At 42.7% G+C, this 61,798-nt stretch overlaps 2 protein-coding genes across 8 annotated transcripts; both read right to left on the bottom strand.

The window, feature by feature from the left end:
• Positions 1-1,126: 1,126 nt before the first annotated feature.
• Znf410 (zinc finger protein 410) lies at positions 1,127-31,013 on the bottom strand. Of its 7 annotated transcripts, XM_037210708.1 has the most exons (13): positions 30,306-31,006; positions 28,641-28,671; positions 24,503-24,685; positions 23,107-23,242; positions 19,263-19,481; positions 17,560-17,751; positions 15,999-16,149; positions 15,219-15,400; positions 14,139-14,228; positions 10,272-10,397; positions 9,042-9,182; positions 7,509-7,636; positions 1,127-1,754 (listed from the first exon to the last, which is right to left on the bottom strand). In XM_037210708.1, exons 3-13 carry the CDS (start codon positions 24,533-24,535, stop codon positions 1,716-1,718), a joined length of 1,437 nt encoding a protein of 478 aa, XP_037066603.1. In that variant the 5' UTR covers positions 24,536-24,685; positions 28,641-28,671; positions 30,306-31,006; the 3' UTR covers positions 1,127-1,715. The 7 variants fall into 7 exon arrangements, 6 of the variants coding, with proteins under 6 accessions (XP_037066603.1, XP_028732704.1, XP_037066605.1 ...); XM_028876871.2 differs by lacking the exon at positions 28,641-28,671 and having other exon boundaries at positions 30,306-31,005; XR_003735331.2 differs by lacking the exons at positions 1,127-1,754; positions 28,641-28,671 and adding an exon at positions 8,568-8,770 and having other exon boundaries at positions 7,551-7,636; positions 30,306-31,012.
• A 2,097-nt stretch (positions 31,014-33,110) lies between these two features.
• On the bottom strand, positions 33,111-60,852 carry Ptgr2 (prostaglandin reductase 2). The gene is given in 10 exon segments (XM_028876898.2): positions 33,111-33,435; positions 36,962-37,001; positions 40,208-40,295; positions 41,597-41,718; positions 43,266-43,414; positions 43,417-43,474; positions 46,457-46,627; positions 49,690-49,881; positions 53,206-53,324; positions 60,710-60,852. Coding segments are annotated over 9 exon segments (981 nt in total). The 5' UTR covers positions 53,290-53,324; positions 60,710-60,852; the 3' UTR covers positions 33,111-33,358.
• Between the last annotated feature and the right edge of the window lie 946 nt (positions 60,853-61,798).

Genomic DNA, 61,798 nt, shown 5'->3' with positions numbered 1-61,798 from the left:
CATTTCAGTTTTACCTATATAGTATCAATCAGTGCCCTATTTTTATGGTAGTAGTGTTTTTCCTTATTTTTAAAACTATGTTGTGTATGTGTGTGTTGTGGTGGGTATGTGCATGAAGCAGGTACCCACGGAAGCCAGCAGAGAGCATCAGATCCCCTGGAGCTGGAGTTAGAGGGTGTTGTGAGCCGTTTGATGTAGGAGCCAGGATCTGAACTGGAGTCTTCTGGAAGAACAGCAAGTGCTCTTAACTGCTAAGGCATCTCTCTAGGCCAAAGAGTATGTTTTTCCTTTTTCTTTTTGGAGACAAAGTTCTTACTTCTGACATGCCTTGGCTATTCTGGAATTCCCTATGTAAATCGGGCTGGGCTCAAACTCAGAGGTCTGTCCTCTGAATGCTGGGGCACCACCACACCTGGCTTATCAGTGTCGTGTCTCACTGTGTAGACTTGGCTTATGTCTCAAACTCCTAAGAGATCTGACTGCCTTAAAGCCATAAGCTCCTATCCCCCTCTCTTCTTTTCAGTGCCCTATCTTGTTTTGTTTTCAGACAGGGTTTCTCTGTGTAGCTTTGCGCCTTTCCTGGAACTCACTCTGTAGTCCAGGCTGGCCTTGAACTCACCGAGATCCTCCTGCCTCTGCCTCCCGAGTGCTGGGATTAAAGGCGTGCACCACCACCGCCGGCCTTCAGTGCCCTATCTTAAAGAGAAAGACTGGATTATTTTCTTGACTTCTTCTCTAAGAACACATCTGTCTAAAACAGCAGTTCTCAACCTGCGGGTCGTGACCCCATCAGATATCCCGCACATTAGATATTTACATTACAATTCATAATGGTAGCAAAATTAAAGTTATGAAGTAGCAACAAAGATAATTTTATGGTTGGGGGTCACCACAACATGAGGATCTGCTTTAAAGAGTTGTAGTATTAGGAAGGTTCAGAACCACTGGTCTAAAACAAGAGCCAAAGAGCCGACTGGGTTGTTTTGTTTATTTAAAAGGAAAACTGAAACTCTAGATCATGTGGTTTTTAACTTAAACAAAACAAAACAAAAAAATAAACAAGCTCCCCTCATAACATGCTATTTTAAGTCCCATGAATGAAACAGAAAATGACCAAGTCGAGGTGTACAGGGTAAGTTGGTACCTCGGCCTGGGCCAAGGGGAGATTCAAGTAATTTATTTTTTTACAGCCCAGTGGCTGAGAGTCTTTTACTCAGGTTGCTAAAGGAAAAATGCCACAACAGAATTGACATCACTTCCTTCTTCAAAGCAACAAGGCATCTTGAAAAGTCAATGTCCTGGTGAAGTTCTGTGGCTGGAGGCAGGAAATCATTGAACCCTATGAAAAGACAGCTGGGTCTAGAATGAAGACTCTTCAAAGGAAAACCTGAACAGTCACAATGAAAATCTTCATCCAACACATCATTAAACTTGCTTTTGAGAGAAGTCCACCCAGAACTTTGCAGTGGGAAGAGAGAGGCAGCTACAGGTATCCAGCCCATCGTCACCAGCCTCCCTCTGTCTGGATCAGATGGAGGTTGAAGCGAGGCCCTCAGACATCCCTCTTCTCTGCCAGGGAAGATGAACAGAGGCAGGGCGAGGCCATGGTCCTTCACAGATTCATTTTAGTTCTGGCAGAATGTGAGCCTTTTGGATCTTGTTCCCATCATGCACTCTGGGGTCAGGTAGAGCTGCCCCTCCAGGAGTCAGCATTCTCATGTCTGTCTTTCAGTTAAATCTCCTTGATTTAGTAACTATAAAATTGAAAACAAATATATAGACTAGGTTATGGATGAATTACAGAAGCAAAAGAACAGCTTAGACTAAACCAAAGGGTGTTGTGTGATATTAGTTTGTGTTCTGACAAATAGAGCTTGCCTGGAGATGAGAGAGCAGAGCTAGCAGCCATAGTTAACACACCTTTAGTTCCAGCGCTAGGGAGGCAGAGAGAGGAAGTGATAAGGCAGGGCAGAGATTGGTCAGAGGATCCAGAAATGTCAGAAGTCACTGGTGGCTGCTCCTCTGCTTCTCTCATCTTTCAGGTTAATACCTCAATATCTGACTCCTGGTTTTTATTGATAAGACTAATTAGGTTCACGCTTTAAAAGGGTTAAGAATGGAGTCTGGGGAATGCACTGATAAATTCAGTAAGGATGATGGACAGAACTAATTTATACTCCAGAGCTCTGCCAGCCTCTGCCTCCCGAGTGCTGTGATTAAAGGCGTGCACCACCATGCCTGGCTGCCACATTAACTACGGCAATAAAATAACCTGAATCTATAGACTCAACAATTGTGTTCATACTCGCCAGTCGGTGGCAGAAGAGTCAACACAGAGGGAAATCGGTAATGGCAGAACCAAACTGTTACAAAGTCAGAGTCAACCCAAAACAGACAAGCAGGAAAGGGAGCTGTTTCTGTTCCAAGTCCTGAAGCAGGAACCTACCCATTAGAGATTCAGGGTTTTACTGGCTTAAAACCTTTTCTGTGGTGAAGGGAGAATGGCCTGAAGGATTCCTACAGGGCTATAGCAAACACTGATATTTCATTCAATACTGTTCAGTTTTTGAATGACTGATGAAACCAGTTTCCACCTGTGTGTGTATGTATTTATGTGCATGAAGGAGGTCCACATGCCATCCACCTTGGGCTTTTTGTTTTGTTTTGTGTTTGAGACAAGGGCTCTTGCTAGCCTGGAACTCATGGATTTTGACAAGGTCAGTTGGCTGATGTGTTCACATATTGCCCATCTCTACCTACCCAGTGCAAGATTACAAAGCACGTGTGCCAAACTTAGAATTTTTTTTAACTCCCCAATGCTAGGACTACAGGCATATGTCACCATGCTTGGCTGTTTTACAAGAGTTCTTGGGAGCCAACTCAGGTTGTTGTGCTTGGATGGCAAGCATTTGACCAAAATGAGCTACCCTCCCCCCAGTCCCACCAGAAAACAGGCAGAGCATGCCAGTAAGCAATATTCCTCCCTGGTCTCGGCTTCAGTGCCTGATTCTAGGTTCTTGCCCCGGCTTTCCTCCATGATGGGGTTGTAATAAACTTTTTCTTCCCCATGTTGCTTCTGGTTCATGGTGTTTAAATCACAGCACAGAAAAACAAAGTAATGTGTTAACCAAATGCAATACATGGATTTTGGTTCAAGTTAAACAACCAAAGACATTTTTGAGGAGATAAAAAAAAAACAGGAACTAAATATTAGAGGACAAAAAATTATCACTAAACTTGTTGGGTATGGAAATACAGTTACTTCCTAAATCCTTACCTTTTAAGAGGTATACTCTTAAAAAAAATTACAGATAGGTCTATAATACTTTAAAATATTCTGGCATAAATAGTAAGAGAAAACAAACATAGTCTAAAATCAAGTACTGAGGGGCTGGAGAGATGGCTCAGCAGTTAAGAGCATTTGCCGCTCTTGCAGAAAATGTGAATTTGGTTCCCAGCACCCACACAGTGGCTCCCAACTACCTGTAACTCCAGTTCAATAGCATCTGATGCCTTCTCTGCCCCACTAGGGAACCAGACATGCATGGGATACACATACATACATGCAGTCAAAACATAAAAATAATTGTTCAAGTTGGGTGAAAGACACATGGGTTTTATACTCACACCTCTCTCTCTCAATAGACCCTCTAAAAGCTACTTCCATGAGATCAATTTCAAGGAAGGGAAATGAAGAGAGGCAAAAACAGAGGGGACAGTTGCAGGAGACAGAGATGACTGGTTCCAAAACAGCAACCCACAAAAAGTAACTTGGAACCAATGAGACTAACAGTAGAATGTTCAATACAAAATAAGTCACAACAGCAAATGTCAAGTCCTGATAGGGTGTGCTGACATGAATGCCCAGAGCCCTGTGATTCTAGACAACCCAAGAGTTAATATATTTAAAGTATTTAATGTAGAACGTCAAGTCATTTGGATACTCTAATGGCTTACCAGAGCATAAAGATTATACTGAAAGGAAAGGGAAAGGAAGCAGTTGTAAAGCCAAACCAAATACTGGAGGGATCTTTGCAGAGAGCTTATCCACATGCAGTGAATCTGTGATAAAGTCATGCTCTCAAGACCAAGGCCTGACTGTTTCTCTTCTGTTTTCTGGGTCGGTCAAGACGATACAGTTGGAAGAGCTCACAATTATCTAAATTTCCTTGACTGGAACGGTAGTTCTCAGCCAACAAGCAACTGAACAAGGTTCTTTAGCTCAGATGGTTTGGCCTGTTAGCTCCCATACTCATGACCACAGCAGAATAAAGGACATCTTTTTTTTTTTTTTTTTTTTTTTTTGAACAGGGAACGTTTCAGATAAAGATTTTGGTCTTTTCTTTTTCCTTAGATGTTTTTGTTGTAGTTGTTTATGGCTGGGTCTTATTATGTAACTTGGCTGGCCTAACATTCATCATATAGACCAGGTTGGCCTCAAACTCATAGAGATCTGCCTGTCTCTGCCTTCAAATACTGGTATTAAAGGTATGTGCTACCACAGCTGGCCCAATTTCGACCCCTTTTTTTTGAGAGAAGGGGTCACTCTGTAGCCCAGGATATCCTGGAACTCACTCGGTAGTCTAAACTGGCTTCCAACACATAATTCTTCTGGTCTCTCAGTGGGAATTATAGGCACATGTCAACACGCTTATAATCCCAGCACTGGGGAGGCAGAGGCAGGTGAATCTCTATGAGCTTGAGTCCAGTCTGATCTACAGAGTGAGTTCCAGAATAGACAGAGCTGTTACACAGAGAACTTGTCCCGAAAAACAAATAAATAAAAGTATTTGCTTGGATCATACCGATTGATCTTGCTTGTTCTATGAAATCCCAACCCCCTCTTCTTTACAAATATATTGTTCCCCCTCTACTTCCGGGGTGTTTGTTTTTATTTCCTTACTTATCTGTGTAATCCAGACTGGCCTTGAACTTATAATCCCTATTTCAACTGGGAACACTGGAACTACAGGCCCAAGCTCAGTCTCCGCATGTTTAGTGTCTTGCCGTCTATCGCATTTGTAAAATGGTGTGTGCATGTCTGCATGTCTGCATGGACAGAGGAGTGTGGGGCCTAAGGCTGATGTCAAATGTCTTCCTTGATCACTCTCCACTGTATTTGGGTCTCAGTGAACCCAGAGCTTGCCAATTCTAGTTAGTCTAGTTAGCGATCTTGCCCCAGTGAATGCTGGGACTGACGAGTACCTAACACAACTACCCAGTATTTCCACCGGTGCTTGGGATCTGAATGACAGCCTTCAGGTTTCGCCTGGCAAGAGCTTGATCCACTGAGCCATCTCTCCATCTCTCTGTAATTTTTTGTTTTCTTGTGTGTAGGTGTGTATAATGTATATGAGTGTGTATTTTGTTATGTCCGTGTGCACATGTGTGGAGACCAGAAGTTAATGTTGGGTGTCTTTTCCTATTAATATTAGGTGTCTTTCTATTGCTTCTCCATAATTTTGTTGTTTTCAGCTTTTTAAAAAACTTTTTATTTATTCTTTGTCTTTCACATCATGCATCTCCATCCCATTCATTTCCCCATCCCTTCATATCTGCCCTCTGTCCTTGCAACCTCCCCCACAAAATAAAATAAGATAAAATTTAAGAGAAAAAAAAAGATAAGAGATAAAAGAAAGGAAAAATCAATCTCATCATGGAAGCTGTAGTGTGACCCAGTGAGTCACGCAGTATAACCCTTTTGTCTATCTATCTTTACTTGCAAGTGTTCACTGCAGAGTCATTGGTCTGGTTGGAGACCTCTGGTTTCTGCTACACTATCCATGCTGGGCCCTCACTGGGACTCCTCTTGGATGTCCTGCTGTTGCCTTGTGTCATGGAGATCCTGCAGCTCTGGCCCCTTCACATGCTCCAGCAGATCACAGAGAGGGTGGATGTTGGGGCGGATCAACACATAACCCTGGTTCTGGGCCTGGGCAGTTGCAGGGTTGGTCAGCCCACCAGCTCACCCTTGTCCTCACCACCAGGGTTCACTCTCCTGCACTGCCCTGGCTAGTTCACCCCTTGCAGCGATGAGCAAGGGGCGGGGCCAGTTCTCCTGCTTTCAGGTCCTCAGGGTCCAATCCCCCCACCTACACCTCCAGGGTCAGCTCTACTGTGTTGCCTGGGTGTGGCACAGGGGCAGCTGGTGAGGAACACGAACAGCTTCCTGAGGGCCAGCTCTGCCACCTGTGTCAGCCACTGATGGGAGGGGTGGTACCACATGACAGATGAGCAAGGGGACAGCTCTCCATGCTCACAGCATCGAGGCTGGCGCACCCACACCTTTGCCACCTGTTTTCAACTTTCTGAAACACCTTTTCTACACTTTCTGTGTGCACGGCCTGTGTGAAACCACAGAGATATGTCATGAAGTCAGCTCTCTCCATTATATGGGCTGTAGGAATCCAATTCACATCATCAAGCTTGGTGGCAAGCACCTTTTCCAGCTCAGTTATCTTGATGACCCTTCTCCACATTTCTTGAGAATAAGGTCTCTCATTGAACCTGGAGCTCAAAAATTAATTTCCTAGACTGGCTAGCCAGTGAGCTCTTGTGATCCACCTGTTTCTACCTCCCTAGCACTAATGTTACAGATCTATACCACCCACATCTAGTTTCAACACTGGTACTAGGGATTTGAACTCAAGTCCTGTGTTTACATCATAGTTCCTTTAACCGAGACATCTCCCTAGACCCTTGTTTTTTGTTTTAATTTAGATTCCATACGTGAAAGAAATGTGGTATTGTTTTTCTGAGAGGTAGTCTCACAATATAGCCTAGATTGCCAGGTTGGCTTTGAACCAGCAATCTAGCGAGGCAGAAACCAGTGGGAATAAACACAACTCATTAAGAAATATGTATGATGGGGCAGAATAGATGGCTCAGTGGTTGAGAGAGCAAATACTATTCTTGAAGAGGACCTGAGTTCAGTTCCACCACCTGTGTTAGGTGGTTCATAACTGCCTGTAACTCCAGCTCCAGGGGATTTGATACCCTTTTTTTTTTTTTTTTTTTTTGTTCAAGGCAGGGTTTCTCTGTGTAATAGCCTGGCTATCTTGGGACATGCTTTGTAGAACAGGTTGGCTCCAACTTACAGAGATCTGCCTGCCTCTGTCTCCAGAGTGCTGGGATTAAAGTTGTGTGCCTCCACGCCGATGATACCCTCTTTATTGACCTCCATGGATACTGCAATCACACACACACACACACACACACACACACACACACACACACACACACACGGTACAAATAATTAAAAACAAAAATATAAACTTTACCAAAGTATGTATAAGAGTGCTCAGACCTCAGAGTGTCAGGTCAATCTCCCAACTCACAAGACGACACTCCGATTGCAGTACCACTGGACTACTGCTTAAGGAGAACAAGCCAGCCAAAGTTCAGAAAGTGGAGGCCGGCACAGTTGTAGATCCACTGAACTAGACTCTAACCCCTGTCCATTTAAGTCAGCACGGAACCAAAGCAGGGCAGGAGGCAGGCAGCTTTACCTCCTGTGGATTGACTGCAGTCAGGACAGAAACTTCATAGGACTGCCTCCCCGACTGCATGGTCACCAAGTGATGTGTCACACCTGTCACTGCAGACAGGGGGCGGGAGGATCCTTCAGTAAGCACCTCTGTGAACCAACAGGAAAATTCATTTTCAGGGAATGGTGAATCCACAAGTACACAGCCACTGCTTCATCAAACCAATCATTAAAATGCTAAAATCTGTTCCCTGAAAAACTCAATCCCAAGTTCTTTTACTTTGTCATTGTTAGTGGATCTAGAAAGTATTACAAAAGGAGGGTGGGAAGTCAGAAAAACCTGGCTGTGAGAACGACAATTTTTCAGTGTAACAATTTAGAGGAATAGTTTTTCGGACTGTTACCTGGATGAAAACTGTATGAACTAGGGCAAACACTGCACAGGCAGGCAGGGCAGAGAACGAGTGAGCGCCAGCCCTTGAGGCCATCAATACTGATGTTCTGAGCAGGATGTCCACGTCGAGAACCTGAGCTAGTCCTGCCTTCAAAATTCATACCGAGTGTCCCCTCCTCCCTTGAACTTGCTTCTTCAAAGCCAGCAAAGCTCTCCATGCAACTTCTGTCTCCTGATGCTCTGCACTAGGACTGCTCGGGAAACGGGTGGACCTGGGTAGCACACTTCAGGCCTTGTAAGCGCCACACAGAAGTTACATGGTCACTTATGCCTCAGACTGTGAAGGAAGGTGTGACTGAAACACAGGACCTTACACTTAGTAGACATTCACTGGGTGGGGGAGGTCACCATGAAAATCTTTTGGAATAGTTTTATAGACAAACCACTTAGCCCTCAAGCAAATTACAAGTCTTCTTTCTGGAGGCTTTGTAGCTTGGTCTGCTCTTCCAGACTGTACTGTATAATGAATGCTTGCTGATGTAATTTCATCTCTTTACTCAATGATGTTCCACACATTTATGCTGTTTCAACCTCTCAACTGGAGCTTATGGTCCCTACCTCCTCCTTTAGTCTTTCCCATGGTGCCAGGCACACAGTAGGCACTGAATAAATGCATGCTGACCTCACCTGGTAAGTTTTTCAGAGAAGAGGGCCTGGCCTGTGTAAGCTGGGTGAAATTTCTATACCAGAGGAGCAACTGTTTCCTAGACAGCCCTTGCTTTTCTCCAGAAGATATGGCTTTTGAAGGTATGGAGAAACTGCTCTGTATCTCCTCTGTAAAACCTGGTTATGCTCTGTTTAAATGTTTTAAAAGTTAAGCTCTTCCATAACTGCAACAGGAAAGACAGACACAGTTGGGCTAGGATGCTAAGGATTACAGATAATTTTATCTTTTAAATGTTTTCTTTATTCTTGTGTTAACATCGTCTTAATCATTTAAAAAAAAAAAAAAGATTCATTTATCCACCCCAGAGAATAAATTCAGATACTGTTCAATCACACCATCATACAAGAGGTACTACTCAGGCCTCCATTTAGGAGCTACTTTACTCATTAGCCCTGACTTACAACTTGTTTCCCCCAATAAAAAACTAGTCTTACCATCGTCAACTCCAAGAATAGAATTGGTATTTGGTAGATTCAAGGACTCTCCACCAAGGCTGGACTGGGAACTCATAGACACCAGGTTTTTACTGGGTACTGAAGCTTCTTCAAGCAAACTACTGCCCATTAGTGGCTCGGCTGCACAGAGAAGAGGGGTGAGACAGACAGACAGACAGACAGCAGTCAGGGCTGTGCCTGGTCCTTAGCCCCTCACAGGGAGCTGGCTACCTCTCAGAACTGTCAGTTTCTGTCTGGGATCCACCTCCTATTTCACTCACTCTCAGATAACAAGAACAAGCCTACGGGGAAGCCAATCCTTAGGGGTAATTATCTGTTCACGTGACCACCATCTGAAGACCAGCGTATAATAGAGAGGAAATGAGGATGAAAGGAATAGCTGGAATTCTTTAAAGACAGACATGGTAAAGAAAAAGGGGTTCTATCAATTTTAAAGTGCCGTAAAAGGCTGCCAAACTATTAAATAAAAAATGTTAAATCTTCAGTTTCTTAGAAATCTTTTATGTCCACGCTCCCTAAAAGCTGAATCGCAGACCACCTAGTTGACCTCAAACTCATTAGGGGAACATTTACTTATTATATTTTGTTTTCTGATACAGGGTCTCAAGTAGCCCAGGCTGGCCGCAAATTTGCTATGTAGTTGAGGTTGGCCTTGAACTGTTGATCTCCCACTTCTACCTCTCATGTACCTGGATTAAAGGCATGTGCTACCACGCCTGGCTCTTTTGTTTGTTTCCTAAGACAGGGATCTCAGCATGTTGCCCAGATTGTCTTCCCACCTCAGCCTTCCTACAGGTGTGAACCATCAGAGAAATCACTATTTATTTACTTGTGTGTGTGTGTGTATACACATGTTCACACACATACACACCTTTTGTGGTGTTTAAACCCAGGGTCTTCCACATGCTAAGCAAGCTTTCTACTCCTGAGCTCAGGCAAAGCCCTTGGTGGAACTTTTCATAGTACATGTTCTGGGATTTACAACTCATCCTTTATCAAGTTCCTTTACTGTGAGGGGATGAACATGAACAACAAGAAAGTACGTTTTGAAAGTCTGCAGATGACTGTACTGTACAGCTGTTCCAAACTATGAGTCCATCAAATGAAACCAAGTCTCTCTGCCCCAAACCTAGCTAGATTTCCAAACAGCCAAGTAGGCCAATGCCATGGCTGTGGAACACAGCTCTCCACCATGACCATTCCCCTCACCAGTTTGTTCCGGGTCTTGACTCCCAGTGGTTCCCAGATGCAAGTGATGCTTTCTCATATGCACATTTCTGCTCCCACTCTGAGAAAAGGTCTTCCCACAGACTTGGCACTGATGAGGTTTCTCTCCTGCAAAAAGAACTATGTTAAGACAGGACAGGCCAAAGGACAGTATACAGTTCTGATGGGAAGCAAGCAGACAGAAGACTTACGGCTGCTCTTTCACAGGAAAGGCAGGAAGGCCACCCCAGGAGGGCTTAGCACACACACTGGGTCCAGCACTACTTTTTTTTTTTTTTTTTTTTTTTTTTTTTTTTGAGACAGGGTTTCTCTGTGTAGTTTTGGTGCCTTTCCTGGAACTCACTCTGTAGCCCAGGTTGGCCTCGAACTCACAGAGATCCACCTGCCTCTGCCTCCCGAGTGCTGGGATTAAAGGTGTGCGTCACCACCGCCCGGCCCAGCACTACTACTTTCTGTACCAAAGTCCCACTGACCTTCTAAAAGAGCCTCCTCAATGTGGTAGCATGGTAGTTGCAGAAAGTGTTTATTTCCTTTCCAACAGTCTTCCATCAACCATCACACCTACCTCAAGGGTCCATTACAACCCTGGGGTCATACTATCCCACATCCTATATCCTATCAAGACTCAAGATCTTCAATATCTGCAAACAATTCTTTTAACAAAAATGATCTGACCTGGTTTCCGTAGTGTAGTGGTTATCACATTCGCCTCACAAAAATGATCTGAACTATCATGTCTGTTTACCAGTCCCCAAAAGTCTTCACTCAGCAGACAACTACACTCAGAACATAGCTCGAAAGCTAATTTCCATGGGCAAGCACTCATGTTCACCGGGGTCAGGCAAGTAGCACAAAGGAGTAAAATGGAGAGTACTTCCCCAGTTCAAGGGCAGCTGCTTGCTATTGTTCTGACCAGTGTAGACGGAAGCCTTGTTCTGCTAGATTTTTTTTTTTTTTTAAAGAAGCTAGAACTGAGGATTTTTAAATAAACTTGCAAATACTGGGAATCAATTTACAACTGGTAAAAGCATTAGGCAGCAATTTCCATTGCTGATGAGAATGCAAAAAACCACAGCATGCATGCTGGGGAACCTGACATCACCTAGAAACCACACAGATGCTTTTGTCCGTCATCTAGGAGTCACAACAGGGAATAACCTAGACACAGCTTATTACTGCAGCACTACTTTAAATGGCTAATGATTTAGAGCAGGCAAGTAAGTGTCTCACAGATTAAAGTCGTGTACCAATATTCCTTAGGAGACTAAAGACAGGAAGGTTAAAAACACGTTGAAGGCCAACCTGGATTACAACAGTGAGCTCTAGACCGCCCTGAACTATCTCCATTTCTATTCTTTTATTTTCTTTTAGGTACTAAATTACAGACATCTCACTCTGTAGGCCCAGCTATCTTGGAACTCACTATATAGCCCAGGCTAGCTTCAAATTCATGGCAATCCTTTTTGTATCAGCCTCTGAGTGCTACACAATATACTACTAGGTAGGCCTTTCCAAAGCCTTACTTTAAAAAAAAACCAAATCGCTGGGTGTGATCGTACACGCCCAGAACTTGAGTGGAAGATTTTAGTGAATTCCAGACCAGCCAGATCTATATAGTGAGATTCTGTCTCAAAAGGAAAACAAAACAAAATAAGAACAAACACAAATTCATTTGTATTTCTTTTTTCAGATTAATTTATATGAGAATATGTGTGCTTCTCTGTGGGCTTATGCATCACTTACATGCAGGTGCCCGCCAAGGCCACAGGGTATGAGGTCTCCTAGAACTGGAGTTACAGGAGCATGCGAGACACCTGATGGGGTGCTGAGAACTGAACCTGGGTCCTCTGGAAGGACAGTAAGTAGTGTTCTCTTAACTACTGGGACATCTCTCCAGTCCTCTGTTCCATGTCTCTATACTAGCTATAAACAGCCCCCAAATAAGAAGAAACCAATTTAATTTGCACTAGAAGTAACCAAAGCACCAGTTCCTTATTTGGAAGATTGAGAGAGGACCTTAAGGACCTGGTTGACACCACCTGAACCCAGTGATAACTCTGTCCACCAAACCTTGTGTGGGTCTGATGTGACACAAATGAAGTACGCAGTACCACATACAACGTATTCTTGCACCAAATTTTGAAGTTTTGAAGCTTTTAGAGCTCAGTTATATTTTAGCAATATATATAACTAGAGCTCAGTTATATTTTAGCAATATATATAAATATATAATAATATATTTTAGCTGGACAACAAAAAAGCAGGTGCTGGGAAACAACTCGGTGGTAGAGTTCCTGCCCAGCATGTGTGAGGCCCCAGGTTCAAGCTCCAGCACTGGGGGAAAGACGTAAAAGGAAGCTGACGAATCCAGAGGATGGTACTGCTATAGGACCCAGATCTCGGTTCTGTAACAAGTCTACCAAACAAACAACAGTATAAAAAGATTTAGGCTCAAAGAAGATTTCATAGCCAAGAGTAAGCAATATCAGACCCCAGGGTATCCTTTTCTTAAAGAACCAACTTCGATGTTGAGGCTGTAGCTCAACAGTTAAATGCTTGCCTATTATGCAAGAGGCTTTGGTTTCAATTTCCAGCAACATAAAATAAAAAATAAAATTAAAAAATAAATGAACTGAAGTCATTTTGGAGACAACTGAATGGAACAGAACATGGACTGAATATAAGATAAAAGCAAGAAGTTATTTCTAAATAGGCACAAGAAACTATCTATTTCTCTATTCTTGTGTGTATCTGACTATACATCTGACATAGTTTTATACAAGTACAACAAAGCACTCTAGACAAAAGGAATACACATGTGAAGTCCACATCTGGCCCACAAGCTACCAGCCTGCCACGTTTACTTGGAACTTGTCATCATATAAAAATCTGCGTAGGAGCCGGAGACAGAGCTCAGTTGGTCAAATACTTGCCTGGCATGTACAAAGCCCACACTTGCAGTCCCAACACCTGGAGGTGGAGGCAAGATGATCAGAGGTTCAAGAGCATCCTGTGCTACCTAAGACCTGTATCAACAAAATGAAGATAAAACGGTTCCAGCACTGAATCTCAACTATGAAATTCCCATCCCTGACTGACTGTCCACCTCCACATCCCTAACTCTCACTGAAGTGCTCTGCTGTCTTCATCCAAATCAACAGTCCTCTAGCCTCCACCCCTCAGTGCCATTTCTGTTTGGGAAGATGGGGAAGAAGAGAGACAAATATCACTTTAGATCTTTCCACTGAGCTTCCAAAGTCTGGCTGCTATAGAATGTTTTCAGAAAGTCTGAAAGTTGTTTATCAGGGGGGATTAAGTCATCTGCATAGAATGAGCAAGCTGACAGAATTGCAGGGAATTTAATAATACAAAGCAAAAAGCAGGTCACTGGGTCTTTTCTTCTACACCACTGGCTACCATGAACTCCTAATGGGCCCAGGTAGTTTCTGTCAGAATGGTGACTGAAGCAGGACCAATGTCTTCTCGGAAGACAGGAATGTTACAGACCTTGCTGCTACTGACAGTCTTCCCACTTTGCTCTGGATTTTGAAATCCTCCCCCAGAGGAATGAAAATGTCAATACAGGATCCATATTAAACATAACATACAAAAAGATCCAGCACCGATCTCAGAGAAAGGTCTACATTAGCAATTCCCTCAGTAACTGAAGAGAACAGTAGATCTAACTGATGAGAAGACCTTTTGAATATAATTATTAAGGGCCTTAATCTCTCAGTCTTGAGCTTTATTACCTTATGATGGAAAGTGTTTCTTAGAATGCTGCACACCACCTTCCCACCCTTGTTTCCTACGAGGTTTGAAGTCTACGAACAGCACAGGTTCTAGTACCTGAGTGAACCACCAGGTGTTTCCGGAGGCTGGAATACTCAGCAAAGGAACGGCCACATCCCTGGGCTTCACAAAGGAAAGGCTTCTCTCCTAGAGACAGAAAGGGAGGCAAAGGCTCAGCCCTCTAAGAACCGACCAGCATGTGTTCTGCTTTCAATGACTCACTCATTCTGTTTCCTGAACTTATGCCATATAATTCCAACAAATTTCCAGCAAATGATGCCTCTCAGTGTTCTGAAATACAGACTGACCACCAGACAGCCTTCCGACTTTTTATTCACGTTTCTTTCTTGGTCTAAGACCATTTGCTATTTCAAGAACGCTGGAAAGAGAACTGTCCATTCCCCAACACAATGAAAGCTCAGGCCAACTGGAAGGAATCATGTCTAGAACAATTGTGGTTTAAGCTTGGCCTTTACTTTCTAAATGCCTTGGAAGCAAACTTCCTGTCATCTGAGCAAGGAGACAGAGCAGCACAAGGCAGGGAGGAGGTTCCCATTCCCACGGTGATCTGAGTTCAGTGACTAAGTTCTACAGAAACACATTTCTGACAATGGCTCCAAAAGCACCTGCAGGATCTCAGACTAAGGAGCAAGGAATCTTCCCGTTCTCCTTCCATTCTGACATTTATTCTACTTCTCATGTCGTGAGCTCTAACAAGAAAGCAAGCCCCTCAAGTTCAGGGGTTGTGTCTTAGCTCGTATCTAATGCTCTGTAACATCTCTATGACTCAACAAATGCAACCGTACAACGTTCAGAGAGACTGGAAAACAGGCTGACTTGTCTATCATCTCCTGGTGTCACTGCTATCTATGACAACCGTACATTTCTTCCTACAAGTTAGGCGTCTGGAGACAGAAATCAATGCTGTCCATTCCTCACACACAGATGAAGTTGAACAAATTTTACTGACTACTGACAATGAAGAGAATACACAAGACACTGAAATGAAGAAAATCTTCCTTCAGCGTCTAGGAACAACACTCTATCTTCACTTCTACTCCCAGACTCCTCTCCTAAGCATAAGCAAGCAGCAAGTAGGAGCAGGGCCAAGAGGGAATGCAGAGCTGTACACCACACCTGTGTGGATGCGACGGTGGTTCTTCAGGTTGCCAGCTGTGGTGAACTGTTTACCACACCCTGACTCATGGCACATAAAGGGTTTCTCCCCGTTGTGTGTCCTCATGTGCACCTTCAGCCTCTGCAGCACGTAAAAGCTTTTCCCACAGCCTTCTGCAGGGCAGATGAAGGGGCGCTCGTTCCTGTGAAGACATCATAAGCAACATGACCTGAAAACACTGGTCAGGTGGTAACAAGCATCTCTACTGCTTCTCAAGGCACACAATAAACTCCAAACCTGGATATACCAAAATAACCCGGCTTGATAAAATTATAAAAGCCCCACCTGACTCAACACTAACTCTCAGATTTAAGGTAACAGCCTAGGCACATATATTGTTGTTGTTATTTTTATTTTATTTATTTTCATGTATATGGGTGTTTTGCCTGCATTGGTATCTGTGCACACGTGCATACCACAACAACAAAAACCAAACAGGAGGCTTCGTGCTAGGCGGCATGCCTGTAAACACAACACTTGGGAGGCTGAGGTAGCAAGATCATTTAAGCTCAAAGAATTTGCAGCAACTTGGGCAGTATAAGATTCCATCTAAAACCAAACAAGAGCCAGAGATCCTGGTTTCTGAGCCAAGGTCTTGCTATAGCCCAGACTGGAGGCCGAGATTACAGGTGTGTATCTCTCCTCACACCTGACTAAGAAGACAGTCTCAGCCAGCACAACTGGAGCCCTGGCTTTCCTGAGTCTGTCCGTCAGGACAAGTTCCTCCATGACTTGCTCACCGATGGGTTTTCAGGTGGTACTTGAAGTGAGCTGGCCACACGAACGTCCGGTCACAGCCTTCAACTGTGCACTTAAGTCTCTTCTCCACTTGAGGAAGGGGCCCAGAAGCTTTGGGCTGCCCATCGCCAGAGCCAAGGTGGCCATTTTCTCCTGCAACAAGTGGCACACTTACAATTCAGGGAAGAGTCCTGCTGAGATACTTAGGTTCAAACAATGAAACTCCTACATTTCATTCCTAGTGATCACTAATCAGATATCTGCTTGTGTTTCCTATATACAGGCACGAGAGTACTCTATATCCCTATCCAGAGAATTACCCACGGATATCATGTTTTATTTAACAAGACCAAGTTTCTGACAAATGTAAAAATATCAAATACGGTTCCTTTTCATATTATTTCAAAAGCAGAATTAATACTCTTCTGTAGGAGCCAAGCATGGTGGTACACACCTGTAATCTCAGCTTTTAGGTGAAGTAGTAGGCTCAGGATTCAAGGTCATCCTTGACTGAGTAGTCTCAAAAAGAACCCTACTCTAAAAAAAAAACAAAAAACGCCACCATTTTGTAAAACACAAGTTGGTAGAGGAGTAACACCCAGAGTGGAGGCTACAAAGGTAACTTGAAGTTCTAGATAATAAAATCCTGCATTTTGGCGGCGGCAGTGGTGGTGCATGCCTTTAAACCTAGCACTCAGGAGGCAGAGCCAGGCAAACCTTTGTGAGTTCAAGGCTAGCCTAGTTTATAGAGTTTCAAAACAGCAAGGGCTACACAGAAAAACCCTATCTCAAAAAACCAAATAAATACATAACTAAATAAAATCCTGTATTTTCAGACAAAACCATTGCTATGGCTGAGTTTATAGAAGGTTTTTGTCACAGATGCCACTCTTAAGATTTCTGTCTTTTTTTTTTTTTTTTTTTTTTTTTTTTTGGCCTTTTCGAGACAGGGTTTCCCTGTGTAGCTTTGCACCTGTCCTGGAACTCACTCGGTAGCCCAGGCTGGCCTCGAACTCACAGAGATTCACCTGGCTCTGCCTCCCGAGTGCTGGGATTAAAGGTGGGTGCTACCACTGCCCAGCTTATAGTTGTATTTTTATTAACTATTTTAACTTCTTAAAGCTCTGGATATAAAAAGTTTATATAAAATTTGTATTTTTACATACTTAAGAATGATTACAATAAAAACATTCAAGATAACCTTAGAATCTGTACTATTTTCTCTTTTTTAGCAGACAGGGGCTATGTAGCCCATGTTGGCCTTAAAAATCTCCTGTGTCAGCCTCATGAATGCTGGGACTAAGGTTTTGTGCCATTATTCCCAGACCCTGGTTGTCCTCTAAAAGATACTCTGTACCTTACTTAAAAGTTGGAAATTCAAAACATGAGTTTAGTTGATTTGGTGGACAAAGCTAAGTTGCTTTATAAAACAGGGCAACTTATTTTTAGGCTTCCATTCTCATCAATAAAATAATCGGAATTAAACACGACTCAAAACACAGCTATTGCACTACCCAAACCTCCGTTCGGCAAACCAGAAAGGAAACGCCATAGACGGCTCACCGCTGCCGCTGGTCTTGGCGCTCTTTGCCAGCTGGGCACGAGTAGCAGCAATCAGACTGTCATGGGCCAGTTCCTGGACCCGGAGGAACCACGGGATGCTGCTGTCTGTGCTCTCCCCAGAGAGGAAGTCATTCCCTGAATCCTCTGTCTCATCCTGTACAAACACAAAGTGCTCAGCTGAAGAGCCCAGACCTGGAAGGAGGACAATAACACAGGGAGGTTAGCCAACATCCTTTTACTAGCCCTGGCCCAGAGACTGTGTGTCCTGAATCAAATCGTTCTCCACCTTTCCTTCTCACTTCAAGTTTCTGTTCTTATAAATAATTAAGATATCACTTTTCCATTCAGCCCACACGCTTATTGTTAACTCTGCCTCCTCTTGTTTCAGAGGCATAATCTTCTTTCCTGGCAACCAGGCCACCTCCCATCTGAAATATTCCAATCCCGTGCTCAGTCATTCTCTCTTGTATGCTTCAGTTAAATTCTCTCACTTGAGCAGGAAAGATGGTGCAGCAATTAAGAGCCCTGGTGGTCACTCTGTAGGCCAGGTTGGCCTTGAACTCAGAGATCTGCCTGTCTCTGCCTCCCAAGTGCTGGGATTAAAGGTGTGCGCCACCACCGCCCAACAAGTTTTTTGTTGGTTTGTTAAAGACAAGGTCTCACTATGTTGTCTAGGCTGGCCTCAAACTTGCCCTCCTGCTTGAGCTACAGGTATGTACTCAGCTTCAAAACAACTCTACCTTCTAACTTGTATTTCCATTCAGTCACATTCCATTCTTTCCCCACATCTATCTTCCAATAATTATTATGTTTGCAAAGGTCACCAGACAGATGTTGAATCTCACTAGTGCATCCTATAGAATCATTTAGTGCCTGTGGCTTCCCACTCACCATCCTCTCCCAGTTCTCCGTGTTGTTCTGCTGTCCTCTTAAATGTCCCCTCCTGGTCCTAGGCTTACCTTTTCTCTACATATGCTTTCAGCTTCTCTAGAATCAAAGAATCCTTTCACATTTTCTGAATGTGATGAGCAGCCCAACTGCCTACTTTATACCAAACCTCTCCAGAGCTCTGCATTCCTATTTTAAACTCTCTAAAGGTACTCCCTCCTCAATGTGCCTCCAATATCAAAACACTAACAGACTCATGTGGAACTAAGCATCCTCCCCCAAGCCTGTTCTGGCTCTCACTATGTTGGTCAAGGGCACCACATTAATTTTCGAAACAAGGCATGTTTCTGTTGCAGGGCATAATGGCACACTCTACCCTTGCACTCAGCAGTATGAGGCAGAGGGATCCCATATTCAGGACAGTCAGTTCTACATAGCGAAACCACCCATATCCAAGGCATTTACCATTTTGATACACAGCACCCAACACCCAACACGCCTTAAAGGAGCAGACAGCATTCTCCTGCTGCAGAGAAGAACAGGGATGATAAAAGCCAAAATATGCAGAGCAGACTGTTACTATACTTGGCAAAATTTATAACCAACCATCTCACAAACTTGAACAAGAGGAAATGCAGAGTCATCACAGAGTCTTTGTACTTCTTTTATCTATTCAACTAGTCACTAGACAACACCAACTCTCTAAAGAAATCAAATAATAAAGATTCTCTGCATCTTATCAGTATTAAATATTGGCCCGCCTCTAACTTTTTCCCCTAAAAACTGAGTAGAGTTCTGAAAGGACCAAAACGCACCTGCTCTTGTTAGGTTAAGAAGGATAAAGGAAGTGCTGTCACTTGGCTGTAGATCTTGTAACAGGCTGGGCGACTCTGGAGTGGACAGGAATTCTGGGGACTTCTGTACAGTCTGAGCCCTCGTCTCTTCTCCGTCTGGGCCCACGTTCACCTGAAGGCTCCTCAAAACAGCTGAAGAAGGGACCTCCTTGGAGGAATTGGTGTGATTTGGAGTATCATCTAGTGAAGGAAAACACCACAGCTTTATGCAGCATTTTTGTTGGTTTGTTAAAGACAAGGTCTCACTATGTTGTCTAGGCTGGCCTCAAACTTGCCCTCCTGCTTCAGCTACAGGTATGTACTCAGCTTCAAAACAACTCTACCTTCCACCTCCAGAGAGCTCACCTTCCCTCACCTCCAGAGAGCTCACCTTTCAATAAATAGCACCTAAGACACGAAACTTCTACAAGAGTATACCACACTCTCGTTTTTTTGCAAATACAAAACTGCTTTGAATAATCACAGAAGGAAAAACAGCCTGGAAAAACATTGAAATTTTGTAGAATCATCAGTATGTTTCATTTCAGCTTTGGGTTTACACTGAATACACATAAATCATTTACAAGACTTGCTCTAAAGAAGTTTGTTCTAAGCTGGACATAGTGGCGCACACCTTTAATCCCAGCACTTGGAGAGGCAGAGGCAGGCGGATCTCTGTGAGTTCGAGGCCAGCCTGGTCTACAAAGTGAGTTCCAGGACAGCCAGGGCTACACAGTCTCAAAAATCCAAAAAAGAAGTTTATTCTAAGAGGTGAGTTACATGAGACACTGCCTCAAAAAAATAAAAAATAAAATAATAATAATTTTTTTTAATTTTAAATGAAAATTAACATTTAAAGGAGAGAAGAGATAAGTATAATGGCTCTATACAAAAAGGAATTACATTACATGATGAAGTATACAATATTTCCAGAGGCTTTCATCATTCATCTTTATAAAAGTCAGGTAACATTTTTCTTTTAAACAGATGACAAGATCATAATCAAAATGGACAATACTACCATTTTCATTAGATACTGGCCTAATGAAGTTGCACAATAATGTAAATAGTCTTAATATCACATACCACACACTGAATAATTTAAAATGGCAATCCTATGCCATGTGTATTTTACCAAACACACCAAAAATATTTTAAAAATATAAAATTCATAACAGCACTGTTTATCATAGCCCAGTATCAGAAAACAGAGACATTAACTAAAAAGTTGTGGTATGTAAACATGGCAGGATACTATGACTGATACCAAACCAAGCTACAACCAGAATGAACCTCACAAAGACAGAGAGTAAAACAAGGTACAAACACCTCTATTAAAGAGATTATATCATTCCATTCATTTAAGGTCACAAACCGGCTAAAATTAAAAAAGTTTTGCTTAGAGATGTATACAAGAATGGTTAATTTTGGAAAACAAAAGAAATAATCACACGAGTGAAAACAGTGAGGCTGCATTAAAGAGCGGAAGTTTCTACATCAAGGAGAGTCTATGGAGACCTGGGAAGCTAATGATGTTGCTCTTGCTTGGGGAGGTCAGTATATGAATAGTTCCTTATATTTAGTCCTCAAGCTGTACATACGTGGCTTTACACTTTTCTGTATCCACCACATATCACAACTAGAAACACGAGGGACAGCATATGGCTGTGGGTAGAGCGCTTGCCACCAGACCCGACGACCTGAGTTCCATCCCTGGGATCAGTACGGAGGGAGAAGGAAAGCGGCCCCACAAGCTGTCTTCCGACCTCCACACATGCATCCTGGTACACGTACTTAACATTTGACTCGACTGGTTTCAGTTCCTTTGGAGATACACACTGTGGAACTGCTAACAAATCTGATTGTTTATGTTTAACTTTCTGAGGAATCGCCATACATTTCCCATATTTTCAACAATGCACAAGGTTGTCTCCACATTCTTACCAACATTCGTTCTCCTTCAGCTTTTTAAATATATAATCACTCTAACAGGGTAAGGACTTCTTCGTTTGTATTGTAATTCCCTTCATTACTGTTATTCAAAAAGTGAAATTGGGACAGAGAATTCAGGATTGGCAGGAACTTAACAAAGATTTATTAGCACCTAGAAATCCGTACAGGTTGAAAGAGAGATTTAGATAACATGACTCACAATGTTACTAGAAACACAGCAAATGATGTGAAAGAGCGAGGGTCACACGGGGAACCTTTAAAAGATTCATCTTAGTGTGTGTGTGCACACTCGTGTGTGGGTATGCCTGTAGCCACGATCAGAGCCCAGAAGAGAGTATCAAGCCATGTCTGTTGGCTCACGCCTTTAATCCTAGTATGGGGGAAGCAGAAACAGGTAGCTCTCTTGAGTTCGAGGCCAACCTGGTCTATACAGCAAAACTGTGTATCAGATCTTGCAGTTGGGAGTTACAGATTTTTTTTTGTTTTTTTTTTTTTTTGTTATTATTTTTCAAGACAGAGTTTCTCCGTGTAGTCCTGGAACTCACTCTGTAGATGTAGACCAGGCTGGCCTCGAACCCACAGAGATCTACCTGTCTCTGACTCCTGAGTGCTGGGATCAAAGGTGTGCGCCACCACCACCTGAGCAGATTTTTTTTTTATTTGTTACATTTATTTAAGGTATGTGCTTGCACGCTCACGCTATGCTGCATATGTGGAAATCGGAAGACAACTTTCAGGAGTCAGTTCTCTCTTTCCACCCTATGGGCTCCAGGGGTCAAACTAGGATCACCAGGCTCGGTGGCAAGTTCCTTTCTGCTCTGTGGGGGTTCAAACCCCAGCCCTCACCCTTGCACAGCAGGTGCTCTTAACCAGCAAACCACCTCTCCAGCCAAGAGAGGGAAACTTTAATGTCTACTGGCTGAATACAGCTGTTTTTCTTGAATCTTAAAAGATCTTAAAGTCTTCACAGACCATCATCAGAGGGAAGTAATCAGAATTTTTAACAAATAACTGTCATTGACAGGCTAACATTGACCTCCCCTGATTAGTATTAACATTCTAAACAGTCCTCAAATAGCTCAGATTTTAAAAAAAGAGAGAGAGAGAGAAAGAGAAAGAAAGAAAGAAAGAAAGAAAGGAAGGAAGGAAGGAAGGAAGGAAGGAAGGAAGGAAGGAAGGAAGGAAGGAAGGAAGAAAGAAAGAAAGAAAGAAAGAAAGAAAGAAAGAAAGAAAGAAAGAAAGAAAGAAAGAAAGAAAGAAAGAAAGAAAGAAGGAAAGAAAGAGTCTGTTAAACTATTGTATAGGGCCAGTGGTAGGACACAGCCTTTAATCCCAGCAGAGGCAGAAGCCCGCAGACCACTATGAGTTCCAGGCCAGTCAGGGCTACACAGCCAGACCATCTCAAAAACAAGACAAACAAACAAAATCCCCCAAGATACTAGACTTTATACCATGACCTCCATCCCTGCAGCCTGGCTCCTCACCCTTTCTCTGCCAATGTTAACCAAGTCCTTTCGGTCTGTCTCCCTGGCCTCTTAGGGGCCTTGACCACGCAGGTTTCCCTGGGTCTCAGGCCTCCGAGCCCTGCTGATACTCATCTACACTCTACCTCAGCATTTCTCCCCCTCTGCAGGCCTCTTGCCTGATACTGTGACTTCAAAAGGAGTCCCACGGTGCTACAGTGGCCTCTCTGTCTCACTTTCATACTTACTCCCAAGGTTTAAACTACTTAAGACACTTATGACTTCTGTGGTTGCTTTCTTCCATGACTCTTAGATTTTACTTTAAAATCAGATTATCCATTCTACTCTTGCCACAGAGTAGACTAAACTCTTAAGACTTCTTTGTCCTATCTGTAGTGAACGTATTTTACCTGGTAACATTAGCCGACTGCATTCTGAGGCCTCGGTCACTGGAAGGAGGGATAAGCAAGTGATGTCTTTAGCTTCTGATTCTACTAGCCCTTGTCCCAGGGGGATGGAGGTGTTCTGAACAAACTGTACCAGGAGCTGAGGAGGGAAAAGAAGCAACGCTGAGAAACAGAGGTTGCTAGGAATGAATGTCAACTTTTAAAGTCACCAAACAAGCGATGGCGTAATTCAGTCTTGTCCCTGGTCTCAGCGACAGACAAAGAAAAACTAGACCAACTACATTCATCAAGGGGTTGGTTCTACAGAATGGTTGATTTATATAATTAAGTTAATCTGTCATTTTCTACCAAGTGTATTTTAAAATGATGGGGTTTTTTTTTGTTTTTTTTTTTTTAATCAACTGCACTGTATTGACTACATTTTACAAAGCATTGTCCTGGGTATGGTTCATTAATCCTTATAGTAAATTCCTAGGTGAACATGTATTTTACAAATGAGAAATAAATCTGAGAACACTGACTTGTCTGAGATGACATAACCAGTTAAAAGTTCTAGTCTTCAAAATTAAGTAATGATTTCAAATTTGGTGACTTTCCTATTATGGAACACAGATTTACTAAAATTAAGGTGGGAAAATGAATGAAATTATAAAATGCTTAAATCTCCCAGTAATTTTCAGAAAGAAAATATTTTCAATTATATACAAGATTAACAGGCTGGAGAGATGGCTCAGTGGTTAAGAGCACTGACTGCTCTTCCAGAGGTCCTGAGTTCAATTCCCAGCAAGCACATGGTGGCTCACAACCATCTGTAATGAGATCTGGCATGCAGGCAAAACACTGTATACATAATTAATAAATCTTAAAAAAAAAAAAAAGATTTGTTTTGGCTGGGTGGTGGTGGCGCATGCCTTTAATCCCAGCACTCGGGAGGCAGAGGCAGGCGGATCTCTGCGAGTTCGAGGCCAGCCTGGTCTACAAAGTGAGTTCCAGGAAAGGCACAAGCTACACTGAGAAACCCTGTCTTGAAAAACCAAAAAAAAAAAATAAAAAATAAAAAAAAAAGATTAACAATTTGTGTAAATAAATATATACATATATACATATATACCACAAGTATATCATATAAATTCATTTTAGGGATATAAAATATTTTACCATATAAGCACCTTAGTATTTCATTAAATACTTAAATAGCAAATGGAAAAAATCCACAACAGATAGAAACAGAACAGTGCAATCTTGAGAAAACATTCAGTAACAGAAAAACTGTAAACTATGAGTTGCAGTAAAAATCGTTTGGCTCACAAAGTAAAAAATGTTTACTATGAAGTCACGAGCGTTGTCCTCCTGACCCACGGACTCAGAACGAACTCTGAAAACCACCAAGTGGGCTCACCTCTGGTTTGGACTCTAACTCATCTGATAACATTGATTCAGCTTCTGAAATCCTGCAGCTGTTCGGGGGGCAGGTTCAAATCTAATCCAGAGTCAATGACACCTTCCTGTTAAACTCATATCCCTTTAAGAAACATTATGCTTTTCCTGTAAGGTGCTGAACTAGGCTGGTAATCAATTTAACCTAAAATAGGGAAAAAAAGAGAAAGACACAGCATTAAGAGCAGTGGGAAAACGTAGCTAAATAAACACAGGCACACCTTTATATCTGAAAATCATAAGCAGACTAAGAATTCAGCCTATAACACTTGTTTTAAAATAGAACAAGCCCAGTAAGCATCAAAACCTATAAAAGTGTTATGCTTTGATAAACTATTTCTACTTCTTCTTTTTCTTTCCTTTCCTTTTTTTTTTTTTTGGTTTTTGGAGACAGGGTTTCTCTGTGTAGCTTTGGAGCCTGTCCTGGGACGCACTGTGTAGACCAGGCTGGCCTCGAACTCACAGAGATGCTCCTGCCTCTGCCTTCCAAGAACTGGCATCAAAGGCGTGTGCCACCACAGCCCGGCTCTACTTCTTTTTCATTTTTTATTTTTATTTCATGCATGTGTATCTCGCTGTGTCTCCAAGTGTCCACAGGTTTCAATAGAGGGATCAGATTCTCCTGGAGCTCCATGGAGTTCCAGGTGGTTGTAGGCAGCCTCATGTGGATGCTGGCAACCAAACTCTGGTTCTCTGCAGGAACAGTAAGTGTTCTTAACCACTGAGCCGTTTTCTTCAGTCCCTACAAAGTTGCTCCTTCTAATGAAGGTCTTTTTTTTTTTTTTTGTAAGACGAATCTTGCTATCTAGCCCTGACTGGCCTGAAATTCACATAGATCAAGTTGGCCTCCAATTGTCAACGAATTTCCCTACCTCTTCTTCCTGAGTGCTGGGATTACAGAAATCACCACACCTGGCTATAAAAAGGTCTTAAATACGGAAAAGCTATATTCCCAAAGATGTTCGTCAAAAATATAAGACAAAAAAGTGGAAGCAATACACAATTACCTTTTAGAAAACCCAACACACACACAACACAGACACAGACACACACACACACACACACACACACACACACACACACACACTATAGGACATGGCTCATTAAATATGCATTGTTACTTCAAAATACTGTTCTGGCTGGGGATGTAGTTTGGTGGTAGAGCATTTGCCTAGCATGTGCAAAGACCTGGGTTTGATTCACAACACCACACACACACAGATTGTGAAGCCCACACAACAAAGACAACTGATTGCAAATCTATTTTCCACTTTAACACTAATTACAACATGCATAAGAAAAAGTAAAAAGAAATTCACACTGATGTAACCAGTGTGACTTCACTTTTCTTTTCTTGGTTCTAAAAGGTAATTATGCTGTTCTGATAATATGTAAAACATAAGCCTAGCAGGGCAAGGTGATGTACATGTGGAACCTCAACACTCAGGAAGCCTGGGCGCTACAGCGAATTACAACCAGGCAGAGGGTGGGGGGGGTGTAGGGAGTGGACACGGGACAGTGATGCTTTCTCAGGTCTAGAGGTGTAACTCAACGGCAGAGCACACACACAGCATGTGACAGTCAGTGCTCTGAGCGCACTGGCCAGCACAACAGGGGTGAGGTGGGCTGTCAAGGACTTCCCAAAGGCAGTGCTCTTAGGGCGCAGAAGCAATCGATTCATTTTCACGCTCCCTCCCTCTCATCTTCTCTCCTTCCTTGGCCACCACTGGAGACTGAACCTAAGGTCTATCCATGCTAAGAACAGACCTTGCTAGTCCCCGAGCCAAAAGCTCATGCTTAACTCCCCTCCATCCCAGTACTTTGGCACATGAATTCACTTAATTTGGTTTAATTGCTGATACAATTAGGAGTACTGCTATCCATAAAGACAGCAAACAATGTACCTAGGATGGAAGTTTTCCATTAATATCATGGTAGACTGGAAAGTTAGACTAAGACAGACATTAAAAAATACTGGAGCCAGGCGGCAGTGGCGCATGCCTTTAATCCCAGCACTCGGGAGGCAGAGCCAGAAGGATCTCTGTGAGTTTGAGGCCAGCCTGGTCTACAGAGTGAGAGCCAGGACAGGCACCAAAACGACACAGAGAAACCTTGTCTCAAATACCTCACCCCCAAAAAAAGAAGAGAAAAGAAATAGTGGAAGCCAAGCGGTGGTGGTGCATGCCTTTAATTCCTGTACTCAGGAGGCAGAGGCAGAAGCAGATACATCTCTGCCTGGTCTACAGAGCGGATTTCCGGAACTACACAGAGAAACCCTGTGTTGAAAAAAAAAAAAGAAGGGCTGGAGAGATGGCACAGTGGTTAAGAGCACTGGCTATTATTCCAGAGGGCCCAGGTTCAATTCCCAGCACCCACATGGCAGCTCACAGCTGTCGCAACTCCAGTTCCAGGAGCCCTGACACCCTTACACCAATGCACATAAAATATTTAAAATTAAATAAATTAAAAAGAAAAACAAAAAGGAGAAAAGAAATACTTGGAATTAGAGCCTGTAAGATGGGTCAATCTGTGAAGGTGGCCACCATGCCTGACAACCTTAATTCAATCCCCAGGACCATGTGACAGACAGAGAGCCAACTCTCACAAGTTCTCCTCCGACCCCCACACGAGTGCACACACAAATAAATACACCCAATTTTTAGAAGAAATACTGAAATTAAAGTTTTGTGTGTTGATGCAAATAGCAGCCTTCAATCCAGTCTACAAAATATATATGAAATGTTTCTTTTACATATTACATAAAAAAGGATCATAAATGCCCAACTTTTCTTTCTACATACATTTTTCTTCCTCGAGCACTACAATAGCTTAATATAGTTTATCCACTCATCCTCATGAGAGGAAGAAACCAAGGTTCAATAAGGTTCAATAAATCACTTGATGAAGTTATTAAGCTGCATAAGCAAGTTGGCACAAACGGAATGATTACATCTAAATTTGATCTTAAATTTCAAGGGCTTAGCAATTCCTCTCCCTCAATTCCAGCTCACATAACAAGCCAAGAAATTACCAAATGTTTGTTCAGGTTATTATTAAAGTGCATCCAACTTTGGGATTCTTGAATTCCAGAGTCACTAAGAAATAAGACAATTCACAGATCCTCAGGTATCACCTACCACATCTTTTTATTTTAGTGCTTTCATTTTAATAATCTTTGAAAACAAGTAAAACTATTCTGGGACGTCTGTAATATGTACATTGTAACTGAATTCAGCCATACAATCCTGGTGCCAAAATTTGTGGCTTGTATGGGTACTTAATGAACAAATAAAGCAGAATGCACTAGAAGAGGTTGAACTCTCAGGAGCCTGTTCAAGAACCAGGTGTGGTGGCACGCACCTGTAATCTCAGCCATGGGGAGACTGAAGCATCAGACTAGGGAGTTTCCGGCTTACAGCAAGATCCTATCTCAGCATGAAGAGAAAACAAACTGTGCTAGAGCACAGTGGTTTATCAAGTGTTCTATGTGGACGTCATCTGTCACAGAACTTGCTAAGCACACTAACAAGCCAGCAGTCGTACCATGGCAAGTGCATAAGCTAGGTTCGCTGCTAGTTCCGATTCCATTACCTGGTTAACCGCTTTCAAAAGCTCCAATGTAAATTTTTTTCTTGCAATGCAAATCTTTCCAAAAAAATAAATTTTGGGCCAGACATGGTGGCACACACTTTAATACCAGCACTCTGGGAAGCAGAGATAAGCATATCTCTAGGAGTTGGAGGCCTCTACGAGAGCAACAAGTGCTCTTAACTGCTGAGCCTCTTTTCCAGATCCCACTCTCACACATTTTGAAAAGTACAATTAGATTGTCTTTAGTATATTCACAGTCATGCAATTACATACACAACCAGTTTTGTCTGTGCTTGTTTTTTGGGGGGCAGGGAGGGCTGAGACAGGCTCTTGCACAGCCCAGGCTGTCCTGGAACTCTATGTTTCTGAGGCTGGCCTTGAACTTCTGGTCCCTCCTGCTTACACCTTCCAGTACTGAGACTGAAGGTGTGTACCACCAAGCCTGGCTAATTTTACATTTTCCCAAAAGAAACCCTGAAGTCACTACCCACTTCTAAAGTAGTCATTACCAGGAGTTTGAAGGACTTCATACACGTTTCCCTGTGAGCACATAAAAAACAATGGATAAACATTCAGACAGAGGATACCCAACATGACAAATGATACCCAATTCCCTGCCCCTTTACTCTTTTCTTTTGAATTCCAAACCTTCACATGACTTACTTGCTGAGTAATTCCACATATATATCCATCAGCATTTCAAACCACATCCAAACCCAGATTATCATCTCCCCTGCCAAACCTGTTCTTCTTGAATTATCCCTTTTATTTATTGCCCAATCTTCTTTCCCACTCAGCTGCAAATTCTCTCTAGCAGTATCTCTCATTCTCCGTGTTTAAATAATCCCAGGCATTAATGACTTCCCCAAGTCACTTACTCCTACTGTGATGGTGTTTAGATTTCTCAGTATCTTTCAATTACACTCCCCGCCCCCCAACTACACTATTAACAAAAGCTTCTAACTGGTCACCTTGCCTTTAAACGTCACTCTTTCCTCACTCAGGAGATAGAGGCAGGTGGAACTCTGTGCGTTTGAGGCCAGCCTGATCTACAGAGCAAGTTCCAGGAGAGTCAGAGCTACACAGAGAAACCATGTCTCAAAAGTCCAAAAATAAAAAAATTACCCTTTCCAATCTATCCTTTACCCAAACGCTCATTATTTTTCCAAAACACAAGAATGTTTGTCACCCTTCAAATTCAAAGCTTAGTATCTCAGAATAATGTTCAAATACATGAGGGTAAACCTCTTCACTGATATACCCCCCTCAAAGAAACTACAAATTGCAGAATGTACCCCAAATTTGACACCTACAAGGTCAAAGCTTAAATTAAAGCCTACATCTTCTGATAATACACTACGATAACACAAAGTGTAATTTCTCAATGCCAAACACCAAGAATTGTCCATCTTCCCAATATTTTTCCTTTCCTTTGCATATGTCACACTGGCCCCTGTGCCAACGTCTGATGTAAAAGTATGAACTCTGCATCCCATCTCAATAATATTTAACTCCCAAATGGTACCTAAGTACATTTCTGAGCCTCATGCGCAAGTGGGATAAAGTTTAATCAACGAATTGGATCCTCTTCTGAGAAACTTCGGAGGACGAGTTCAATGGGCAAAACCCACCCCGACTACGAACACTCGCTGCCCCCACACGGGCCTCAAGTAGCAGGCAGAGGGGACACCAGAGGTCCAGCCTTGGTCATCAGGCGTCCCTTTCCAGACCAAGGAAGTGAGTGGACGCTGGCTCTGGCCGGAGGGCCGGCAGGGCACCGCTGGCAACCCTTGCCGCCAGCACAAAGGTCTCAGCGGCAGGCCCGAAGGTCCACGGGCAGGCCCGGCTGCGGGTGCAGTCCGGAGCCTCCGCCCCGGGGACGCGCTAACTCCGCTTCACTGGGGGCAACCCGGCTCCCAAGCACCTTCCTGCAAAAACAGCCTAGGAACCAAAACAGTGCCCCCCCAATCCCGAGGGGGGGGGGCCGGAGCCGCGGGGCTCCAGACCGGTCGCTCCCAGCCCGCCAGACGCCGGGGGGAAGCCCAAGTGGGGGCGGCTTCCTTGTGCCCTTCGGGGGCAAACTCGCCTCTGGAGCCCCAAACCCCGCTGTGGGTTCCTTCCTCTCCGGGACCACCTAGCCGAGCGGGTGTGGCCAGCCCCAGCCCGGAGCTCACCTTCCAGTCCAGGGCAGCTGGCCGTCCGTCAGTCAGTCCCGAATTCCGTCCACACACGGCGTCTTCCGGCTCCCGCCGGAAGCAGCTCCAGAGCGGGACAGGAAGTTTGGCCACCCCCCCACGAGCATACCCCCTCGCTTTCTTCTGCGCCCCGCGGGGGTTCCTCAGGCCGAGGGGCTGACCCTCCCGCCGCTGCCCGGGCCGATCTCCACCTCCCCTCACACCCGCGCTGGTCTCCGGCCGGCGGGCGAGCGGCGGCACCCCGCCCCCGCCCCCCTGCCCTCCGGGACGCTCGGGGCCGCCAAGTCTGAAACCAGGTCAGGGCAGTCTAGCCGTGACGTCACCGCCTTCCCGCCGAGGGGGATGTGTGTGGCCGCGGCAGTGAACCGGTGGGCAGCTTTCTCCGGAGCCGAGTTCTGATACAGGGACGAGAAACACCAAAAGTCTCCATGAAGAGGACCTGAAATCTTCACGGCCCCAGGAGGGACCTGCACAATCCAGCCCCGCACTGCCCACTGGACTGGGTATGAATGTAGACACGTACAGCTTTGGGGGCATTTAAGAACTCCCAGAGATCTTGGGTGTCCTGACTGAGGGCTCTACCCGAGTTCCGAGGTGAATAACAGTACTAGATGGAACTTTTGAGTTTGACTGACTGCGTGAAATGTCAAGTCCTGGGGTGGTGGCACAGTCCTGTAATCCCAGCACCCTGGCACAGCTAGGACAGCGAGGGCTGCATAGTGAGACTCTGTCAAAAACCCAACAACAAACCCTCAGGACGTAAGGGATTAAAGACAGTGCCCGTGGGAATTAATGTTCTCTTAAGGCGTTAGTTTTCATGTTTAGAGATCAACCAGGAGCCTAAACGAGCTAGGGAGTAGCAGTTTGGGTACAAAACATGATGGGCGTTCCGGGTGAAATGAATTCATCGGGACACAGTTTCTCGCTGGGCACGGAGGAGCAAGGCTGTAATCCTGTTTGAGGACTGCATGACTAGGACAACCGGGCTGCGTAGTATCTGAAGAAAACCTCGGGGTGGCAAGGAGATGTTTACTAGGAGTTAAAAGTCCTCAAGTCTAAGAATTAAAAAGAACCTCCCCCCCCCAAAGAAAAACTAGTCCAGGGCAAGTATGTAGAACAAGGTTAGACGGATGCAAAACTGGATTGAGTGATTACTAATACAACTTGAATATGTTTATTGCAAGTGTCACCTATAAAGTACATTGGCTGTGTAAAAAAGTGGCCATAAATCACACTCAGAAAACACCTTCGGTTTTACTTTTCCAAAGGTTGAGTTACAATTAATATGACAAATGAGATACATCAATATATCTGGAATACTCATGTCTACAACCATTGGTTAATTTACTTAGTCCTGTCATTTCCTGAAGCTTTTTTTACTGGGGCTTCTTGGGAATGGGGGTTGCTATTGGGGATTAACCCCAAGGTCCCTAGAATACTGAGCAGTGTTCTGCCCTGATCACTCACCCAACCCACTTTAATCAATGAAATTCCAAGTGATGTTTATATCTATTTGCCCTCCAAAGTGTCCCAAAGTACAGGCCTTTAACACTAGCACTCTGGAGGTAGGCAGGCAGATGGAGATATTTAAGTTCCAGGCCAGCCTGGATTACATAGCAAGCTACATAACTGACTGTCACAAAAAAAATTTCCTACAGTAAACACAAGCTTTTTTAGACATTCTACATAGTAATTTGGCAGAACACAAACAGATCATCTTCTGGGTGCAAATCTGGTCTCTTGAGCTTCCCATCAACTCTACTGACTTCATTATCTTCTCACACTGCTCCCAACCCAGCTCTTCTGCTCTTCTTCCCCATAACCGGTCCACAATCTGATCCTCCCAATGCTGCCCCCACCCTATGTATTTATACTGTCCCAAGCTTCGCTTTTGGCAGGCTGGAGAGATGGCTCTGCAGTTAAGAGCACCTGCTGCTCTACCAAAGGACCTGCATTCAAGAACACAGCACCCACATGGTGGCTCAAAATTCTCCAGTTCCAAGGGATCCAATGCCCTCTTCTGGCCTCTGCAGGCACCAGGCATGCATGTGGTGCACAGACAGACACATTGGTACATAAAGATTTTTAAAGTCTCTCTTCCATATAAAATATAGAAAGCTCACCTCAATTCTAATACTCTCACTTTAAGAATAATGTTAAAAATTTCCCCAGTTCAAAAAATGTTAACTGCTTCTGAATTTAGAATTACTAGAATGTTTACTCAGTTTTAAAAATAATTTAAAGGTGTATACAGATGATCCATTAATAATCCTATTAACTATCCAGGGGTTTTAAAATATTTGATACAAATATATATAACATTAGTTTTAACAAACGAAATTAGCCAAGTATAGTGAGTAACACATGCCTGGAATCCCAGAGATATTGGCAGTGAGGAACCTGAGGAGTCAGTCCAGTCCAGCCTGAACTACACTAACAGGCCCATGTCCAAAATAATTACTATTACTAGTTTATTATCATAAGAAAAATAAATCAGGCATGCCTGTGATCCCAGCACTCAAGAGGCAGGGCCAGAAGAATCACAAGTTTGAAGCCATTGTGGACTTCATATTGAGATCCTGTCTCAAAAATAAAATAAAAAAGGGGAAAACAGATGAAACTAACTTCAATCTATTGTAGCAATGGTTCTCAACCCTCCTAATGCTGCACCCTTTAATACAGTTCCTTATGTTGTGACCCCAACCATAAAATTATTCCACTGCTACTTCATAACTCTAGTTTTGCTACTGTTATGAATTGTAATGTAAATATCTGATATGCAGGATATCTGATATGTGACCCCCGGGGGGGGGGGGGGGGGAACAACCCACAGGTGTTTGAGAACCACTGTATTATGGTTAGCAACCACATGTAATATGATATTGAAGATAAAAAGGTTATGCAATTAAGAAAATATTGTAATCACACTTAAATCAAGAACTATCCACTGTAAGATTCTTTCTTAAATGTATCTTAAGATTCTCTGTGCAAAATAGGAGATGTAGGGTTTCCTTGACGAAGGTACACAAAGACTACAGAGAAGAATCTTCTGAAATGCAGACGATCTGCTTCCCTATGTTGCCTCCGGTCATCATGGACTGGAATGCAACTGGAAAAAAAAAAAAAAGAGGTTGTCTGAAAAGAGAAATGTTACTATATATTTGTTAGGCAGTCTCACATACAAAATTAGTTTGAATAATTTCTTAAGTGATTTTTCTTCCTTTTTTTTTGAGACAGAGTTTCTCAACCTCACAGAGGTCTACCTGCCTCTGCCTTCCAAGTGCTGAGATTAAAGACATGTGCCACCACCACCCTGGCAAAAAATAAATCTAAAAAGAAAAATCACTGGGTCAGGTGGTAGCACACACCTTTAATCCCAGCACTCAGGAGGCAGGTGGATCTCTGTGAGTCTCTGTGAGTTCGGGGTAGCCTGGTCTACAGAGTGAGTTCCAGAACAGCCAAGGCTATGTAGAGAAACCCTGTGGGGGGGGGGGCTTACTTACTTTCTCTCTCTCTCTCTCTCTCTCTCTCTCTCTCTCTCTCTCTCTCTCTTTATACATACATACACACATATCTACCAAGCACCCATGTGGTGACTCACAATCAGTCCTGTTCCTAGCACCAGCTGTAGGGGATCCAACAGTCTTCTGAACTCTCTGAACATTAAGCATACATGTAGTGTACATACATGTATGCAGGCAAGACACACACAAAAGATTCATTTTAGTTGTACGAGTGTTTTGCCTGCATGTATGTAAGTGTACAACATGTATGTGGTGCCAATAGGGAAAAAGAAGGAAACTCTCATGGTGTATGCATGTAATCCCAGCATTCTGGAGCTAAGGCCAGAGGATCATGAGTTCAAGGCCATCTAGGATATACAGACTCAAAAACACCCAAAAAGAGTAGGGTAGGAGAAAGCACACACTTGCCTCCTCAGATATACTGTATCTTAGAAACTTGGGGAAATATTCCATCTGCACACTAAGCTTGTAAGTTGGGGACCTGCCCCAACCTGGCCTCAAGAGTTAATGTGTTTTGGAATGTGAGAGAAGGAAAAGGGAGAAAAGAGGAGACCAAGTTTCAAACAAATGCAAACAACAGATACAAGTAGAATACAAAGCAATCCAACTGCATTCTGAAGACTATTGTTGGGCTGGGTAAAGCTCATCTGGTAAACTGCATACAAGAGGTTCTGGCTAAACACCCCATAAACCAGGACTGTGGTTTTCACCTGTGGGTCCTGGGGCAAGAGGATCAGAACAACTAGCCTTGACTGCATGAGACCTGGCCTCAAAAAGACTAAAAACCAACAAAAACCCTACTGCTATTTAAACTGGAAATAGGGCTGGAGAGATGACTCAGCGGTTAAGAGCACTGGCTGTTATCCCAGAGGTCCTGAGTTCAATTCCCAGCAACCACATGGTGGCTCACAACCATCTGTAATGAGATCTGGTGCCCCCTTCTGGCCTGCAGGGACACATGCAGAACACTGTATAATAAATAAATCTTTAAAAAAAAAAAATAAACTGGAAATATCTAACAAGTATCCATAAAAAGGTACAGAAGCTGAAGAGTAAAGGCAAATAAATATGGGGCTAAAATGTCAGCGAAACAATTTTAAATAATTCAAAATTTTAGAAACTTAACTAGTTTTATTGAGTAAATACAGTATCTACTTGTTAAGCCAAATGAGTAAAGTTTATGTTGATACAAAATACTGGTTTGGAAATATATTAATTTTTTTTTGAAAAAGGAAAAAAAAAATCAGTTTGATTTAAGCCTTTTCATTTGAAAGTCTATGTTAGACCAAAAACAAAAATAGAATTTAGAAATTTGATTAATCTTATGTCTGAGAAACTGTTGCAGAATATTTGTTTGTGACACTGTAAAGATGTGTCTTTGCCAAGGCACCTTCTGATTAGTTTAATAAAGAGCTGAATGGCCAATAGCTAGGCAGGAAGAGGTTAGGTGGGACTTCTGGAGATAGAGAGGACTCTGGGAAGAAGATGGGTGGAATCACCAGGCAAATGGAGAAGAAACAGAACGTGCAAGACAAAAGAGGTTAACACCACGTGACAACACAGATTAATGTAGATGGGTTAATTTAAGTTTTAAGTTTTCAGCTAAAGGCCAATATTTCATAATTAATAAGTTTCCATGTCTTTATTTGGAGCTGGAGGCAGAAAAGAAAGTCTGTCTACAAGAAACATTTAATCTGAAAAGTTACCTAAAGCCTATAAAGCTTTCATAGTCCTTATATTTTTATAAGCTGTCTAAGAAACCAAAAAGATACATATAATGTATGAAATGTGCAAACTACATCTTGATATACTTTGAATATGAAACGTCTTGAACAAGCTCCCTCAGTTTTAAGTGCTTGGTCCTCAGCTAGTGGTACTACTTTAGGAGGTTCTGGAAACTTTAAGAAGTGGAACTTAGCTGGAGAAAATAGGTCAGTAGATTTGGGCCCTTCCTCTTCCTGTCTTCTTCTGTTTCCTGTCCACCATGATGTGAAGACTACCTTCATGTACTCCAGTACCAGGATGATCTACCCTACCCAAGTGCATGGAGCCAAGTGACCATGACCTGAGCTCTAAAACCATGAGCAAAATAATTCCTCCCTAAAATTTGGTTTCAGGTATTTTATCACAGTGATGAAAAAGTAACTAATACACATATTAAATATCACTAAAGTGAACTCTTATGGTGTTTGATTTCAATATATAAGGAAACCTACATATATAGGGACAGTTTCACAGAAATAATATTTATTTGTTTGTTTATTTGTTCATTTATTGGTTTTTTTTGAGACAAGGTTTCTCTGTGTGTAGCCTTGGCTGTTCTGGAACTCTATCCATAGACCAGGCTGGCCTCAAACTCAGAGATCTACCTGCCTCTACCTCTGGAGTGCTGAGATTAAAGGCATGCACCATCACCCCCAGGCTTACTTTATTTATTTTTATTTTTATTTATTTTTGAGACCATCTCATTAGCTGCGAACGATCTTAAATTGATGGTACTGCCTCTACCGTCTGAGTTCTGGGTTACAGTGGTTGCTAATATACATGCTTTGTACATGGCTTCATTCATGGCAGACAAGCACTCTACCAACTAGCCTACATCCAAAGCCCCAGCAATAAGTTATTACAAGATAATAAGATGGGTGTGGTGGCAAATGCCTGTAATTCCAGCACTTGGGAGGGCAGGAATTTAAGGTCAGCCTCAGCTACCAATCAAATTCAAAGCCAACCAGGGCTACACAAGACCCAGTCTCAGGAAAGCTCTGCTCCATCCCCTTCCCTCCAAAAAAAGAGAAAAAACAAAACAAGGGAAAGAAGATATAGCTCAGTCTTAGAGGGCATGCCTAGCATGCACAAGGCTCCAGGTTCAATTCTCCATCACTGCATAAACAAAAGCACAGTTTTTCAGTTTCAGTTAACAGAGATCCTCAGTGTCTCCACAAAGGAGAAGAGGGGTGGGGGTGGGTAGGGTTTAGCACAGTGGTAATGTGTGTTTCTTTAACATGAAACAGGCCATAGGTTCATTCTCTACAACAACTGAAAAGTAGCATTAAAAGAAAAATCAATACATGCATTTAGCACATGTATAGAATAAATCTTTATTCATCTTACCTCCCATGTTTTCCAATCCATTTATTACGCTCTCTTTGATCTGTGAATCAAAATAGCTAGATTTAGGGTTAATGGTTTCTATAAAAGGAAGCAATAGATTTAGAACTTTGTATACAGTAGAAAAATGGGTAGCCTCCATTTTTCAATAAAATCCTAATCCTATATTCCTGTTGTCTGATTGTTTAAAAAAAGGTTTTTTTACATTTTATTTGTTTTTATGGTGAATGTACATGTCATAGCATGCATGTAGAAGTCAGAGGACACCTGGTACTCATTCTGTAGACCTCAAATGCAGAGCTCAGACTGCCTCTTCCTCACTACTGCTGGGTTTAAAGGCATAAACTTCCATGCCCAGCTCCGTTCTTTCTACTTTTCTACCACATGGGTTCTGGGGATCAACTCAGTTCATCCACTAGTGTCCACACTCAGTAAGCCATCTCTCTGCTACCCCCTCCCCTGTCTAGTCTTAAACAAACTGTACAGGCTACATAGCTGAGAACGATCTTGAATTTATGATCCTCTCCTGCCCCCACCTCCCAAGTACTGTGATGACAGGCCTGTGCCACTTTTTTTTATCCTGCTAGGGTAGACTAGGCTTCATCAGGCTAAGCAAGTACTCTACCAAGTTACACACTCAGTCCATATCCACCCTTTGGAAAAAAATTAGATAAGTGTACACATATACAAGTTTGCCTATCTTTTTTAGTTTCAAGAACATCTTATATGGACCCCAGGTTAATAACTTCTATGTAGTGGGTAGCCATTCCAGATTTGATTTGGAAGTTCCAACCCCCATTGAGGCTTCATTAACTGTCACGCCTACAAGGCGGGGCCAAGAGAGGACCCTGAAGACCCAAGATCTGGATGCGCTGCCTCTCTCTGTTCCTGGACCCTGGATGGTGGAGGTAGACTGAGCAGAGCTCTCCAGAGAACACCGCAGGACTGCGACACACCTTCCCCCAGACCCTGCAACCTACCTATCCCTTCATTTGTAAGTTACACCACTAAATAAACCTCCCTTTTAACTACGTGTAGTGGCCTTAATAATTTTACCAATACTTCTAATTTCAGGCAGTGGTGGCACATGCTCTTAATCCCAGTACTCGGGCAGCAGAGGCAAGCAGATCTCAGAGTTTGAAGCCAGTATGGTCTACAGAGCAAGTTCCAGGTCAGCTAAGGCTACATACACAGTGAATACACAGTGAAACTCTGTCGGGGGGGGGGGGGGGGACACAAAAAACTTCTAATTTTGCCCAATCAGAATAACCACAAAGGAAATGAGTATTAAAAGGGCATTTACTGAAATCTATAAAAATCATAAGAAAATAGGTTATATGAAACCAAAATAATATAAATGTATTACTGAATTTACAATTGTTCTGTACTTTCTAAAATGCAGAAACAACTCATTCTAGTTATATAAAATTGAACAAATTCCCATTAAAAAAAAAAAAAAAAAGAATATCCAAAGAACATTCTGGCATGTGCTTATATGACTTTTAAGAAAGAACAATTTTGGGACTGGAGAGATGGCTCATCAGTTAAGAGCACTGTCTGTTCTTCTAGAGGAACCAGGTTCAATTCCCAGCTCACAACTGACTGTAACTCCAGTTTTAGGTAATCTGACACCTTTACACAGACATACATTCAGGTAAAATACAAATGCACATGAAATATAAGTTATTGGGGAAAAAAAGAAAACACAAATTCTGGGGCCAGAGAGATGGATCAGTGGTTAAGAGCACTGGCTATTCTTTCAGAGGACACAGGTTCAATTCCCAGCACCCAGATGGCAGCTCACAACCATTTGTAACTCCAGTTCCAGAATATCTGACACTCTCTTCTGGCCTCTGTACGAACCAGGACAAGCAAGTGGTAAACAAACATTCCTGTAAACAAAACATCCATGCATATAAAAATAATGTAAAATGAAAAAAGAAATCAGATTTCTAAGTACAATTCCACAAATATTTGTCAAATTAATGAACATTACAAATTTAGATTTCAGGAGAAATACCTATTGACTTTGTGAATAATTCATGGAAAGTAAAGCTTATTAATTGTTTAAAAGATTCATTTTTATTTTATGTGTGTTTTGCCTGCATGCATGTATGTATGTACATACATGTATGCACCACTGTGTGCCTGGTACCCTGGGAGGCCAGAAGAGGTTACTGGATCCCCTGGAACTAGTTATGGACAATTTGTAGCAGCCATGTAGGTGCTAGGAATCAAATCCAGGTCCTCTGCAAAAGTAGTAAGTGCTCTTAACCACTGAGTAGCCTCTACTCCTGAGCTTAATAAAGTATTGCATAAAGCAATAAAAGGGTTTCTCACTCAGCAGATTATGGTCATCTGGGAGAAAATTGTATTCAAAGATTAACTTTTTAAATTATGTGTCAATGTGTGTCTCTGTGGGAGTATGTGCACATGAGTGCAGTTGCTTAGGCGGTCCAGAGAGGGTCACAGAGCCCCGGGAGCTGCAGTTCCCGTCAGTGGTGAGCAGCCTGACACACAGGCTGGAAAACTAACTTGGGTCCTCTGCAAGAGCAACGTGCTCTTAACCACCGAGCCAGTTCTCTGGCCTATATTTTATAGGAATTTTTTGTAATGAAACAAATGTTTGCTATAGTAAAATCAAATAAAATAAAAGTATGCCTAATGGCAGAAAAAACATACTTTTTTTGTTTGTTTGTTTGTTTTTGATTTTTTGAGACAGGGTTTCTCTGTGTAGCTCTGCGCCTTTCCTGGAACTCGCTTTGGAGACCAGGCTGGCCTCGAACTCACAGAGATCCGACTGCCTCTGCCTCCTGAATGTTGGAATTAAAGGCGTGCGCCGCCGCCGCCGCCGCCGCGCCGCCGCCGCCGCCGCCGCCCCCCCCCCGCCCCCCCCGCCCCGCCGCCGCCCCCCGCCGCCGCCGCCGCCGCCGCCGCGCCGCCGCCCCGCCGCCCGCCGCCCGCCGCCGCCGCCCGCCACCCAGCCAGAAAAAACATACTTTTATAATTAATAGAAATTTGGACTGGGGATGTGGCTCTGTTGGTAGAGTACTTGGCTTGTTTTGGGTTCAAGCCCAGCGCCACATAAATTGGGCATGATATAGAGCCTGCCTATAATCCTAGCACTAGTGAGGCAGAAGTAGGAGGCAAAGGGTTCAAGATCATTTTCAGCTACTTGCCAAGTTCAACCAGCCTGAAACCAGCCTGAACCACATGAGACCTGCTTTCAAAAAGCAAAAAAGGATTTACCTTTAGCTTGCCCTCTTTAAACCACTGACTCAGCTGCAGAAGTCCTGGCTGAAATTTATCTCTGTAATTTAACACGGTAAATCTCTCTCTGTAAGCAGAGAATGAAAGAATGATTAGAGAATATTTCAAGAGGGAGAACCTGAGGGGGGGGGCACATGCCTTTAACCACAGCACTTGGGAAGAAGGGCAGGCAGATCCTTCTCCCATTTCTCAGGTAATGTTATATCCTTCTGAGGTCTTTGATGTAGTTGAAGACTAGATAGTTATAGTTTCCTTAGTTATGATAAAAGGTAAGTTAGATATGAAACCTTAGACTCACAAATAAAGGATAGATAGGATATCTTCTTTAATTCTGCCAAATACAAATAAGACTAGATATTATAGACTAGATATTGTAACTGTAATTCTTGCTTGATAATTGTTTTGTTATATGTCATTTTACTATGTTAAAGTTAAAATCTTCTTTTGACAAAACAGAAAAGGGGAAGTGCTGTAGGATGTCCTGTATGCTGTTAATATATGTTGCTATGATTGATTGATAAATAAAACAATGATTGGCCAGTAGCCAAGCAGGAAGAATTGTGTAGGCAGGACAAGGGGAGGAGAATTCAGGGAGGTGAAAGGCTGAGGCAGGAAGTCGCTGCCAGCCACCACGAGAAGAAGCATGATGTAAGATACTGGCAAGCCATGAGCCACATGGCAAGGTATAGATTTATAGAAATGGGTTAATTTAAGATATAAGAACAGATAGCAAGCAGCCTGCCACAGCCATACAGTTTATAAGTAATATAAGTCTCTGTGCGTTTACTTGGGGGACACGAGTGGGAGAGATTTGTCCTGACCATGGGCCAGGCAGGACTAGGAAAACTTCAGCTACATCTCTGTGAGTTCAAGGCCAGCCTGGTCTACAGAGTGAGTTCCAGGACAGTCAAGGACTACACAGAGAAACCCTGTCTTGAAAAAATAAAAATGAAACAAAAAAAAAAATCAAATCTTTCAAAATGGTAATACCTGTTAGTCTTTAAATTAGCACATAACCATGCTGAGTCTGGTCAGATATAGTTTTAGGTGTAGTTAAGGGGTAAGTACTCTAAACTTTGATTGTTATATCTGCTTATCATCTACAATCCTATTTGGCAACAGCATTTTGATTTTTCCTTTGTGGATAACATTCTTTCCCTACCCTCACATAATCTCATCCAGTCAAAGCCAGAAGTACCAGTTTTTGAGAACCAGTTAACCAAAATTTAAATATTGAACCTCCTTGAATATATACTTTTCCATTTTATTTAATAAGGAAAAAACTGTAAATGAATACATTTCACATCTATGAAATTGAACTCCCAGCCCCTGTGACAGTGGCAGTAAGGGCAAAGGTGAAGAACACACCTTGTGATGTTTCTTTCCTTCTGGATTGCTTCTACAGCAGGGGACAGAGGAGGAGGATAAGGCACATCTTTATTGTACTGAGAAATCTGACCACATAGGATGATGTGGCTGTTCTGATTCATCTGTATAGAGAAACACTGATGATTACACCCTCAGACACCTTTCCTATGATTTATGACTACAACAATAAAAGCCTATTTAACCACCACACTTAAACCTTTACTGCCGATTAGTTTCATTTATTTTGAAGATTTACCTGTTTAAAAGTCTTTTACATTTTTATTTATTTGTGTGTGCCTGTGTGTACACGCAAGTGCGTGCACCTACATGAATTTTATGTTCACTACATAAATGCAGGTGCCTGTGGAAGCCAGAAGAGGGCCTCAGGTCCCCTAGAACTGGAGTTACAGACAGTTTTGAGCTGCTGATGTGTGTGTTAGGATCCAAACTCAGTCCTCCACAAGGGCAGTAAGTACTCTCCTAAGTGCTGAGCCATCTTTCCAGCACCTACAAGTTTTATCAAGTCCACTCTGAAGGAATGCAGACTAAAAGCTGGGTAATCACCAAAAGAATTACATTAGTTGCCACTGATCTTGCTGCTTTACTGTAGTATATTTATTTTTTAAAGCTTAATTTTATTATTTTTAACTATGTGTATATTGTGGGTCTGTGTATAGATACTGTAACAGGTCCCTGAGACCTTACCACAACTGACCATGATGTGAGTACCATCAGGATGTAAAACTCAGCACTTTGACAAAACAAAGGCCTAATCCATCAATGTCCACAGTTCTGGAAAGTCTCTAAATGTACTAACTTTGCTTTTTGGCTTCTGTAGTTCCGCTTATGACTAACTGTTCTTGTTAACTGAAGTATACCCAGGACATGGATTTTGTGCTTAAAAGCTCACCCTGAGAAAGGCTCAGGGCTACACTGGCATCTGAATACTGACCAGCTAATAAAGACTTTCTATTGGCTTAAACCCATGTCCAAGTAGTCTTCTCTAGTGGCTACCCCACAACAGAAACATGCATGCAAGTTTGGGTGCCTGATGAGGCCAGAAGGGTCAGTTCTCCCTGGAGTTTGATATACAGCTGGTTTGAGCTGCCTGACATAGAATCAGGTCAGGTCCTCTGCAAGAGCTGTACACACTCTCATCCACTGAACCATCTCTCCAGCCCAGTAATATATTTCTTTATATTTCAATAATATAATCCCAACTTCAAGTAATTTTACATATAGTCAAGACCTATTTATTCTTATTATCAACTGTTGATATTTTACTACATTGCCAATAAAAATACATACCATCTACAACCTATGAAAACCATCTCCCTACCCAACTCAGAGGTTATGGCTGCAAAGTGATTAGGAGATGGTGAGTTACAGGTCAGAATCTCACTATTTCAAAAATGCAAATCTTAATTTTTCACAAAAGTAAATTGAAGGTGAAAATATATTGCTAGGCCGGAACTGAAATTCAGAACACCAATGTGCAATCAAATCAAAATAAGTATCAGTATCTTTTATATAACTTAAATACAATAATTATGTTATTTGTCAAAATGAACACTACAATTTTATAGCTCCCCTCAGTATCAAGCAAAGATATATTACAATAAATAAAATATAGTGTCATATTTGTAATAGAAACAAATCAGCAAACCACCTGACTTATCACTGTATCACTGATGTCACCTCCAACATTGTCAAAGTAAACATCCACTCCAGCTGGGCATGATTCTCGGAGCTGTTCTGCTACATTTCCTTTTTTATAATTAACTGCAGCATCAAATCCCAGTTCTGAAGTCAAAAGAGGCATTTCTCATGTGTTCCACAAATTCCCACCACTCTGGAACAGCCAAGCAGGCGGCCAATCTAAGGAGGAATGTTTTGAAAATTAAATGGCTTTATATTCTCACAAACATAAAAAAGTCAAAGTACACAAGATATTGCAAGTAGAAGAGAGTATTTGTCCTGGCTAATTTTATGTCAATTTGATATAAGCAAGCATTATCTGAGAAGAGGGAACTTCAGTTGAGGAAATGCCTCCATAAAATCTGACTGTCAGACAAGCCTGTAAGGGCATTTCTTTAATTAGTGTCTGAAGTGGGAGGGCTCAGCCCACTGTGGGTGTTACCCCTGGGCTGGTGGACCTGGAGTCATGATGTTTCTTCACATTAATATGAACCCTACAACAGTATTCATCACAATTTAGGTTTGATTACAGTGCTTTTAACTAGAACATTTAAAGCATGATAGCACACACCTTTGATCGCAGCACTCAGGAGGCAGAGGCAAGTGTATCTCTGAGTTCAAGGCCCGCCTACGTGAGAGAGACCCTGTCTCAAAAAAAAAATAATGAAATGGGGAGAGAAAAAATTAAAGCCAAAGAGACTGAAAGCAGATAATGTGATCCTTAAAAATAAATAAATAAATAAAATGCAGTTTAAATTCCACAGCTTTAATGTAATTTTCAAAGTAAGTAATCAGACCCAAAATATCACTCTTAAAATTCAATAATTTTCAGGGCTGTGGAGAACACAGATAATAGCTAAAATATATTATTCTGTTTCCCATGCTGCAAAAGCTACTGTATCAGTTACTTTCTGCTGCTGTGATAAGACACCACAACCAAAGGCAACTTAAGAGAGAAAGAGATTATTGGGCTTCCGTTCCCCAAGGGCAGGGAGTCACGGGAGCGAGCAGTGGGCATGGTGGGGGAGCAGGAACCAGAGATCACATCTTCAGCCACAAGCAGGAAGAAGAAAGAGCAAACTAGACGTAGGATGAGGCCATGGCCTCTCAAAGCTTGCCCGCAGTGACAGACATACTTCCTCCAGCAAGGCTCACCACCTCCCCAAACAGCACCATCAACTGGGCAGTGAGTGTTCAAATAATGGAGACTATGGGGCCATTTCTCATTCAAACAGCTACCATGATGTCTAATCCTGACAGCCAACTTGACAAGATCTAGAATCATCACCATGAAAGCAAACCTCTGGGCATGTCCATGATGACTTACCTAGATTAGATTAACTGAAAAGGAAAGACCCACTGAATGTGGTGGTACCATTCTATGGGCCTGGTACCACACTGAATACACAGCAGACAGCAAGCTGAGTGCAATCATTCACTGCTTTCTGCTTCTTGAGTGCTGATGCAATGTGACCAGCTGCCTGGAACTCCTACTATCATAATTTCCCTGCCATAATGCACCATACCCTGGAACTGTGTACCAAATAAAACCCTCCTTCCTTGGGTCACCTTTGCCAGACATTTTATCCCAGCCAAGAGATAACTAACTAATATAACTATTACTTATAAAACACTGAACTCTGTACAGTTCTTTCAACATTTACTACATACTTACAATTCAGTAAATGCTTTCTGCACTTATTATCTCAGCACTTGGAAGGTGGAGGTAGGAGGAATAGGAATTCAAGGCCAGCCTAAGCTACATAGTAAGTCTGGGCCAGCCAGGGAGACAAGTGACTCCATTTCAAAATATACATAAATAAATAACCTTCTTGTGGAAGAAGATTCTCATTAATTTCTTTAAAATAAGAGTTTGATTTTATGTTTGATTGGTGCAGGCAACTGAACATAGAGCTTCATGCATGCCTAGCAAGGGTTCAAACTTCTGAACCACAACCCAACACCCTTCTTTGTCATTTTTTGCAAAGATGTATTTATTTGTGTTTGGCTGCATGTATGAATGTGCATTATGTGCATGTCTGGCGCCTAATAAGCCAGAAGGCAGAGCCGGGTACCCTGAACTGGAGCTATAGAGTTCTAAGCCACTCTGTGGTGCTGAGAACTGAACCTGGGCTCTCTTCAAGTACAGCGAGTACTCTTAACCACTGAGCCATCTCTCTAACCCTGCTTGTTTGTCTTTTAAGTCAAGGAGTTATAGACAGATCTCTATGGTTTTCACTCCTATATGGATGACAGAACTACTCTAACATTTGCTACATCTATTCCAGTTAACAGAGAAAGAGACACAAAAACCTGTTTTGTTTTGTTTTTTCACATTGTTATCAACAGAATCTAAACAGGTAATAATACCATTTATGCCAACAATGTGCAAAATAATGACATAATAAAAATTTAAAATAAGAGGTCTGGAGGGATGGCTCAGTGGTTAAGAGCACTTAGTACTCTTATAGAAGACCTGGGTTTGGTTTGAAACACCAATATCAGGAGGCTCACAACCACCTGTAACTCCAGTCCCGAGGGATATGACACACAAACATACATGGATGTGCTCACACAAACACATCAAACAAAAATAACGAATCTTTTCTTAATTAAAGTTGAACTTATCCTTGACCATTTCATGTATGTGTATCCTGTAGTTAGGTTATAGTCAGCCACATTCCCTTCCTCTCCCATTCCTCTGGAATCCCTCCTTCATCACATCAGGCCCCTTCTACTTTCACGTCTTGAAAAAAATAACCATTAAGTTTAATCAGTGTTGCTTGTATGTGCTTGGGTGTGCAGTTATTTGCTGGATCAAGGGCAACTTATAAACAGCTAACCCTAAAATTAATTACTTTTTGTGACAAACTTGTATATACTCCAGGCTGGGCTTGAACTCGCTAAGTAGCAGAGGATGACCTTGAACTTCTGATCTTCCTGCTCTGCTTCGGAAGTGCTGAGATTAGAGCTGTGTGTCACCACACCTATTTATGTGGTACTAGGGATCAAACCTGGAGCTTCATGCATGTTGGGTGAGTACTCTACCAACTGAGCTATGTCACCAGCCCTCGATTTTATTTTGTAAATTATATGCATGTACTCCGTGACCTGTTTATGCCTTCTATTTTCAAACAGTTAAGTAATTTTTGGGAACTTTACCTGGCCAGCCAAAGATCCGCAGGCACCTGCTGCTCCACTGACAACCATTGTCTGATTCGACCCCGCAGATATGTGACCTTTCTCCTGGACCCCAATCAAGGAAGTCAGACCAGGCATACCTATAGCTCCAAGAAAATATGAAAGATGTCCGTCCACAAGTTGTGGGTCTACCTAAAACAAAAGGTGGGCATTTTAAACAATACTGAAATTACAGTTTTATGCTAGGAAGTTAGAGAGTTATAGACTGGATAGTATTCCACACCCAACTTCACATGCTCAATCTCTATATCCCTATAAGTATCAAGATCAAGACTTTAAGGTAATATTTGAGGTTAAATGAGGTCATACAGTTGGGGACCTAATCCAATACATGTATGTCCTTAGAAGAAGGAACAGATGCAACACTCCTCACTGCCTGGAAGGGTACTGGATGACACAGCAAGAACACATTTCCTGCCGGGCCACGGTGGTGCACGCCTTTAATTGCAGCACTCAGGAGGCAGAGGCAGGCAGACCTCTGTGAGTTCAAGGCCAGCCTGGTCTGTAGAGTGAGTTCCAGGACAGCCAAGACTGTTACACAGAGAAACTCTATCTCAAAAAACAACAACAACAAAGCATTTTTCTGCAAGCTAAGAGAGACCTTACCAGAAACTGAATTTTCCAGAACCTCAATCTTGGGTTTTTAACCTTTAGAATAGGAAGTGAGTCCCCGCTGGTTAAGTCACCCAGATTGTGTGGTGTGTTTTATAGTCCATAGGAAACCATTCTTTGGTCTTCTTATAATTCTAGCACATTTGTACACAGTAAAAACAGTGAGGGTTAAGGGGATGGCTCCCTCAGTAAAGCTCTTGCCTTGCTGTCATGAGCGTCTGAGTTTGACCCCCTGAACCCTTTATAAACACATCAGGCATGCTACTGCACTCCCAACCCTGGCAGAGAGCACAATGACTCCCCGTGCTCACTGGCCATCCAATCTGGTTCAACCTCAAGCGGTGTCAGAGGAGGCTAGACAGCGCTCCTGCAGATGGCACCCAAAGTTGTCCTCCAACTCCTCATGTGCATGAACCCCCACGTGCACCCATATACTCACACACAGACACACAATCTATATGAATGAAAAGGAAAAAGGAAAAAGCAAACAAAATTCTCTTCAGATTAACAAAATCAACTTTAACAATTCTCACATAAACTAAGGTTGGTTTTTTTTGTGTTAATTCCCAATGTTTTTTCTCAATAGAGAAAAGATGTTTAAATAGTGGAACACAGGCAAAGTCAGAAGGTTTTTAAATCTCTGAGCAATTACAAAATAAACATTTACCTAATTTCCAACTCGTTTGAACAGAGAGACACTACGTGGGTAAATGAGTTGCTCCCTGAAGCCATAGATTATGAAAGTTAAAATCCCAGCCCAGGGTTGGGCTCTTTCCCTTCCAATTGTTGGTCACAGAGACTTCAAAACAATAAAGGTAATTGTCATGGCTGTTGGCTGCGTACCAGAAGCAGGCGGTAAGATCTTAACTACCTGCTCAGGTGACAAGCCACAGAGACATCACATCGTAACTGAGCTAGAAGTCTCCTCTCTACTGGCTGGTCCTCACAGTGCTGGAGCTGCCCTGTCAACTGCCAGGGAAGAGATGTCATCAACAGTCTTACTCAGCTGTGGACCCTGTATGCAACACCACCAATCTGCTAGGCGAAATGTGCCCATTGGTACAACAGGAGCAAGTATGTCCAGAAAACCAGCTACTTTCTGAGCAGATGTGAGGTCCAGTTCTGAAAAGGAATTCACATCAGGATCTGTAAACCTGGACAGAGCCTGTGGCCAGGGGGTCACAGCCCTAATGGAGAAGCTATCGCACTTGCTCTGCTAAATGGACAAGATGTGCCTGTCAGATTGCTTTCTAAATAATGTCTCTGCCCACAGACTAATGTTGCTCTCAGTTCTGGTCAGTGGAGACTCTTTTTGCAGTGGGCAGCAGTAATAGCCTAGACTCACAGTTGGTCAAAGTGCTAAGAACAAGTGACTGTTGAAGCTGAGCCACAAGAGACCTCTGTACCACCCACTCTACAGGTGAGAGAATATGGAAGGAGAGGGAACAGAAGGAATGTGAGAGCCATATGAAGGGGTGACATCTTGTAGAGACGTGTCTTCAAGGCACGGCATGGCCATTATAGTCCAACTCAGGGCAGCTATGATTATCTACTAAAAACCTGCACAAGACTGAGCCCATTAACATCATTTCATGGGAGGTAGGAGCTGACAAGAACCATTCTCTGGGGGGCTGGAGAGATGGCTCAGCAGTTAAAAGAACTGTCTGCTCTTCTAGAAGACCAGAATTTGATTCTTAGTACCCACACAGTGGCTTACAACCATCTGAAACTCCAGTTCTAGGGGAACTGACATTCTCTTCTGGCCTCCTCCAGTATCAAGCATACAATTAGTGCACAGCCATAGATGCAGGCAAAACATCCATACACAAAAAGGTTGTTTTTGTTTTTTTGGTTTCTCTGTATAGCTTTGGCGCCTGTCCTGGAACTAACAGAGATCTGCCTGCCTCTGCCTTCCCAGTGCTGGGATTAAAGGTGTTTGATTTCAAGGACAGCCTGGTCTACCTAGTGACAGGTCAGCCAGGGCTATGTAGAGGGATCTTGTCTCCAAAAAGCAAAACAAACAAAAAAGAAACTGGAGTGTAAAGAAATAAGATATGGTAGGGAGGTGGTGGCACTTGTCTTTGATCCCAGCACTGGAGAGGCAGAGGCAGGTGGGTCTGTGAGTTCAAAAGAAATAAGGAATCGTCCCTATGATACATCATTTTAGTTCAAATTAAATGAAGTTGCAAGCTTTTGTAGGTCAAAACAAGTACTGGTCATTTTCCATGGCTCCATGACTAAAGTCTGGATTTCTGACATTAGATGAATTTTAATCATGAAGTAAATATATTCCTCATGTAGCTAGAGTTTCTTAGTAAACTCTAGCATATATAATTATAGGGGGATTTCTAGTTCTTAGCATTAAATATTTTTATGCTTATAGTTCAGCTTTATATTACACATTAGATTTGAGATGACAGCATTCTCTGGTGATGTGTGATAGCCAACAGTAAAAAAGACAAAGGCTTTCCACATTTCGGCAGCTATCGAAAAGAAAATGTTATTCCCTCTCTAACAAAATATATGAATGCAGAAATGAGAATAAAGAAAGAAAAATCAGAAAGTTTTATATTATACATCACCTTTTCAAGGCCATTCCCATCTAGAATTGCTTTAGTTTGCCAGGGCCAATAAAAAGAAGTCACAAAATCGCCTTTAGCCAAATGTGTGTGCTTGCTCTCTTCTATAATTCCAATACCTCCACCATCAGCCACCTGAGACAGCTGCCAGGGTGCTAGGTAATCAGTTCCGGTGTCTTCATTCATCTTACAGCGCTGAGAAAAGAAAGCCTTCGTTAAGGGAAGCTGACGAAAAGCATGTAAGTCTCTCTCGCTCTATCCATTTTTTTTCTTTATTTTGCAAAAATTGGGGAAACCATGTGCCTAGCTCTTACCAGTAAAGAAATAGAACTGAAAAGAAATTCAGATCTGTTCTAATTAGACTGTGGAAATTAAAACAGTATGATAACTGTCATAAAGAAAGACACATAAATAAGACCATTGAGATGGTTCAGCAGGTGAAGGCACCGGTCACCAAGCCCATCTGACAACCTGAGTTCAATCCCCAGGACCCACAAGATAGAAGGAGGAAAGAACCAACTCTCTGAAGTTGTCCTCTGGCCTCCACATGTGAGCCATGGCAGTCATGCATGAGCACGTGCAATCATGCACAAAACCACATACACATAAATGTAATTTTAAAAAATTTAAAAATGAGTGGAATTCATGAAAGAAACCATCTAGGGCCCAGCTCTTCCTCAGGAGCTTTAACGATTCACGTTGGGTGCAGCAGTGTGTGCTTGCAATCTCAGCACTGTGGAGCAGGGGCTGGTGCCAAGCAGATCCTGGGGGCCTGCTTACCAGCCAGTCACTAAAAGCCTGAACCCACATAAAGGTGGAAGGGGAGAACTGGCTGTAGTTGTCCTCTGGCCTCCACATGTGTGCCACAGCCCATGCGTGTGCAAACACATGCTGACTTAAAAAGTAAGGTGGACTGGAGAGATGGCTCCGTGGTTATCGTTAATACAAACTGTTTACAAACTCAAAGATGGAAGGAAAACACTCCAGTTTATTTTATAAGGCTGGTGAGACGGCTCCGCAGGTAACGGAGCTTGCTGACAAGCCTGACAACCTAAGATGGGTGCTCGGGACTCAAATAGAAAAAGGAGAGGATAGACTCCTGCAAGCTGGCCAACTCACCTGCACACACACACAAATAATACAGTAAACATTTTAAACAAACAAAAAAACAGAACTGGCAGGTGGTGGTGGTGGCGGCGGCGACCGCCTCTGATCCCAGCATTTGAGAGGAAGAGGCAGGCAGATCTCTAAGGTTGAAGCCAGCCTAGTCTACAACACAAGATCCAGGACAGCCAGGGATTCTATACAGAAAAACCGTCTTGAAAAACCAAAATAAACAAATCTTTCAAAACAACAACAAACAAACAAACACAGAACTAATTGGAAGATTCTTGCCTGCTACTTTCCAAACTTACTGCAGTCATAATAATCAAGGCACATTTGCATAAACACACTTACTAATGGGAGAAAACTTGAGTCTAGAAATAAACTCTCACTTACAGTCAACTGATTTACAACTTGTTTATTTTTTAGACAAAGTCTCACTGTAGCTCAGGCTAGCCACAAACTTGCAGTGACCTTCCTGCCTCCCCTTTCCAAGCACCGGCACCATGCCCAGCTCGTGGTCAGCTGGTTTTCAACAAAGGTACTGAGCAAAGCAGTCTTTTCAATAAATGATACTAACACAGTTGTACATATACCTGCAAAAGACTGAAGCCGAACCCTGTGATGATACATCCAGGGTGTCAGTGGGGTTGTAGTTCAATGGTAGAGTGCTTGCCTAACATCAAAGGCCTAGGTTCACTCCCCAGTACTACAAAAAAAAAAAAAAAAAGAAAAGAAAAAAAGAAAAGGAAGAAAAAGCCTTAATTTTAGATGTCTGTCTTACTAGATTGAGATGCTTACTTGAGATGTCTCTGAGCATGTCTGTAAGGGTGTTTTCTAGGAATGTGGACATGAACTGGTGGGCTCAGTGGACTAGCTCTCCCCACAAGGCACCATCTAGTCAGGTGTCAGGGGCTGGAGGAAGAAAAAAAAACTTGGAATATGAAAGAGTCCAGTCCTCCTCTGGAGTGGATACCTTTCTTCTGCCCTTAGGCTCAAGAGCTGCAAGTTCTTTGGCCTTTGGTCTCTGGGAATCACATTTCCACCAGACAAGTGCAGCAGGCTCCCAGGCTCCCAGGCTCCTAGGCCTTTGGCCTCGGAGTAAGACTTTCGTTATCTGTGTCCCTGGTTCTCAAGTCTCCTTCTGACATAGACTGAACCAGGCTACAGGCTTCTCGGTCTCTATAATTATGTTAGCTGACTGCCCTAACAAATCCCCTCTCATCTATCTATGTCTCTATAACTGTATCTGTCTCTCAGTTTCTATCTCCTTGGAGAACTGCAATACAGGCCCCTTTCTCATACCACATACAAATATTAACTCAAAATGGGCCACACATAATTTTAGAGCTAAAACTATTAAACCTCTTAGAAGAAAAGTTAGGGTTAAATCTTCATAATGCTGGGTGAAGCAAAGCCTTAAATATGAGATCAAACATATGTGACAAAAGAAAAAGTAGTACACTGGACCTTATCAGAATGAACAACTTTCGTGTTTCAGCAAGAAGTATATTGTCGGCCCGGCAGTGGTGGCGCACGCCTTTAATCCCAGCACTCGGGAGGCAGAGCCAGGCAGATCTGTGAGTTCGAGGCAGTGCTACCAAGTGAGCCAGAAAAGCAAAAACAAGAGACTGTTAAAAAAAAAAAAAAAAGTATATTGTCATTGCAACAGAGTGCAGACCATATGAATTTTTTGTTTGTTTTCAGATGTTCTGTATATTGCCTGGTGTCTGCTAGAATAATTTACAGAAAATATGAGTACCATTTATATCTGATAAACTAATGAACAGATTTTTTTTTTTTTTTTTTTTTGTTTTTTTTTTTTTTTTTTTTTTCTGCTGTATTGCACATTGTTATGGTGCTGAAAAGTTGACAAGAGAATTGAACCTATGTAATTGGAGTTACAGACAGCTGTGAGCTACCATGTAGGTGTTGGGAATAGAATACGGGTTCTCTGCAAGAACAGTAATTGCTCTCAACTGCTGAGCCGTCTCTTCAGCCCCAAATGATTCAATTGTAAGATGCTCATGTACTCTGGGTAGATTTTTCTTCAAAGAAGACATATAAATGGCCAATAGTCACATGGAAATATGCTCAAAATTAACCAAGAAAAAAAAAAAAAAACCCACGTGAGAGATTCTTCACACCAAGTATATGTCTGTGTTAAAAAAGACAGTATTAAGCTGGGTGTGGTGGCCAGAGTTCAAGGCCAGCCTGGTCTACAAAGCAAGTTCCAGAACAGTCAGGGTTACACAGAGAAACAAAGGAGGAGGAGGAGGAGGAGAACAACAACAAGAGGCATGATTTCTCAAATATTTATTAGTCCTACAGAAAGCATAATAAAATTCAGTTGCAACAACACTAAAATACAAGAACAGAACTATTTTCATCAACTTACAACACCCTGTTTCTTACCATGTAGGGATCCACAGAGAGATAGAGAGTTCTGACTCGAACTTGTCCTTCATTGATATTATCTGGCAAACTGACTTCTTCCATCCTGAAATTCTCTGCCACTGGATTACCATTTTTCCCTAAAATTTCAAGCAAAATTTAAGTTAACACATTGCTTCCCCCGGCCAGACAGTCTCACTATGTAGCCTTGGCTGAGTTCTCCAACTCAAGAGAGATCGACTTGCCTCTGCCTCCCAGGCTGGGATTAAAGGTGCACACCACCATGCCTAGAAGAAAGTTACTTTCTCATACATTTATTATTTTCTAAATGTTACCCTAGGATTTAAAGTACTCCCTTTTAATTCAAGCAAGAGTAACTCAGCATATTTTTTTTTTAATTCTCATCATTCTTGATCATCATCATCAGAAATACTCTTGTAAACTAATTTTGTTTTTAAAAAAGTGATTATAGGTAAATAATATATTCTGTTTCAAAATGATAGGAAGACTGTGAAAATGAAAAATCCCACTCTCTTGTGTGGTCAGATGGGGGTGCACCCTTTTAATCTCAGCACTCGGGAGGCAGAGGCAGTGATTTTGAGGATAGTATAGTCTATATGGTGAGTTGCAGGCCATCCAGCGCTACACAGTAAGACCTTCTCTTTAAAAAAAACGGGAGGGATGGGGGGATAGAAGGCTAGGGGCCAGGGGTGGGACAACAAAATGACCAGGGAAGAACATCTGCTGACCTTCCAGGGGTTTGAGGTTTGATTCCCAATACCTACACAGCCCCTAACATCTGTAACTCCAGTCCCAGGGGATCCATTGCCCTCTTCTGGCCTCCATGGGCACTACATGCACATGGTACACAGACAGACATGTGGGCAAAACGCCTATTCACATAAAATAAAAATAAATTATCCAGAAGAAAAAAAAATGAACTCAACTTTTTTCTAATTATGGAGTTAAAATTGACAAAGTAACAGAAAAGCCAAAATAAATTTACATAATCTTCCATCTTCATTTTAAGAAACAAGCAGAGGCTTACATGGACATTTACTATTTTGTTTTTATAGTCCTTATAAGGTAACTAGAAATCTTGAGGTGTAAGAAAAATGCTTAAGCAGAAGTAATTAGCACTGAAGTGTATTCATCTTGAAGTATGCTGAACAAGAGCAAACTTCTTTTCAAGAACCATCAGATTTCCAAGGTGGGGTCCAATGTAAAGGTGTTAAGCCAACTGTTCATATACTAAAACCGAGGGCAGAAAACACGGCAGGTAAGCAACAAAACAAGGCCACACTTCGTGGATTATTTCCACACCTACGTTTCTAGGTAGATATCAGTATTGACATAAGATGGTGAATGTCACATAAAAAAGAAAAGCAAATGTTAACAATCAGTTATACCTACCACAAGGGAAAAAAAACCCAAAATTATATATATACTTCAATATAACCTTTCAAATACAACGATTCAAATGGCCTTGAGAAGTTAACATCTGAAAACTGAAAATGACATTAAAAAGTTTAATCTAATACATTTACTAGTTTTTTTGGGTTTTATTTTTATTTATTTTTTGGGGGACAGGGTTTCTCTGTGTAGACCTGGCTATCATGGAACTTGCTCTATAGACTAGGTTGGTCTCAAACTTAGAGATCTGAAACGTACTAGTCTTAATTTACTTTACTACCTTAATTTACCAAACTAGTATTATGTTAGCTTTTATTCTTACATTTCCAGTAATAATTGCCAAAGACCACAATTGTTCATTTATCACAGAATACATACCAGGCCGGGAATTCAATACCACTCTTTGTATAATCATCACTCTATTTGTGCAGTGGTCTCACAAGACTTCTATGGAAAATAATTCCTATAATTATAAAAAAATCATTAGAAAGATATGAAGTATTCAATTAAAACAAATTTAAAACTCGGAGTTCAAGGCCAGCCTGGTCTACAAAGTGAGTTCCAGGACAGTCAAGGCTGTTACACAGAGACACCTTGTCTCCAAAAACCAAGGAAAGAAAAATTTAAAACTCTATTTGTGCTTCTGAATGGAGAGAAAAACTGTATTTAAAATCTAAAAAAGAGCTGGAGAGATGGCTCAGTGGTTAGAGCACTGGCTGCTCTTCCAGAGGACCCAAGGTTGCTCAGTTCCCAGCACCACCAGGCAGCTCACAACTTCAGTACTGGGGGTCTGACGCCCTCTTCTGTTCTCCTCAGGCACTGCAGGCATATGGTGTACAGACACACACACAGGCAAACACCAAGACACACGAACTGAAAAGAGCAGAAACTAAAACCATATATAATACTCTCCCATCAGCTTGCTTCCTAACGTAAACATATGGAGAGAAACAACTAAGTCCAGTTAGAATTCTTAGCTAACAGGATCAAGTTCACTGAAGACTGAAAGAGGAGGGGAGGGTTGGGGATTTAGCTCAGTGGTAGAGCACTTGCCTAGCAAGTGCAAGGCCCTGGGTTCGATCCTCAGCTACAAAAAGAAAAAGAAAGAAAGAAAGAAAGAAAGAAAGAAAGGAAGGAAGGAAGGAAGGAAGGAAGGAAGGAAGGAAGGAAGGAAGAAAGGAAGAAAGAAAGGAAGGAAGAAAGGAAGAAAGGAAGGAAGAAAGGAAGAAAGGAAGAAAGGAAGAAAGGAAGAAAGGAAGAAAGGAAGAAAGGAAGAAAGAAAGAAAGAAAAAAAAAAAAAAAGAAAAAAAAAAAAAAAAAAAAAAAAAAAAAGAAGAAAGAAAGGAAGAAAGAAAAAAGGAAGGAAGGAAAGAAGGAAGGAAGGAAAGAAAGAAAGAAAGAAAGAAAGAAAGAAAGAAAGAAAGAAAGAAAGGAAAGAAAGAAGGAAGGAAGGAAGGAAGGAAGGAAGGAAGGAAGGAAGGAAAGAAAGAAAAAAAGAAAGAGGGGGGGAAGCTTGGATGATTCTGAGACATCTGTCTTCATGCCATCAGGATTAAGTATCTTACTAAGGCTTGATTACAAACAAACATACAACTACAAAAAAACATTTCATGTTCCTCCAGAATTAGGCAGTTAAGCTATAACTATACAAAGCAGTACCCTAGGAACTGGACACGCAGCTCAGCAGTAAAGCACTTGCCTAACATGCACAACCAGACTGGGATCCCAAATATCACAAAGCAAACTAAAAACTTAACTGCTTGGGCCAGCAAGATGGCTCTGTGGGTAAAGGCTCCTGATGCCAAGCTTAATGACCTGAATTTGATCTCCAGGACCCACATGACTTCCAGAAGTTACCTTTGCTTTCCACATGTGCCATGGCATGCACATAGCCCTGACACCCACACAAAATACATTAAAAAAAATTTTTTTAAACATCTGTTTAGCTGGACATAATGGTACACACCTTTAATCCCAGCATTTGGGAGGCAGAGGCAGGCAGATCTCCAGGTTCAAGGCCAGCCTGGTCTACAGTGTGAGTTCCAGGACAACCAGGGCTACAGAAAGAAACCCTGTCTCAAACAAATAAGCAAAAACACAACAAAAAACAACCCTCTCCAACTGTAATTCAACCAATTTTTGGAAGGTTCTTTTGTGCATGTGTTCTGAGAATGTATGTAGATGTACATATGTACAGATGTGTGTGGGTTGTGCATGTGGTTCTGAGTGTGTATGTAGATGTACATGTGTGCAGATGTGTGTGGGAGCCAGAGCTTAACCTCAGGTGTTGTTTCCTGGATGTCATTCCCCTTGTTCACTGAGACAGAGTCTCTTCATTGGTATACAGCTCATCCATAGCTGCAGGCTGCCAACGGAACCCCAGAAATCCACCTTCTAGCTTTCTTTTTCTCATGGGTTTGGAGTTGTTTGTTGTTGTTTTTATATTTTTATTTGGGAGTCGGGGGAGGCATGTATACTGTGTTGTCCATGTGGTGGTCAGAGTCAGAGTCAGTCCTCTTCTTGCATCAAAGTGTCAGGACTGAAGACATGGCTCGCTCAGTTAAGAGCACTTGCTGCTCTTAACAGGACATGAGTTCAGTTCCTAACATCTACATGGTGGCTCACAACTATATAACTCCAGTTCCAGAGGATCCAGTACCCTCTTGCGGCCTCCTTGGGCACGAGACAGGCACTTAATGCACATACATGCAGGCAAACACTCATACACATAGCACATTTTTAAAAAACGTGTTTAGGACTGGAGATACAGTTTAGCGGTAGAGCACTTTCCTGGCATGTATGAGGTCCCAGGCCTGAAACCCAGGACTCAAAGAGAAAAAAGCACTACAAGTCTGATGCTGGTAACGTTCAGTAAGATAGGATGATGAACACAGAAACTCACACTATTCCTTTAGTTTCTCTAATGTGCACACTGGTCATCTCACTAGTGGTGGCAGAAATGGCTAGCTACTCTCAAATTCACTCCTTCCTTTGGGATACACTTCCTTAGGATAAAATAATCTCCAGCTTTCCCTTAAAGCAAATCCCATTATCGTCCTGTTTCACTCAAAAATCCTTCAGTTACAAGCAACTTAAGCACTGTGCCATTATTAACAGAATCAGCAGCACAGGTAACGGATTACCCCCTAACATCTAGTGCTTAAACTGCCCAAACGCCTCGTGGATGTTTTCACAGCTGATGACCAGAATCAGGACTCAAGGTTCACACACTGCATTTGGGGTCCTCGCTCCTTTGTATCTCACCCATTGTCACTCTGTTCCTTCACTCCTTTGTATGTAGAACGTCCTGACTGGTTCCTCGGCGTTATGAGACTTTTTTTCCTAGTTTCTCCTCTTAGTTGAAGGTGACAGGTAGATTTAGAGGCCCGAAGAGATTCATCTCTCTCCCTTCCCACCCCACCCCCCACTACTAGGGATTGCACCCAGATCCTGGCACACGGGAGGCAAGTGCTTTCAGTCTTTTTTGGGGGGAGGAGGGAGTGAGGGTGGAAGCAGGAATTTTTCAAGGTGGTGCTATCTTATTTCTCACATCATTTAGTCCGTGGGGAACTTTTTTTTTTTTGAGATGGGGCTGCTACGTACTCAAATTCCAGAGTTGAGTCCAGCGCTTCCCTTGTCCCCACCTCCTAACTATCTGTGACTACAAGTACCTTTCATCACACCCAGCCAGGCATTTTCTACGGAATCACCATGTACAGGAATCACATAAAAATTAAAAAGAAAGTTTATTCCAATACAGTTGGTCAGACTGTCCTTGGTTATTAAGTGTACTGTGATGGCTGAATTTTCAAAGGAGTGTTTCCAAGTCATCTCAGTGTCTTTTCCTGTTGCTGTGATGAAATACCCTAACAGAAGACACTTTAGGGAGAAAGCGTTTATTCTGCCTCCCGGTTCAAGGACACAGTCCATTGTGGAGAAGTCCTAGCAGGCGCCTGAGGCAGCTGGTCCCAAGACACCCACAGTCAAGAACCAGGGACAGTGAATGCTGGTGCCCAACTAGCTTTGTCCTTTTTATTCACTCCAGGACCCAAACACAGGAAATGGTGCCAACCTTAGGGGAGTCTTCCTACCTCAATGAACTTCAATGCAAGCTAATTCCTCACAGGGATGTCTTGAAGCTTGTCTACTCAGTGACTCGGGATCCTGTCAAGTTGACCATCGCACAGTCAAGTTTTCTGTTGTTCTCTACTTTCAGCATTATGCTTTATTTGTCTAAAATATGCGTAATAGAGCCTACAGTGATACCTCCCACCTGTAGTCCCAGCACCTGGGAGGCAGAGGCAAGAGAACTGAGTTCAAAGCCAGCCACGGCTACATAAATTCAAGGCCAGACTGGGCTACAAGAGACCCTGTCTCAAAAAAACAACATAACAGCCAAGTGGTGGTGGCACACCCCTTTAATCCTGGCACTCGGGAGGCAGAGCCAGGCGGATCTCTGTGAGTTCGAGGCCAGCCTGGGCTACCAAGTGAGTTCCAGGAAAAGGCGCAAAGCTACACAGAGAAACCCTGTCTCGAAAAAACAAAAAGACAAAACAAAACAAAAAACAACATAACCTATTATAATATAACCAGCATAGTCCTGTAATCCCAGGACTCCAGAGGCTGAGGCCTGAGGATCTGAAGTAGAAGACCCCCTAAACTACATGGGAGATCCTATCTACAAAATAAAAAATAAAAATCTATGACTTGGCACATAGCTCAGTGGTGAAGTATCTCCGAACTTATGCAGACCAGTCTGCTAACACTGCACCACAAACAGAAATGACTAAACACTGCTTGTCATCATGAAAAGGGTGATACTATAGTTCCTTCTTTTTGTTTTAAATCAGAAGTCTTCACATGCCAAATACAAGTAATTAATGAAGGATAACTGCAATCTCTCTCAACAGCGTAACAACCAACACACTCAAATTATACAAGAAACTTTGATTTACTCACAAAATTTCCATCTAAAATAAGACAGACCAAATTCAAGACGTGAAAAGTGGGTGGGTGAAAAGTCATAGGTGGAGGTGGGCGGGGTAAACCTCAGCAAATCCCATTTGTCTGTTAAATTAAGTGCGTTTGTAACTGGTGTTACTATTCCAAAATAATACCACCAAAAGATCTGGTTAGTCATAAAAAAAAATGTCTTGAGTGTCTACGTAGCCACCTAATGTCAGGAAAAGCTCACTGAATTCACAAGAGCAGAGCACCCATTGTTTCCCGCCAAGTGGGACCTTGGAAAAGTCTTGTCTCTGCTTAGTTCCTGAATGTTTCCAGGTGTCCCAAAACCGGGTGAGTTTTGCTTGCTCTGGACATGCTAAGTGTACATTTGCAATCCCAGTTAGTGGGTAGACTTGGGATGGCAAGTTCAGGGGCAGCCTGGGCAAATTCGTGAGAACCTGTCTCAAAATAAAAAACAAACTGGAGATACAGCCCAGCAGTAAAAAACACTTGTTTAGCATGCATGGGGGAAAGGGGCCCTGGGTTCAATCCCCAGTTCAGAAAAGAATAAATTATTAATTTGCTTGCTTAAATACAACTCCCTCCTCAAACACCACCACGATGAAGTTGAAAATGCCGTCTCCTCTGCCAGAAGCCGTAAGGAGGCCGAATGACCTGCCCAAGGTCGCACAACTTGGCGCTCACCCTTTGAAGCCATGCAAACACACCATTTTACAACATGAGCGCCCCAGTACGACGCTGTGGGATCGAACCCAGGCCCGACACCTTTCAGTGAAATATGCCTTGTGTTTAGCCCGATTTTGTCCAACCATTCTGCCCCAGAGGCCCCAGGTGACCCTCCCCCTGGCCTCCCTGCCATCATGTGGGAATTCCTACACGGTTCTTCCCTCCCTCGGAAACCAATCTCCCTCTGTAGCTCCGACTACCAACCACCTTCACAGAAATTACTAATCGGCTGACCAGAATTTCGAGCCGACTGACTAGATCCTCAGCACCAAGAGTTTTTTTTTTGTTTGTTTGTTTGTTTGACATGATTTAAGTATATCCCTTATGCGTGGCACACAGTCGGTGCTCAATAGAGGGTCAAACCATCATGCCCAACTGCATGCCGTTCACCCTCACAGCTCTTAAGAGCGAACAGCACCTGCTGGCTGGGCACTCCCTAGTCTAGAGTCCCAGGCTATACCGCCGGTGTCTCCCGGAGCTCGGCGAGGACGCCCGCAGGTCACCCCGGTGCGGAGCAGACTCCTCGGCCGGCTTCTAGCAGCTTCCGATGCCCGGATGCACTGAACACCCCCCCCCACCCCCTGCGCGTCCACCCGCTTGAGATCTCGCGGGATTGGATGAACCGCAAGGGGCCGGCGGGCGGCTGGACTTTGGCCCCAGAACCACACCACGCAAGCGCAGGACTAAGCCCGGCTCCGCCCCTCCTCCGGAGGGCGGGGCTTGAAGTTTAGACCGGACCGCCCCCTGGACCCCCGAGGTCGGTGAGAAGCGGCTGAAATACATGATGGGTGGCTTGACTAGGTCAGGAGTTCACAAAAATGAACGCCCGGTGGTGTTCCGCGGCCGCCCCCGCCGCCTGCACCCAGAGAGTTCACATCCAGTGAGTTCCCGTCAAGTCCCGGGTGTCCTCCTCGGCTCCCCCCAGACGCGAACCCACGTCCTGGCACGGTCTGGACCGGCGCTCCGACTCTGGCGCTCCACAGCCCCAGCCCCAAGGAGGAATTTTGCTCATGTTGTACTCACGGCGTCTTAGGCTGGGAACTTACCGTGAGACAGGTACCATCATCGAGCCTAACCCTTGTTTTTGTTGGTGGGGAAACTAGAGCAGGGGTTCTCAACCTTCCTAAAGCTGAGACCCTTTAATGCAGTTCTTCATGTTCTGGCGACCCCTAACCATAAAATTATTTTGTTGCCACTTAACGTCTGTAACTTTGCCACTGTTATGAATTGTAATGTAAATATCTGTTTGTTTGTTTTTTTTCGTTTTGATTGGCCTCCCAAAGGGATCGTGAGCCATAAGTTGGGGAAACACTGGACTCGTCCTTAGAGGATATGATGTCTACCCTAGAGAATATGATGTCTACCTTGAAGCCAGTTAAGGATAGCGCTGGAGTTATAAGCTCTCTCTGGACTGCTGGCCCAGGGACCTTTAGTCTTTTTATGTGTACACACACACACACACACACATACACACATACACACACATACACATTCCAAATTGGTTAAA

This window comes from Peromyscus leucopus, chromosome 14, assembly GCF_004664715.2.
Source record: "Peromyscus leucopus breed LL Stock chromosome 14, UCI_PerLeu_2.1, whole genome shotgun sequence".
Lineage (NCBI taxonomy): Eukaryota > Metazoa > Chordata > Mammalia > Rodentia > Cricetidae > Peromyscus > Peromyscus leucopus.
This window is presented reverse-complemented; position numbering and strand designations above follow the sequence as displayed.

Coding starts and splice junctions, on each gene's coding strand:
- Znf410 (XM_037210708.1), bottom strand. CDS start 24,535: ATGTTATCAGATGAGTTAGAGTCCAAACCAGAG. Junction 9,183..10,271: donor TCAAGACCCGGAACAAACTG/GTGAGGGGAATG, acceptor TTCTCTGTGCAG/CCGAGCCACTAATGGGCAGT. Junction 7,637..9,041: donor TATTCTTGGAGTTGACGATG/GTAAGACTAGTT, acceptor GTTGGTTCACAG/AGGTGCTTACTGAAGGATCC.